This window comes from Haliotis rubra, unplaced genomic scaffold, assembly GCF_003918875.1.
Source record: "Haliotis rubra isolate DU_JTF1 unplaced genomic scaffold, ASM391887v1 Scf184, whole genome shotgun sequence".
In the NCBI taxonomy this organism is placed as follows: Eukaryota; Metazoa; Mollusca; class Gastropoda; order Lepetellida; family Haliotidae; genus Haliotis; species Haliotis rubra.
Genome location: NW_025765825.1, coordinates 168,225 through 240,313, shown reverse-complemented (window position 1 = coordinate 240,313; position 72,089 = coordinate 168,225). Strand labels below are relative to the sequence as shown.

At 38.7% G+C, this 72,089-nt stretch overlaps 2 protein-coding genes and 1 long non-coding RNA gene across 4 annotated transcripts in view; 2 read left to right on the top strand and 1 right to left on the bottom strand.

The window, feature by feature from the left end:
- Positions 1-19,668: 19,668 nt before the first annotated feature.
- LOC124273779 (putative GPI-anchored protein pfl2) lies at positions 19,669-51,828 on the bottom strand. 2 transcript variants are annotated; one of them, XM_046709088.1, is made up of 7 exons: positions 51,783-51,828; positions 34,608-34,683; positions 32,399-32,579; positions 26,211-26,437; positions 22,954-23,205; positions 20,614-21,327; positions 19,669-20,267 (listed from the first exon to the last, which is right to left on the bottom strand). In XM_046709088.1, exons 2-7 carry the CDS (start codon positions 34,669-34,671, stop codon positions 19,942-19,944), a joined length of 1,764 nt encoding a protein of 587 aa, XP_046565044.1. In that variant the 5' UTR covers positions 34,672-34,683; positions 51,783-51,828; the 3' UTR covers positions 19,669-19,941. The 2 variants fall into 2 exon arrangements, with proteins under 2 accessions (XP_046565044.1, XP_046565045.1); XM_046709089.1 differs by lacking the exon at positions 51,783-51,828 and having other exon boundaries at positions 34,608-34,777.
- LOC124273780 lies at positions 21,547-45,714 on the top strand. Its single transcript, XR_006897736.1, has 3 exons — positions 21,547-21,653; positions 36,617-36,623; positions 45,703-45,714. It is a non-coding gene; the product is annotated as an uncharacterized LOC124273780 (long non-coding RNA).
- A 14,842-nt stretch (positions 51,829-66,670) lies between the features above and the next one.
- LOC124273778 (thyroid peroxidase-like) overlaps positions 66,671-72,089 on the top strand; it is a 9,461-nt gene continuing 4,042 nt past the window's right edge. Inside the window, exons 1-5 of the mRNA XM_046709087.1 lie at positions 66,671-66,755; positions 67,972-68,056; positions 69,192-69,319; positions 70,152-70,328; positions 71,306-71,357. Of these exons, the coding sequence (XP_046565043.1) occupies positions 66,701-66,755; positions 67,972-68,056; positions 69,192-69,319; positions 70,152-70,328; positions 71,306-71,357 (497 nt within the window). The 5' untranslated portion in view covers positions 66,671-66,700. The remainder of the gene's footprint in view (positions 66,756-67,971; positions 68,057-69,191; positions 69,320-70,151; positions 70,329-71,305; positions 71,358-72,089) is intronic.

Genomic DNA, 72,089 nt, shown 5'->3' with positions numbered 1-72,089 from the left:
GATAATGAGACTGGAGAAACTCATTGACAGATGAAAGCAGAGAAGCGTGATGACAGAGGAAAGAGGAGATAAAATTAGCAGATAAAACTGGAGGGATTTAGTTGGCATACGAAAGTTGAGAAGTGGGAGAAAGTTGTTGACCAATGTCAGAGGAAGAAGGCTTTGATAGATGAAGGTGGAGAAGGGCGTTGATAGGTGAAAGTGGAGGAAAGCGTTGAGAGATGGAAGTGGAGGATGGTGTTGACCAATGAAACTGGAGGAGGGCGGAGACCACTGATTCGGGAGTGAAGCCAACATCAATTGAAGAGAGACGTGTGTCCTGGTTATAAATGTAGAATATGCCACTTTTTAAAAATAGTGCTTTTCTCACGAAATCGGGCATGGATAACATAAATCTGCAAGGGAACAAAGACCATCTATGTTGAAGATTACCCGTTTCCATTAATGAAGCGTAGGTAGACGTTGTGGGGGACACTATAGCCGCCGCTGTTGTAGACGAAGAATCTCACACAGGTGTACTGTTCCACTGTTCCCATTGCGCTCAACACAAACGCCTGAGCAGAGGTACCTAAAATTGATGGTATTATGTCAAAATTGATCCAGTGAGTTGAGCTGGGTTCAAACGCCAAACGCTTTTTGGAATAGAATTTCGGGTACACTATGGCGTGGTGGCTTATAGCTGGAAAGCTTGAAGTGAGCATGGCTCTGACAAACTCAGAAACATTAATTCGAGTTCACAATCACGTTTCCGATCACGTTTCTGTATCCACACAACGACTTGAACAGTATCATACCTGTGGTTTATCCACATCCGTTCCTTACCCTTACCCAAGACCATAACTCAGAGGATGTCCCAACAATGCGCAATTTCTCACTTGTTCAGGTTTTGGTTTCAAAAGTAGAAACAATACTCAAAGATCAATATTTACAACAATGGCGATGTGAACTAGCGTCTAGTTCGAAAATTCTTTTACCAAAATGTTTAAGACAATCTATGCTTTGAAAACTACCTCTTTTTTCCCAAATTTATACATAATCCAATTCTTAGATTTAAGTTATCAAATCCACAATTTACCGATAGAAACAGGACGCTGGTACAATATTCTTAGAGAAAATAGACTCTGTACACTTTGCGCTTCTCCGTCTGTTGGGGACGAATTCCATTACCTTTTGAAATGCGAAGCTCTTCTCCAACAGCGGATAATGTATATTCCAAATTATTACTACGAATGGCCTAATCTGTTCAAACTTAAACGGCTATTTTCAATAAAGAAAACAAAGCATTTGAAAAACCTAGCTAAATTTTTAAATGCCTTGTCAAATGCCCTGAGAATTTCCGTGCATCTTCTATAAAATAATGCATGTACCCCACCTGCAGTGTCAGGATTTACCTCATCCAAAGTGTAGGGTAAAACAACATTTTTACGAATATTTTACTAATGATTTCAATTTACAAACATGAATGGGAAGATTTTTCAACTTTGATACGAATTCTGAACTATTATTTTGTTCTTGAGATGGATGTCGTTTTAGACAGACTACAAAACATACAGCTTTTTTACTGAAAAGAGAATGCAAACATTGTTTACCCACAACTTAATTTTCAGAGTGCCGAGCGACTGATTTGTGCTCTATGCAGTATTACCCGATGACAAACTATTTGCTTTCTGTTTTTAACAAATGCAGATTATATGTTTTAAAATCAAGTATCAAATTATCTACCCCTTAGCGCCCATGAATGGTAGGGCATGCTGTAAGTACGGAGTTCATGATATGGGCCTGTATATGCTGAATCATTTTGTTCGTGAGTTGCAGAGAATATGGCAAGCCGTTCCACAAACTTTAAACGTCCGTAAAGATCCGGGTTAGAATTGATCTTCAGTAACCCAGCGCCTTGAGCATGCACTAGTGCGTGGATATATGCACTATATAAATATCCAAGTAATAATAAAAAAAATATAAAATGCTTGTCGAAAGAGGCGACTAACGGGATCGGGTGGTCAGGCTCGCTGACTTGGTTGACAAATGTCATCGGTTCCCAATTACTCAGATCGATGCTCATGCTGTTGATCACTGGATTGTCTTGTCCAGACTCGAATATTTACACACCGCCACCATATAGCTGGAATATTGCTGAGTGCGGCGTAAAACTAAACTCACTCGTTAGTCGCCTCTTACGACAAGCATGGGTTGGTTGCTGAAGGCACATTCTCACCCGGACCTTCACGGGTTGTGAATATCTGTACAGAACTAAACTCACTCACTGTAGTGGAACAATGTAATTTATCGCAAAGAAAACATATCGGAAATATATCGTCGTCATCCACAGCAAATTCTCATCACGATATCTGAGTTACAAAGACCTAATACTTTACATAGCGGCGTTACGCCCGCTTCTGTTCATGTATGTGTGTGCGTCCGTCATATAACCAGAAGATTGCTTTGTACGGCGTTAAACAAACAACCAAGCAAGCGAAACACACAAACACACACACACACACACACACACACACACACACACACAACACACTTACTTATGCCATTAAAAACATAAGGGATGATTCCATTCTCCCAGCCGATGGTTTTATCAAGGAAGCGTTTCTTCCGTACGAGTCCTTGTCCTTCTGAAGATCGATTGGCCCGATGCAACTTGGATTCTAAGAGCTGAAATGACACGTGGAGATCTATTTTAGAACTGATTCTCAGTAAACCAGTAGTAAGAGTGGACTAAGTGGTAAGAGTTGATCGTTTGACTTGGCTGACACATGTCATTGCATCCCAATTGTGTTGATCAATGATCATAATGTTAATAATTGGACAGTCGGTTCTACACTCGATTTTTACGGACCGTGGTCATACAGTTAGGATATTGCTGAGTGAGGCGCTAAAAAACAAACAAACATACCTATACCGGCAGGTACAGACTATATATGTTTGTTATGCTCCATTTTTCAGTCATTTCACAACTCTAGTTGATTATACATTGAGTCTTGCTAACGTCACCGTATTATTCGTGGTCATGGATTAAGCTGTATGCTTAACAACGAAATGAACACAGAAGGTGAAATATGTGTTTACACTAATCAGACGCACTTAATCCAGCAGAAAAGGCTGTTTTAGTAAATATAACAGACAGCTCAGAACTATCATACAGTGAACACAGACACAGATTACAAGATCTATACTTATACCTAATATTAAAACAGGAAACTTGTTTCGTAACTCTTATTCTGCTACGTTTTCAGAATCCTTCTTCTCACATCTGTGAATTGCAGCGTATGGAAATGTAACTTGTGTAGATTAATATTTGTGGCCAGCATTAGAGAGTATCTGTCTGCCTGTGTGCATTAACTTGGCCGTGCTGGAGAGTCAAAATAATAATGAACGACAATTGCAAGACTATTTAAGCGTGAACAGCTGGAAAAATCTTAAATCAATATTATTCCACACACAGTGAACAGGTTGTTGGTTACAAAGCAAACTCATTATAATTTGACAGTTGGTAACTGTGTTACAAACGAAGGTGAAATTTTTATGCATTGAATTTTTGAAAATTTACAAATTCCTTACCTCTCTCTCTATTTCCGCTTGCTTTTCCGCTCCTTCCTTGTGATAATCACGGGCCTGGGACATGAAAGAGTTGTAATACAGATTTGAAGCATATCATAATTACATCAGCAGTCGCAATTCCAAAATATCTAAGTGGATTTTCCGGTTCCGGTTCCTGTTTGTCGATCACTTGTTTTCAGGCTACTTTCGCATGGCAGGGGTACTGCTGTGCCGCATCAGGCAAAAACACTTCCAGAAACACTTGATAACGATTTATGTTCATCGTGTGGTTCGGTAAGTGAGAACATCTATCATGTATATATTGAATGTCCAACTATTACACTGTTTTGGAAAGAATTCACCAATCTTGTTAATAGACTATTGAACAAAACATATGATCTTTCTACTATAGATATCGTATTTTGCTGCACTAGCAACCGCCTACTCAACCACATGATTTTATTGGCCAAACGCCAAATATATCATGAACATACAGGGTTTGAAACCCAGTCTTAATACCTATAAAGCAGTATTAAAAGATGTATATCAAATTGAAAAATATATTTGTTCGGAAAATATCAACATAGATTCATTTATTAGAAAATGGGATGTAATATCTCCAGCATTGCCAATGTTATGACTTCATCTTACGAAGGTGCAGTACTTCCATTCCATGGTGATTCACGATCTTGCATAGTCTACTAATCCCATCACATACTGTAATTCAGTATGTAAATATGTCTTTCTATGCATGTCGCCTTTAAGGCTCACAAAATGACGATTGTATCCAACTGAAGTGAATAAAAAAACAAAAACAACAACAAAACAACACTTCCATTTTTTAGGCAAGTGTTGTGAATAGCGGGCAGGGCAGGACATCCGTACAATTTTCACGAACACCTGGTGTCATCACCGATTTTCCGTGATCCATTCATATAATTTTCACATCTATTTTTCCTGAGTATAGTCAAGACTAGGTATTCTTTTGTACTGACGTTCTATATTTATCTCAGATTTTATATCACTTGGAAATCTGAAGGACATATATAGTGCTGAGGATGTCAAAATATTAGCGGCAGAAAATCATTAGTCCCGAGTATTCCATAGATTACACAGGACGTAAAGAGGAATAGATCACCGAATATCAGAGATGACACCAGGTGTTCGATGTAAGGGTAAGTGACTCTGATTAGGTAGACGTGAGAACACCTTATCATGGGTATACCATGGCTTCGGCTATTGACAAGCCAAGTGACCTATTTGGTAAAATCCCTGAAATAACTACCAATAAATCTGGGAAGGTCAACTCGGTTTTGCTGAAAACTTACCTGATATGTATAATTGTAATGTTTAATCTAAATGCTATTACGTACCTTGAGTAAAGACCTATATATTATTTACAAATATTATGTCGTATTTACACAGCCTGCTTCTGGCCTATGTACTTTCAAAGCTGTACAAATGAAGGTTATTCTGTCATGTGTTGTCAACATATTGATGTATGTACTTTCATCGCTCGGAATCTTAGGAGATTAATACGAACGTATGAGCGATTACCCAGGGAATGACAGGCAGGTTGTTTTAATCGCTGCCTGGTAAAGATGGATATATATAACAGCAAGCTACGGTTATGTCGAACTCGAAGGGACTACTAATTTTAGCTCGCAATAACCTATTTCGAAAAAACCCCAGACCGGATAAAACAAGCTCGATATATCCATCGATTGATTAGAAGCGTGTTGGTTCGAAACGTAGATTACTGCACTTAGCTCTTTCAAATCTTGAAACATGTATACCGATATCATAGACTGACACGTCTACCGAATCTCTACTAGATATCGACCCGTGAAGATCCGGGGTAGAATAGGTCTTCAGCAACCTATGCTTGCCACAAAAGGCGACTATGCTTGTCGTAAGAGGCGACTAACGGGATCGGGTGTTCAGGCTCGCTGACTTGGTTGACACATGTCATCGGTTCCCAATTGCGCAGATCGATGTTGATCACTGGATTGTCTGGTCCAGACTCGATTATTTACAGACCGCCGCCATATAGCTGGAATATTGCTGAGTGTGGCGAAAAACTAAACTCGCTCACTCACTCTAATAGATATCATTTGATAACTGTTGTGGAATTAAATTCTTACCCCAACAGGGTAGGCAACGTCTACACCATGTTCGAGGAAATGGATCGGGTGGGTGGGTACCCCGTCAGGCTGCTCGTATCTGGATAACTGTAAATCAAACACAATAAAAGCATACAGTGAACGGGTGACTGTGCCCCACCTGGGTGTAATTAAATCCATTTATCACATTTATAAACCAATGGTGACAGTGCTATGAATGGCGTACTAAACATCAACGATGACACCCGGTGTTCGAGAGACAAAAACATCAAATAAACAAGCAAAGGTTTTATCTTGATTATACGATATACGCACAGCTGACCTAGTGCCGGAACAAAAGGGTCCCAGGATCGAATCCCGGTTTCAAGGTTTATTAGCACCACACCCGCATTATGTTAAATGTACAGGGTATGCAATAGTTACTGATATGGCTTTGGGATTTTTTTTAGGAAAAGAGAGGAGTAGAGGATGATGATTTATTTATAAGTGCATTTTACAAAAGAATACAAACATGTTTTTGTCAATGGAAACCTATTGAAAATGCATCGAATGAATTTTAGAATAGGGGAAATTCGGGTAATTAAAAATATTGGTAGAAGAGAGGGCTATGTTTAGAAATTTGTGAACTTGTTCATTTTGTCATAATATTGTCTTCGAACATGAGTTAAGTTTAGTTTTACGCCGCAATATTCCAGCTATAGGGCGGTCTTCGAACATGAACTTCGTATGTTGAAGTGCGTTATAATAAAACAAAAGGTTGAAACACTAAATCTGAAGATTGCATTCCTTCATCATGTATAATAACGCGTTCTAACCACCGCCACCATCACCACGTTGTATGTATATATTGTTTATTATGAAATTGCTTGGACTTGTGGCTTCTTATAAGTATCCTGGTCTCGTGGGTTTCACCAAAGTGGAAAAATGCAGACCATCTATAATCATATATAGTGCGGGAGAAATAGATTTAGGAGATATAATGACTCCTAGAAATTGTGGGAAACATTTATGTAGACGATTTAAGGATTAGTATACATTATGGAAGAAATGGATTTAGACGATTTAAATATGATTCACGCACACTGTGGAAGAAATGGATTTAAACTTTTTTACGGACTCATATACCTTGTGGAAGGAATATATTTAGACGATTTAACAATTCATATCAGTTGTGGAAGAAATGGACGTAAGCGATTTAATGATTCATATCTATTGTGGAAGAAATGGATTTACACAATGTAATGATTCTAATACATTGAGGAAGAAATGGATTCTTGAGAAATGTACAGATTGTCTTTGATTTTAATAAACCATTATTATATACATTATAGGAGATCGTATAGCTACAAATTGCTGTTGCGGCGTTAAGCAATACTCACTCACTCATTCGTTGTGGAAGATAATGAATAAAGGAATTCAACACGTGGTAAACGTGTAAGAGTTCTATCAACTTGGGTGAATGGGTGAGTGAGTATTGTTTTACGCCGGTTTTAGCGATATTCCAGCAATATCACGGCGGGGAGACCAATAAAAGGCTTCACACATTGCACCCGCGTGGGTAATCGAACCAGGGCCTTCGGGGTGACGAGCAGACGCTTTAACCACCAGGCTACCCCACCGCCCCTCACCTCGGACTTTCCTCTCATGTGAAGCTGAAACAACTGTTAGAATACACGTTACGCTCACTCCTTCGCAACCTTAAATAAGACACATCAAATACCTTTGGCCCTATGTGTTTGATGCTATGCTGTCTAGGTCCTTTCTTTCTTGCTGCAAGAGACTGTGAGGACAAACAAAGGACGAGAATGAGAAGCCCTCGAAACATCATGGTGACAAAGTGAATTCCACTACAGGCTTAGCCCTTATATGTACTGTTGAAGGTGCCAACTATTGGCGACTTAACAAGATAACATGCACCATGTGGCTCTCACACATCGCCATATTGGACAGGCGCACCTATCGATGAAATTATTGTGAACGGTAATGTCAAGGACTGGGATAAACATTTAGTGACAGGAGTGAGTGTGGTTTTACGCCGCTTTGAGCAATATTCCTGCAATATCACGGCGGGGGACACCAGAAATGGGCTTCACACATTGTACCCATGTGGGGAGTCGAACCCGGGTCTTCGGCGTGACGAGCGAACGCTTTAACCACTAGGCTACTCCACCGCCCCTTTAGTGACAGGAAGGCCACACGACAGAACTGTTTTTGGTGTAATCAAATACAAATGTATTGGTGGAATTAATTTGAATTAATCCAGCACTAATGTTCATTTATAGCTAACTTTAAGCTTGTTCCGCTAATGCAAATTACAATAGAATTTTGGGCACCGGTTGCCCCATCGTCTTAGCATCATTGCTAACCGATGTGGGCACGCCAAAATTATAGGATTGCCCCGTTGTAGGTTTGTCAGCTTCACACTGTGCTCGATGGTTTCAGGGGCGGTGCGGGAGCCTAGTGGTTAAAGCGTTCGCTCGTCACGCCGAAGGCCCGGGTTCGATTCTCCACATGGGTACAATGTGTGAAGTCCATTATGGTGTCACCAGCCGTGATATTGCTGGTATTGCTAAAGGCGGCGTAAAATTAAACTCACTCACTCTTTGGTCTGAGACCTGTATATCTTCGGTCTTTCGGCTGATACACATTGATATGACCAGAATACCGTTACACCAAACTCGCTCCGTCACGGACACGTTGATTCACAGATGCACCCTATGTTATTTGTAGCTTGGAAATATATCTTGGCTATTTGTACTTGTACCCTATTCTCCAACGTTTGTTTAGGTAAACACTTGCCTTGCCTTCACATATGTTTGTAATAACTGCTACTGATGTGGCTTTTTGCGAAAACTTTTATTGTCAATATCATGCGTATGTAATTATGATAACGGCACATACGTATCATGGATCCACATCAGTGATTATGGAAAAGGTTTTATTGCTTTATTTATACTGACGTCGAGACATGTCTCAAGCGGACGTCTGTAAATCAGAGAACACCAATTTACATGAAATTTTTGTTTGTAGCAAAGTTTGTTTCTGGAGAATAATAGACATACAATTAGATAGAGTTAACGTCTTACTCGAAGCCAGCATTTTATTTTAAGAAGTGTCCTTTCATGCATCTCTCCAGATTATCAACCATTTTGCAGGATTTTAGAGTGATTGGGTGAGTTTGGTTTTACGCCGCTTTTAGCAATATTCAAGCCATATCACGGTGGGGGACACCAGAAATGAACTTCACACGTGGGGAATCGAACCCGGGTCTTCGGCGTGACGAGTGAACGCTTTAACCACTAGGCTACCCATCGCCTCGCAGGATTTTAGAAGGATGGTTAGTTGAAATACATCACAGTCAAACACCGATGTGAAAACTACGTAAATACACAAAGACACAACAAAACGAGTGAGTTTAGTTTTACGCCGCACTCAGCAATATTCCAGTAAATAATCAATCTGGACCAGATAATCAAGTGATCAACTGTATGAGCATCAATCTACGCAATTGGGATAGGCACAACAAAACGAGGATTAATGAGTAAACATTTACTTCGAAATAACCGTAGGCTCGGCACAAATGTGTTTGACTGTTACAACACATTGGTAAAAGAGTATCATCCCTATTTACCAAGTCAGCTTATGACCCTGACATTGTCAAAACAGGTTGTTGTTGACTATTCTGTCCTTCAAAATAATGGCATCAAAACAAGGAAATAACACAACGTTTCATACCGTCAATAGATTTCAGTAAACATCTGTATACAAGTTAACACCAGTTCCCGAGCTAGCATCAGATAAGGCTAAATATAGTGCCTATCTTGCTGATTAAATCAATTGATCAGCATACATGTGTGTGAATGTGTCAGGTATGGAAATCACGAAATATTTCTTCTATAAACAAACTATCAAGGCCATATGTACCTTACTGGAAAACGAACTGATGGTGATTTTCATGCACTCTTAATTTAAATTTTCTTTGATTTATTTCGGCGACTTGTTAAACCCCTGTAACGTTAAAGAACATTTGCAATTATTGTGTCTATCCAGTTATCAAATATATACTTTCTTTTGCCTGGCAGGGTTTTCTTTTCACTCTTGAGATATTTTCCTGCCTCTATGAGAGGGCTCGTACATCTACACTCCGGGCATTTTCCGGCCAGTGTGAAATATACAAGAGAAATGGGATCTTATCTGGCATTTATTGACCAGCTGGCGTTGGAGATATGTACATAGTAGATGAATATATCAAGTTAATCAACGTCGTTTTCGTAAATATCGTTTTTGAAACGTGTCCATGTGAGTATGTGTGTGAGAGTGAGTGAGTGTATGTATGTGAGTGAGTGTGAGAGTGGCTGGGCGTCTATTTCTCTCTTGACAAAGTTTGTAAGAATTGGAATTCACTTTATCCTTTAGTCATGAAGGACGGGTATAAATCTTGCCATCTGTCCATATTCATCCCATCCTTCAAGTTATGTAAAGTACTTATAAATAGCTCTCGTTCCACAGAAGGTTGCTTCCAAAGAAGGGGGACATTTACAAGCTATTTTGGCCGGTTGAAATTCGACCAGCTTGGTTAAGCTAATTTGAGCCAACAAGACGTTCCAGTGCTTCTTCTTGTGGTACTCAGACAGTTGTGATAGACCTACCCATCCATGTCTGGATGAACTTGGGCTTAGAAACCGATCGTTAGTGGACATTTGTACATCCTCTGCGTGTATTAGTTAACGGGTCTCCCCGAAGAATGAACGGCGGGTGGTTATAACACCTGTTTGCGTCTAACTGAAATATGTAATTATTGCCCTAGTTGTCATCCCTACAGACGTCCTGGCATTAAAGGGACAGATAGACGACGCATTGAACAGGCGACTAGATATCCTGTTGTGTGTACAACAGCCACTTTTAGAAATACGGTGGGATGATGATGCGGTTACACCAATGCCTTCACACATTGTGTGTGGGGATTCGAACGCAGATCCAACGCTTCAACCATGGACCCCACCCATTAATAGTATCCTGACCGTGTACAACAGCTTTGTAGGTGGGACATGATGCTGTTACAATTCCTTGGGAATGCATGCAGAAAGATGGACCATTAATGTCTGACCGTCTTTGTAGGACACAAGTAGAATTCCTTGGGAATTCCCCCAACCCCAACCGATAATAAAATTTACAAAAAATTTTAATAAAAAAATGAAATAAAAAATAAAAATAAAAATAATAAATAAATAAATAAAATTAAATTAAAAAATGTAAATAAAAAATAAAATAAAATATAATACAAAATACTAATAAATAAAAAATAAACAAACAACCAACCAACAAAAACAAAAAAAGTCCATACAAACAAAACCCCAAACAACAAATAAATAATACCCCACCCCACCCCAACCCCAAAATAAATAAATAAAGGTATTAATTACCGTGTAAGGTAATGGAACAAACCTGAACTACTTTGGTGGAGACGATAAATGTGTTCACCTCCTTGACTATTCAGTATGTAACTGACAGTGGTAAATCCCAAACGCATATATGCTAACACACTGCACAACCAAACATACTAGGTCATCTTTACGACGACGTAATTTGTCACCTCCAGGACTTCGCCAAAATGAAAACTGTCAGAAACAGTTCAAATCCACCGACAAAAGTCTTCAATCAATTGAGACCAAGGATATCTGCCTACAATGAACTGAGCTACAACAACAGAACAGCTTTCAAACAATTATTGCTAAATAATCCCTTCAGCAATGTATATTCAGTTCCGCCTCATTAACAGTTAGCATTCCTCCTATTGTTAGTGGTGTGGTATGTGTACCTTTTATTATAGCTAAAATACATGGAATTATCATGAAACGGCCCTCCCATTATCAGAAATTTGCGGGCCGCTGCAAATGATATTGGACCGCCCAACCTTAACGACGGGCCACTATCAGTTCTGTTGTCAAGTGACGTCATAGTGGGCGCGTGGGCTTACGGTTCATTCGACATTGGCTTTGGACTGGCAGATATTGTGGGTCAAACATGTCAAAGCAACCCGAATTCCTGCTTTAAATAGCGGTAATATTGGCTTTCTTGCTGGTGCTAACCTTTACTATTAACGTTGTTGTTGGACCAAAACCGAACACTGACAGAGTTTGACATGTTGCAGGCTATGGTCTTGTCAAAGGCCAAGGTCGAATATCGTCACTTTCTGTTGTGACGTCACTAGAATTGTTCGATGACGTAATTGCATTCGGGCAGTCAACCCCGTCAGAAGTTGGTTTTGAGTAAACTTACAGTCAAATTCCTTCATTGTTTCCTTTTTCTTTTCAACACAAATTCCATGTATTTTAGCAATAATAACGGTAATGCTATTTTTGAGGGCTTTATCATTTGCAGAAGCCCTCGGTCTTTTTCAAGTAAATGGAAGACCTCGGGCTTCTGCAAATGATAATGCCCTCAAAAATAGCATTACCCTTCTATCAATGTAGTTTAAACAATTTTGGAATGTTCCGGCTTAAATTATGTATGGCTATCTCAAACTTGTACAAGTAAGATTTGGCTTAACAGTTATGTTGTGTCTATATTATATAATCAGTATTATCAACACTGGAACGAATGTAAATCAACATCTTCTAAAGGCCAGTATTATAATATGTTTAAGTTATCTCTATATCTATAAAGTTATTTATTACACTTGCCATTAAATGTACGCATTTGGCTTACCTATATTAGAACTTGTAACCATAAACTGCCAATAGACACTGGTAGCGATAGATGGCATAATATTATGAAAGAAGAAAGATTATGTACATTGTGTAAAAATACAATAGGAGATGAACTTCACCACATGTTATATTGTCCATATTTTAGAAATGTAAGAAATTCATCCCTACCAAACTATTATTGTAATTACCCATCATCATCAATTTATATCCCTAATGTCTTGTGTGCGTAAAGCACAACTGTTAAAAATAAGCACCTACGTGAAAACGGGTCTACGTATGCTCCAATAAACAAACCTGTACATTTGTATTTTTCTATGTCACTATTGTGATCTTCATGAGAATAAACCATTCATTTGGTAGCCTAGTGGATAAAGCTTTCGCTCGTCACGCTGAAGGTCTGTGTTCTATTCCCCACATGGGTACAATGTGGGAAGCCCAGGTCTGGTGTCCCCCGCCGTGATATTGCAGGAGTAATGCTAAAATGGGCGTAAACCTCCTATTGTTACTGCATCATTACCAATATTTATTGTTGTTGTTAATACCTTTGATAATACCTCCTAGCTGTCTTGCTTAAACGCTGTTAGATGTATATAAGTTTGTTCTGTGTTGTCGCATCATGAGATGATAATAATAATGTGTCTATTTATAGAACACCAAACTCCACACTAGGTATGCTCATAGCGCTAACAATCAAGGCACAGTACATTATTACCCCTGATAACCCAAGCTGCCTGTTAGGCGCTAGAAGGTTATAGTCATATGACTTTTTCCTGCTGGGTGAACAGAGACAGTTTTGAACAAAATCACTTGTATAAGGTGAGACCACATGTGTCACATGTGCTTCGTTGTGGACTCAAGTCCTAGAAACTCTAAGAAATCAAGCTGCCGAACACGGTCACCAATCCAAAGACCCTCTGAGCTCGACGCTGCTTAACTTCACTGATTTGTGACCTGAGCTTTGAGCACAGGACCACGCGCCACCACAAAAGAGGCAAAGATGTTGTTAGCCATAAAGTATCATACCTTCCTTAAAATCAATACAGCCAAGCAGGATATGGTTGACCGTAATTCTATCATCACAACGGCGCGCGCGGCTACAGAATGAAGGACCCTCACCTTTTAATAAATGTTCGTGTGTTTATCTTGTTTAGCCAATGCGACATCGTCGGATAATGACCTCTTCAAATCAGACAGCCCAAGTAGGTACAACCGACAGTTGGTTTTGTTTGATGTAAATTATTAACACCTACTTGGGTGACCCTCTTCTTTTGCATTAGATCACGGATGTAAGATCACGGTTTTATAATCGGAGTATGGGATGCCAAGTGATGTCACATATTTCTTCAGATCTGCCTTTGAGGCAGAATCGGCCATTCTGTTACCAGAAAGTTGTATTATGACTGGGTAGCCAATGAGGACGATGTCGTATTGGCCAGTATCGGAGACGACACCGAGGCGTGAATGGCATCATCATTTGTTCTTAATGCCTTATCCTCGTATAGGGTACTATACCATGAACGAAATCCAGAGCACGTGTTTCTTTACATTATTAGTGCTTTCATGGTCAAAAGTAGTAAGTTCATCATAACTTCCTTCTGTGTAACCTAGTTTAGATCTTTTCTTAATCTTGGGGCGCTAAGCAGCCTATAAAGGGTCCAGCTCGTCATGCTAAAGACCCAGGTGTCGAAGTCGAATCCCCATACGGGTACAATGTGTGAAACCGTTTATATCTGGTGCCCCCGTGTGATATTGTTGGAATATTGCTAGAGCGACGTAAAACAATACTCACTCACTCACTATCTTAATATAATCGAACTTCAGCCTCCGTGTCATCGAACTCCAGATTTAATTATGATATAATATGTATCAAACCTTAATATCATGTAATGCTGACCTTACATGTAAGTATGATCTTTTGTAGCATTTAGTATCATTTATCTTTAACGTTTAGCATTACCTGATCATATTATTCAGTATTATAAACACTTGTCTTCAGTTTCAGTATAATCTAAATCGGCAATCCAGTATCACATATTCACGAAAGACAACACGAAACAAGAAGTGTAGAGTTTATTACTTTTTAAAATATTTTTCTTATTTGCCATTGTTTACAGGTACAGTAAAATGTAGCCAATGTGTAAGATATAGAGATACACTTTATGCTGAGATACAAGTATACAGAGCGATCAATATTTCTGAAGAGAATAATCTGTAAATGCCATCAGATAGCACCAATAATTAGAAGAGTGTTTCAATCATGTAATTATGTATGAATGTCTGTTGTGTCCCTATATGTATATTTATATGTATGTACGAGAGAGAGAGAGAGAGAGAGAGAGAGAGAGAGAGAGAGAAGGAGAGAGAGTTAAAATTTAACGTCACATCGGCAATACTGCAGCCATATCGTGACGAGAACAGTTGATTTCAATATTCAAATCAATAAATGTATAACGTAACAACCTGTCATAGAAAGACAGTAAAACTACTAGAATATCACAGCTCTTAAACTAGTACGCTATCATAAAAATATATCACGAGAGACAACAGTACAATATAAGAACGAGCTGTAGATCACCAGCAACTGAAGGTTGATCACCATACTAAGGACCATGACTTTTGCTACCGACATGGACCCTAGCTGGATTTAGACCATCCTTCAGCCGCTGGCGATGGTAGGCAGATTTAGCCGAAATTAAAATCACAAAAATACTACGATTAAAAAGTATGGTTGAGCGAAATTGACTTCGAAAGTGTTTGGGACTTACGTACCCTCTCAGGAGGATAATACTTTTACAATACTTTAACCCCCTTCGAGGATACAGCCACTAACAATCGCAGTTGCTAATTCATACTACTATGATTAAAATACCATTTATCTATTTACAAAACATATTATTCAAAATTTATGCAATAGTTCATTTCCTCCAAAACGCCAATAATTAAATGATAATTAACATTATAAAAAAGATCCTTTATTGTTTTTACATTAAAATATTTACCCCTTGTGATGGAAAAATCAATGCAGTCAAGCAGAACAGAGGGATATAACCGTGATAAATCCAAAGAATTCATTAACAACTTAGACACCGCAAGGATAAACAACCTGAGCCAGAAAGCACATTTAGCCAGGCTTGAGCAAGGTGACCCAGTCCTGGTGAGTGACATCACAGATGAGGCTGCACGAGCAACTTTCGGAGTCCGAAGCCAGAGAGAAAGAAGGAAGAAAAATGTTAACAAGTCTAAACCGTGGTTTAGTGTAGCGTGTCATAATGCTAGGAAAAGATTTAATAAAGCCAAACGGCGATTTAAAAAAATGAATCTGTTTATAACAAACGCGTTTATAGACTTGAATCTAAGAATTATAAAAAATGCATGGATAAACATATCAAACTTTACAAAGATGAATTAGATAAAATGTTGAGAGATAAACAGAAACATGACCCGAAAGAGTTTTGGAAAATTTTAAATGGTAATCAAAATAAAGAGGATGACAATTCTTTTTTAGACATTGACGTATTTTACGAGCACTTCAAATCATTAAATGAATCAGCACAACGTGAACAAGGAGATAACGATAATACTGACAATGCTATACAGGTTACATGTGATGTTTTAGATAGGGTCATTGTGAAAGAAGAAGTTATTTCTGCAATTAAACAACTCAAGAGGGGTAAGGCATCAGGGATAGACTTTATAGAAAATGAATATTTTATAGATAGTGTTGACTTGCTGGCTCCATTATTAGTTGAACTATTTAATCTCATATTTGAAAAGGGTGTTTTACCAGAATCATGGTTAACGGGAATAATTAAACCGATCTATAAGAAAAAAGGCGATAAATTTGATCCTAACTCATATAGACCAATAACTCTACTTAGTTGTTTTGGAAAATTGTTCACTAAAATATTAAACAACCGCCTTTCGGATTTCTTGGATACTAATAATGTTTTAACACCTGCCCAAGCCGGGTTTAGAAAATCATTCTCCACTGTTGACAATGTATTTATAATTTATAACCTGATGCAAATTTTGAAAGATAGGAAACAAAAACTCTATTGTGCCTTTATAGATTTTACAAAAGCTTTCGATACGGTTTGGCGAGTGGGATTGTGGAAAAAAATGCAAACGATTGGTATAGGGGGCAAATTCCTGAATCTTGTCAAATCAATGTATAATAATATCAAATCACTTGTACAATGTAATAATGACGTATCAAACTACTTCTCATGTAACAACGGCGTCAGACAAGGGGAAAATCTGTCACCTTTACTATTCTCCATTTTCATAAATGATATTGAAACTCATTTACTTACTTCAGACTGTAATGGTGTAAATCTAAACTATATTGAAGACGAAGATTTGGTGCTATTTGTAAAGTTGTTAATTTTATTATATGCAGATGATACAATATTATTTGATGAATCGTCAAAGGGACTACAAGATGCTTTGGACTCATTTAAGGACTATTGTGATTCATGGAAGCTAAAAGTGAATATAAGCAAAACTAAAATAGTAATATTCGGGGCAGGACCATCAAAAAGCACAAAACATAGATTTCATTTGGATGGGAAATTACTTGAAATAGTTGATAGTTATACCTACCTCGGTATAACGCTCCATAGAAATAGAAAACTCGTATCAAGTATTAAAACTGTAAGCAATAGTGCCTCAAAAGCAATGTATAGTTTAGTGAAAAAAGCTAGAAAATTAGACTTGCCTTTAGACTGTTTATTGTTAGCATTTGACTTAATGGTAGTACCTATCATGACCTATGGTGCAGAAGTCTGGTCTTTCTAAAACCTTGAAATTTTGGAGAAAATTCATTTAAAATTCTTAAGACTCATTACAGGATTAAGAAATTCAACCCCTCGTTTCATGCTGTATGGGGAAATAGGAAGATTCCCAATTAGAATCATGATTTATAAGCGTTTATTAAACTTTTGGCACAAGTTAACTTACCAAGAAGGTGTTTTTAAGCTTACGAACTTAATTTACAGGTATTTATCACTTCAAAGATCAATAGATAAAAAACATAATCCCTGGCTCTCGCACGTTAAAAATATATTAGACAATACTGGACTCTCGTATGTTTTTGATAATCCCTCAATTTGTACTACCCAGTGGCTGGTCTCAAAAGTTGAACATATTCTTAAAGATCAATTTATCCAAAACTGGCACAATGACACTATTTCTAGTCCTAAGGGTATACACTATCAGCACCTAAAGCCATTTCCCAATTTTGATGTATATCTCCTCCTTCCAAAACGCATTTCTTTGCCATTATTGAGATTTAGAACATGTAACCATAGTTTACCTATTGAGACAGGCCGCTGGAAAAATATTCCAAGGACGAGAACGTGTCAACTATGTACTTCTAAAAGCATCGCAGATGAATACCACTATATTTTTCATTGTAAAGCATTAGATACTTTGAGGAAAGAATATTTACCCTCCCACTTGACCTCTTTTCCCAATGAAACAAAGTTCACGAAAATATTATCTGTAAAAACATCTCGAGACATAGTAAATCTATCAAAATATATCCTACATCTATCATCTCTTGTCAGAAAAAAATGTTGTTAACTGCCATCTTGAATTTGAATTTGTATTTGTATATATGTTTACAATATATGCTCTTGTACCACCAAGGTGGTTTATGAGAATAAAGAAATTGAAAATTGAATTGAAATTGGGAGTGTATGCGTGTGTATGCGTGTATTGCAAATATGCAGGTATGTATTATATCAAGTAAACATTAGCATGAAATAAGGTGAACACAAGTTATTCATCTCCTCTTTATAGTGCTGGAAAAGTGCATGCAGAGATAACCAAAAGGAGATGAATAATAATATATAACTAATAACTAATTATCTCCCTTTTTACACGACCGATAAAGGGTACAGTTGGATTTCAACTGTGTCTAAAATACTTTGCTTTACCGACAAAAGGGTACAGTTTATCTTTCACACCAAAGTACAATATTCTGTTTTGTGAAGTGTAATGGACATCTAAGCAAAATGATACTATTACAGGTGAATTTGAAATCTAATAAAAATCTATCTGGTCTAATGCTGACATTTTGGTTGACAATAAACCCATTCTATGTACATATTGGTAAACCAATGGAGTTGTGTTTGCCGGTATCAGACATGCTGACAGCAGAAGGGAAATTCCTATCCTTTGATTACTTTGTGGATCTATATGTACATAAACTAAGAACTAATTTCCTGACCTGAAAGGGTCAAACAAGCAATTATTACATACATGTCAAAGGTAAATATTTCATATTTTACAACTCTGAGCTTTAAACCGACATACCCTTACGATTTGTCTGAACTAAAATTCAGTGAAAAATATTTTTTATGAAACACTTTTATGCTCTAAATTTAAGACAAAAAATTATTATAAGAATGGTGGCGGTCTGGAAATAATCAAGTCTGGACCAGACAATCCAGTGATCAACAACATGAGCATCGATCTGCGCAAATGGGAACCGATGATATGTGTTAACCAAGCCAGCGAGTCTGCCCTCCCGACCCCGTTAGTCGCCCCTTACGACAAGCATGGGTTGCTGAAGACCAATTCTTCCCGGGTATTATCCACTTAAGAGGCTTTAGTCGGGGTTGTATTGCTTATTGTCATTGTCAAATTGATTAAGTAGTGAACGTAATGGAAATAAATGCACAAATTCCAGACAAAAGCAATGTTTAAATATTGTTATTGAAGAAATATATTTTGTGACGATATAAATTAAAGATGAGAATCATCGATAAAGAAGTTACCACGCTCGTTTGTTTTCTTTTGGTTGATAAATGTTGTGTGTCAGGAATAAACAATATTCAATACTCTCGTCAAGGCTCAGTTCTTAATATGGGCATATTCATAATTCAAACATACATTAGTGCTAGCTTCCACGGCTGTGTAACTTAAATCTACTTATGTACATACATCCATTCGAATCATCGGTTCATATTCATCGTTGTCTTGTTTTAAATAAAGACCAATTTTTTGCATTTGCTTAGGGAAGCAAGCAGTCTTCATTTATATTGTGCAGAATTTACAGAGGGTTCACCTGATGTTCTCTCTAACGGTGTCCCCAGTTGCTCTTGTACAAAGACAGCGTATGGAGTAAACAATCTGATATTCATGATGTAGAATTTGTTAATGAATACATAAATGTACACAACTGACATTTGGTAAATAGTAATAAGCAAGGAAAACCAAGTTCTATGGATGGTCAACTTCTTTATTACAATGAGTGCGACGTTTCGGTGTAGGTACTGACACTGTTATCAAGGAAGTGATGACTATGCATAGAACTTGGTTTTCCTTCATCTCCACAACTTCTAAAATGCCACTCAAAGAAGTAGAAAGCAGAAATAAATGAATGTGTCAAACCATAGGTTGCTAGCATAACCAATCAGAACTGCAGTCGTGGTCGGCCATTGTAGCCATAGAATCCATACAGTCATTTCTCACCAGATGTGTGTCTATTCCGCAACTAAATCCACAACGATTCATTTATAAAGATGTGAACTATAGTGATAGCTATAAAACTGTCATAGATTCTTGTCAAGAGAGAAGGTTCTAAATTTATTTCCGCGAGGCATTTTGTACCATCGATGTAACATGGAAACAAATCTGTCCATATCTAACAGAATGAGAGATCCAAAAACTAGCACTAGAATTCCGATCCCCGATGCCCCGAGGGTTCCGGCAGAAGGTCGGTCATCCCGTGCTGAAGTCTTGGCTCGTCGGTAGGACGATAGCATCTTCCTGTTCAGGATCAATGCCCTCATCAGCTCCTGCCATTCGAGACTGTTCGGTCCTGCTATGGTCACACAGATGGCAGAACACGTGGTGTTGTCAGGTCCTGAAGTTGACCCTGTACGGGACAGAGTTAAATTGTGAACGTGTTACAATATGTTGTTGTTTAACGCCGCACTAAGCAGTTGTCTAGCTACATGACTGCGGCTGATCTTCAGCGAACCAGACGTAAGAGACGACTAACGGGATCGGGTGGTCAGACTCGCTGACTTGGTTGGCACGTGTCATCGTATCCCAATTGTGTAGATCAATGCTCATGCTGTTGATCACTGGAGGGTATGGTTCAGACTCGATTATTTACAGATTACCGCCATATATCTGGAATATTGCTGAGTGCGACTTTAAATAACGGACAAAAATCAAGATATGAGAAACACACATTAATCTCGTACATACTGACTTACCACTGTTGTTGCATAAAGAGGATTCTAGTGGGGACTCCGAGGTCACCTTGGTCACAGTAGTTGTAGCTGGAGAAGAAGACGTCATGGAAGCCGATGTTGATATCGTAGCAGAAGTAGTTGTGACAGTAAATGAAACAGTAGTAGATGCAGTTGCGGTGACAGTAGACGTAATTGGAACTGAAGTCGTTGCAGCAGGTGTAGTAACATGTGCAGCTGTTGTGGAAGTTGCAGCAGTGGGTGTGGTTGTATCTGGTGCAGACACTGTAGTGGGGGTAGTTGCAGCCGTAGTTGAAGCCGTTGTAGGGGTTAAAGTGGTTGTAGGAGGTTTTGAAGATGAAGACATTGAAGAAGTGGGGGTAGTTGCAGCCGTAGTTGAAGTTGTTGTAGGAGTTAAAGTGGTTGTAGGAGGTGTTGAAGATGAAGACATTGAAGAAGTGGGGGTAGGTGCAGCAGTTGTTGAAGCCGTTGTAGGGGTTAAAGTGGTTGTAGGAGGTGTTGAAGAAGTTGCTTCAGAGGCTGATGTTGAAGTTGATACAGTCGTTGTAGTCATTTCCGCTGTTGTTGTTTCAGCCGGTGTGGTAGTAGTTGATGCAAAGACTGAAGTAGGGGTAGTTGAAGCAGTAGTTGTGGAAGAAGACGTTGTGGTTGTGCAATCGTTTTCAGCAATTCTATTTTTATTTTCAGAAACAGATGGAGTATCCTCTTTGTAATTACCTTAAACAAACAAACAACATTTAATATTTGTCTTCAACTGTAACAGGTTCAGAATAGGCAACTTATAAAATGTTCTGGAAAGGTAATCTATTTTAATATGTATTGTCTTGTTTACCTGTTGGGGATAAATTCATAACACCAAAAACAATAATACGATTGTCAGTGAAAAGGTTTATAAAAGTCCATGGTTTATTTATAGTGAACACTAGGTCATTGGTCAAGTTGTTCTTATGGAAAATAGGCAAATCTTAATGAGGTGAGGTCTGCTGTCTTGTCCTTGGCTTTCATTGGCTGACAATATGCAACATTTTGATTGGATGTGGAAAGTGCGAAGTTTGTTCACTTGCTGTCTTTCTGCCAGCTTGGCAAGGTGGTTAGAAGGTCATGGAAGGATGATTATAAGATTGGTGAATTGTAGGTGTTTGGTTGGTGTTGTTGGTGCTTTGTTGGTGCACGTTGGTACCTCACAACATGTGGCCAGTTTGATGCAAGTTGTCCCATAGATTATTTGTACACAGTAAGTGGAAAACAAACTTCAGTTAATAAAACCGAACTACAGCCTCAAAGGAGTTGTGTGTCAACACAGAGCCATCCCCATTAAACAACGATAATGCAGACCAAGCTGACGAATGAAAGTGACAAAAAGATAAAAATATAATGTCTTGCGTCTGCACCTTTTGCGGCGGAAATAATTTAAAGAAATGTGAAACATCTTTGAAAAATCACGAGCACCAAACACCTAAATCTCATAGTTCATAAATTCAAGGTCACCTATTTGTCTCCTATGGTGAATGGTCGAAAGACAGTCAAGTGGCATACGGCGACGTTCCCAATGTAACCTTACTATGCTGTGACGTTAATGCTTTGAAACGTCTCAGTGTTTTATTCAGTCACATCCTAAATCACCAATGTGTTCTGATTTCCATGCCTTTCATTGGTGGAATGACTTCAAAAATATGTTTTAAGCAAAATGAGTTAGGAGTGATACACATAAAACGTATATCTATACATGTCAGCATCCATAGTATGCTTTTACGACAAGTATGGGCTGCTGCAGACCAATTCTAACCCGGATCGTCACGTGTGGGGGGGTGAATATTAACAAAACTAACACATTGAGTGAGTGAGTGAGTGAGGTAATATTTAACGTCACATCGGCAATATTTCAGCCATATCGTGACGAGAACATTTGATATTGAAATGAAATATATTGACATTATAAAAAACCTGTCGACGAAGGACAGTAAAACAACTAGAATATCACAGATATGTATGTAAAACTAGTAATTAAATCTAAAACGTTTTAACTATAGGGGGAAAACAATACAGTATAAAAATGGCTATAAATCACCAATAACTGAAGGTAGATCACCATACCAGGGACCATGGGGACTTACATTACTTTTTGCTACCTGCATGGACCCTAGTTGGATTTACACCATCCCTTCAGCCATTGGCGACAGAAGAGAAATCTAGCCATAAATTAAAAGCACACATATTCTACGATTAAAAACGTGGCATGCCTAAATTTACTCTAAATGTGTTGGGACTTACGTACCCTCTCAGGAGGACTAACACATTGAACAGATGTTTGTGATGAAATGATGAATGCATGTGTTAACTGACCATCATAGCATCGTTTCACAAGAGTGTTGTAGCTTTTGTCCGCAGTCATGCTGGGCAATGTGATGATGTAAATGCTTCCTGCGGTGTAGATGTTGCAAACTGCGCCGTCGTGTGATATTGCAACACACTCGTCCGTTCCTGTTGTCGTCTCCAAACACATAGCTTTACATTCCTGTAAGTCCGCCGCAGATGATTTCTGCAGGTTGTCATTGGATATCTTCTGATTAACGTACTCCTCGTACCAGCATTGAGCTGAAATATTGAAATGTAGGAAACTGGTTGAAACAATAGTATTTGGCAGTGTCACGAGGCAGTGACATTCATTGTGTATTATAGCTAAAATACATGGAATTATCATGAAACGGCCCTCCCATTATCAGAAATTTGCGGGCCGCTGTAAATGATATTGGACCGCTCGACCTTAACGACGGGCCACTATCAGTTCTGATGTCAAGTGACGTCATAGTGGGTGCGTGGGCTTACGGTTCATTCGACATTAATTGGCTTTCGACTGGCAGATATTCTGGGTCAAACAAGTCAAAGCAACCCGAATTCCCGCTTTAAATAGCGGTAATATTGGCTTTCTTGTTGGTGCTAACCTTTACAATTGCACTATTAAGGCTGTTGATGGACCAAAACCGAACACTGACATAGTTTGACATGTTGCAGGGTATGGTTTATCAAAGGCCAAGGTGGAATATCGTCACTTTCTGTTGTGACGTCACTTGAATTGTTCGATGACGTAATTGCATTCGAGCAGTCAACCCCGTCAGAAGTTGATTTGGGTAAACTCACAGTCAAATTCCTTCATTGTTTCCTTTTTCTTTTCAACACAAATTCCATGTATTTTAGCAATAATAACAGTAATTCTATTTTTGAGGGCATTATCATTTGCAGAAGCCCTCGGTCTTTTCAACTGCCCGACGAAGGAGGGCAGTTAATGGAAGACCTCGGGCTTCTGCAAATGATAATGCCCTCAAAAATAGCATTACCCTTATAATAGTCGTCCATGTATAATACACCGAGAGTGTGATGTTCAGAGAGGGGCAGTAGTGTGCTAGATTTTGATACAGAGAACTTGAAAGTGCTACACGGAGCTTATTCAAGAATCACCAGCGTTTGTGTATATATGTTCTGGCATCCTTTGCTTAGGTTTATAATGACAGTGGTTTGCTATATTCAGACCTGTTTTGGAATGTACTACAACCCTATAGATCTGTCAAATGACACAAGGAACCGTATAGATCAAATGTAAGAACCATTCTTATCCGAACCGGCTTTCCACACGTATGGTTCAACCGAGGAGTTGACAATGTAAAGTTATTCATGTTTATCTTCCAAAAACGAGTTACAGATATAGGACACCAAAGCTGGCGCAACGATATCAATACATCAAAACATCTAAATCAATACCCACAGTTCAAATACGATCTCCAACTGGAACCTTACATCACAGAACTAAAAAGTAAAGATCTCATACGTGCTCTCTGCAAATTTCGGATTGCCCACAACGATTTTAAAGCCAACATCTTTTGTCATCAGGATGTGCCTATTGAAGAGCTCTACTGTACATTCTGCAATTCCCCACAGGTTGAAGACGAAAAACCTATTTTCTTTTCTTGTAAACAGTACCAACACTTCCGCGAAAAATACCTCATCCAACTTAGAAATGTATATAAGGGCCCACTCTCACTCCATAATATTTTAAGCTCTAAACATCCACGTATTATATACATTACTGCTTTATTTATACACCAAATACTCTCTTGCAGGTATAAAGCTACAATGTAGTTAATGAGAATGACCACTGACCATCTGTACCTTATATTATGTTACTGTATTATGGGCCATTAGGCCGACATTACAAAATAAACTCTGTCTGTCTGTCTGTATAGAACAGGAATCCCTGAATAATTTCGTAGGTATATAAAGGGAGTTTACTCTTGCCTTTCATTTCACATTACATCTCAAGTTACAGGTTATGGAGTTTACAGACTGAATCATCTGACAACTCTGATTGGATGATTTTAAGTAAGATGTTTGTATTTCTTAAATGTACACCCACCCAGTACTTAAAACTGACCTTATTTTACAATATTTGGTGCTGTCATTTTTAAGACAATGACTTATGCTGAATGTGTGCGGAGATGTTTTCAAGTATTGTTGGGAAGTGGTTGAAATCTCACAATTGATGATTGCTTCATTACCAACGACCAATCATCGAAACAAATTGGTTAGCGTCATTTTCAGGTTTCTTATTGCAGATATGTATATTATTAACATGATGCGACTTGCTACTTTACAGTGATGCCTAATACATCATGAACGTTAACTTTATGGAATCTTCAAGAAATATTCAGTCATGACTTTTCAGTTAGTGAACTGAGTTTTCTAAGAATTAAACACCTTTTCAGGCCCTGACAAGTTCGAAGCAGTGTTTCAAGGACTAAAACAGTAGTTCCAAAATTGTTTGTGTTCGATCATGAGAAACTGTGATCGATAGCTTCGATTCATTTAATTAATCGGAACACCACTATTTTAAAGAAGGTGACATTTACTCACACCTAGTTCATTTACGGACTGTTTCTCGGTTAAGCTTTTCGTTTCGCTTTGGGAATCAACGCGTACAAGTTCACACACATGTACATCCGAATGCATGTAAAATATTGAGACACGGAAGCATCAGTATCTGACTGAAACATTGAAACATCAGAACAAAACGAAAGAAGGATTGGGCAAATTCGGAATGCCAGCAGTTTAAACCTGGCCTTACAAAAGACATTTAGCAAGAATTGACGTCTCTGGACAGCTCTGGATGAGATGAATAGATATCATGTATGTCCCAATAAGTTTTCTTAAAAGTTAACCCACATTGCTGCGGAATAATCCTACTGAAAAACAACTAAGCAGAGAATTCAGATATTTCTTCTGATTTCTGTAGAAATATCTGCATGATGCTTATATTTTGTTGTTTACATTTCCCATTTTCTCAGGTGCAATGGTTCGTGTTTCTCTATCACGATTTGTTTGTTTGTCATTTAACGTCATACTCAGCAGTATTCCAGCTATGTTGCGGCCGTCTGTAGATACTCGAGCCTCAGTCAGACAAATCCAATGATTTGGGTGCAATGGGATGCAATGACATGTGTCAACCAGGCCAGCTAGTCTGACTACCAGATCAACATTGGAAACGTCTTTGATAATAAAAAAATAGACGAAGATTACAGCTGAACAGGAAATATGGTATCCGAACAAACCTGTGTTGTTCTGGCAAATAACCGCTAGAGTGGAAACGCAAGATCTTGTTTTGAAAACCCCACCCTTCGTGGTTCGGACACAGTTCTCACTTCCTTTTCCATCAGGTTCAATGTTGGTCAACCAAGGGGCATACTTCCCGAGAGGTGTGCAGTCGTACTGCCAATAGTGTACAAAATCGGCTCCCGTAGGGTCCTTGTCATACAGTCCTAACCACATATCAGCTGTTCTGAAAGAAAGAATAGATAGTATGAAAATCAGGTATTCAAGAATTGCTTATATTGATGTTATGATGAGGGAACAAACTATTATATTTTCAGATTCTTTATCTTGTCTTCGGGCAATTAAAATTAGTCTTGTACCCATCCACTATTAATTGAATTTATTGAATTATCAAATGTTCTTGCTACTGACATATACGACATCGTTTTTTGTTGGTTACCCAGTCATGGCAGAATTTCTGGTAACGGAATGGCTGATCAGATGTGCAAAAGCAGCACTCAACAAATCCGTGACCCCACTTCTGACGCCATACATCATATACGTATACGTAGAGCTTATATTCGTGATAGAATACAAAGAAGTGGGACACTCATGTAAGTATGAGTGAGTGAGTGAGTATGGTTTTACGCCGCTTTTTAGCAATATTCCAGCAATATCACGGCGGGGAACACCAGAAATGGGCTTCACACATTGTACCCATGTGGGGAATCGAACCCGGGTCTTCGGCGTGACGAGCGAACGCTTTAACCACTAGGCTACCCCACCGCCCCTCAAGTAAGTATGAATATGTTACATCAAATTGGTCACATCTACTTGGGTTGTCAGTCCAGATTTGAAGAGGTCATTATGTGATTATTGGACAAAGCAGATATACACGCCTTTGTATTGTGGTGTCAATCAAAGTGTAAATGTACAGCATCTTCAGTCGGGAGCTTTTATTGTCTAATTAAAACAACAACCCAGTTGGCCAGTTAATTAAGTAAGCATCGCCGGGAGGTGTTGTTACGGTTCGTGAACACGACTTACAGCGTCCGGACTGTGAAACAATTTACTGTTTATTTTACTGATTGGTGACAGCTACTTACCGTCCGGTTCCGGAAACCGAATTTCCGGATTATCGAGGCAAATTATATAGGCATAGATTGGTAACAAGCTGAAATCGTCCGGGAGGCGAGAGATCCGGAGTCCGGACTAACGGGGCTTCACTGTATACACTATTTATTAAAAGTGAGGATTCTCCGTATTCCTTGTGATGACTGACTGACTGACTGAGTTTAGTTTTACGCCGCTTTTAGCAATATTCCAGCAATATCACGGCGGGGGACACCAGAAATGGGCTTAACATATTGTGCCCATGTGGGGAATCGAACCCGGGTCTTTGGCGTGACGAGCCAACGCTTTAACCACTAGGCTACCCCACCGCCCCCCTTGTGATGAAAGTATGTCCTGCTTGACTATGTTGATTCTTCCTTCACAAGGGATAACTATTTTAGGGTGAAAACGGTCATGGATCTTTTCATAATGTACATATATTATTCTTTTACTTTTGGTTGTTTTTTTGTAACGGAAATAGAATTGTTTTCCCATGTCTTGATGAATATGTTCTTGAAAATAGATAAATGTTATTTCAGGATTAGATGGCCGTCATATTTGGAAGACTGCTTAGAAGCGGCGTGAAACAAGAAGCTGACAAAGTTTCATTCAAGGTCAGTTGTTAGTAGTTGATGCAGATATTTCTTTTCCAGTTGCTGCGTAAGATCTGTTTGATTCCAAACATGTCAACCCGTGTAGATCCGGGTTAGAATTGATGTTCAGCAACCCATGCCTGTCGTAAAGGCGACTGACGGGATCGGGTGGTCAGGCTCGCTGACTTGGTTGACACATGTCATCGTATCCAAATTGCGTAGAACGAGTTTCACGCTGTTGATCACTGTTGTCTGGTCCAGGCTCGATTTTTTCCAGACCGCCTCCATATAGCTGGAATATTGCTGACTGCCGCGTAAAACTAAACTCATTCGCCCAAACATGTCAAGTGATTGATCTATCATGCGAACAAACAGCCCCGGTCACTACACCACAGGTACACGGATGCTTGGAGATGAATGCAAGGAGATGAGTATGTTTTCTAACGGCCGGTCACTGACACAGGTAAAACGTTGTAAGCATATGGGAGATTCGAAACCGGACTTCGGCGGGATTAGCGAGTGAGTGAGTTACGATTTTAAGTCACATCGGCAGTATTGCAGCCATATCGTGATTAAAACAAGTTATACCTTCAAAATACATAAAGTTAAACTATAATAACCTGTCATACAGGGACAGTAAAAGCAACTAAATTATCATAAATATAGATGTGAAACAAGCATGTAAATCTGAGACTTTTTAACAATAGAAGACAATACAATATGAAAACAGGCTACAGATAACCAACAACTGAAGGTAGATCACCATGGGTCCTAGTCAAAAGGGCCGCAAAACAGAAAAGTCAAAAGGGCCGACAGAAAGTCATAAGGGCCGCAAACCCCTAGTCAAAAGGGCCGCATCAAAAAGTCAAACGGGACGCATCAATAAGTCAAAAGGGACCGATGTACAAAAAATAATAATAGCATCTTTTTTAAAAAGTGTATTATAGTAAAAGGTTATACATCTATACAATATATATTTTACACATACTAATCATGTTTTTAATAGATATTTTTTCAATATTAGAAAGAAAATGATGACTAGAAAAAATAGATGTATGTAATGGTTATTTATTTCATTTAAGTAACAAAACACTTGTCATTTATGATTATGACAAATACTTTGGCAGAAAAATGCATTTAACAATGGAACCACAACACACCTGTAAGAAACTACAATATTACACGAAAACATATACACAATATATCCCTTTGATGCCATATTTGTGTTTTGACAATCATGTAAGCTGTCACTAATCCCTAGGATGTCTTGTTTTCTCTGCTCTTCAGTGAATACTGTCAGAATATTTTAGAGTATTGTTTTCTTTGTTATTAAACCTTACAATTGACATTGAGTTGACTCTGTGTCAATGTGTGACTATAAAATCATGGACAGACTTGTTTTTATATCAAACAAAAAACAATGCGACAAAGCCACCCCACCCCAAGCCCAAGACAATGAAAGCTCATACTACTGGCCTTCGCCACCAACACACACACTCCGCTCAATCACACATGCTCTATCAACAAATTCGCCCTTTGCCCCAAACAGCACAATTGACACTGAGTCGACTCTGTGTTAATGTGTGACTATAAAATCATGGACAGACTTGTTTTTGATATTACTTCCTTCTACTATGTGTGTGTGAAGTGTTTGAAAACAGTGAGGAAGAACCAGCATTCCATTAAGTGTGATTGTGAATTGTCAACAGCCAGCAGGACCCAGGAGGAGGTATTTGCTGCCTGGCGGCTCTTTAAGAATGGAGAAATTAGCCCGACTGAACTGTTGAGTTTGTGCTCGAGGCTGACAGGACCAGCCGAGTGTGTAAATTGAATGCGATCTTTTTGAAATGAAGACCTTAAGTGTGCATTTGTCATAATCATAACCCTTTTGACTTTCTTGCGGCCCTTTTGACTTTTCCGTTTTGCGGCCCTTTTGTCATGCGGCCCTTTTGACCTGTCCCCGATCACCATGCTAGAGACCATTGGGACTTTTGCTTCCTGCATGGACCCCAGCTGGATTTACACCATCCCTTCAGATCTAAGCAATTTGTTGACAAACTAGCAAAAGTATCTATGTATTAAACATATTGCTTAAAATTTTGAAAACAATTCTATTTCTTAAAACAAATATTATGGAGGTCAACTTCTTGTTTATTCTATACACAACGTTTCTGGGCTCTTCCTTGCCCATCGCCTCTCAAGAACCTGATACTTGACATGGTAAAAATATCCTTCATTGTTTTTACACTGAAATATTGATCCCTTGTGATGGAAAAATCAATACAGTCAAGGCCGGATTAGCCACTGAAGGTAAGGTATCTTCCCATAAGACAGACTTCCCAAAAGACAGACCGCTTAAAGCAACACATTTATGGTTGGTTGCATAAGCCTCAATTAAGCTGTACCCTTGATAATAATGTCATGTGCCCAGATAAAAAAAGACAACACTAGGTATTAAATATATTTTTAGAAAGTCACTTGAACATCATCATTTGTTCCTTTCACCTAGTTCTTGGCATACAGGAAGCCATCCAGAAGGGTGATCGGAAAATAGTCATAGGAAAAATGGCATGTGAAAAATGTCATGTGAAAAATAACTATTAGAAAACATCCTGTTCTCCAGTTATATACTTGGTTTATACTGAATTTTATAAATACTATTTCACTTTCATCTTCAAATAATCTTAAGTACTAAAAATATCCTGTTCTCCAGTTATTTGAAAAAACCCAATTCAACAAATGTTATAAAAACGTCCTATTCTCCAGTTATTTCTACGTGCATGATCTTGAGTGTTTTCTTTATGAACATGATGTAACTAATATGTAAATTAGCTTATTGAGGTGAGTTTATGCATAGTGTGAAGTTAGGTGTCTGTAATGAACTTCATGTTTTGTTAGTTCTGTAAACATCCTACTACTGAAAAAAATTGTTTATCTAAACAAAAGAGATTATTCACCGCTTAACTCTAAAGTTGCCAAATTTATAAAAATTGGACTTTGTTCAATGTTATAATATGTATCAATATGCTGTATGTTCTCTGTGTCACAAAATTTCGGTTCTATTCTGTTCTGTTCAATTGTGATGTTACTATACTACCCTGTAGTGACTCTGGGTCAGCTCATTAATTAAATAGGGGTGTACAGCATAGCTCAGCTAATTAGTGTACTCATTGAGTCTTTCTTATGCGAGGTCTATCTTTTGGGAGGTCTGTCTTCTGGGAGTGAACCGAAGGTAATCCCAGAGTGAATATTGTAGATTGGTAACGTCATTATCCAACGTTGTCACAACGTTAGTATTACGTCATGTTATAACGTAATGTCACAACGTAATAACAACGTTGCAAATTTACGTTGAGGAAACGTTCTGCTTTGGGCTCCTCACAACGTTATAACAAGGTTTGACCCGTGAAGGTCCGGGTTAGAATACTGATCTTCAGTAACCCATGCTTGTCGCAAGAGGCGACTAACGGGATCGGGTGGCTGACTTGGTTTTCACATGTCATCGGCTCCCAGTTACGCAGATCGATGCTTATGCTGTTGATAACTGGATTGTCTGGTTCAGAATCGATTATTTACAGACCGCCGCCATATAGCTGGAATATTGCGGCGTAAAACTCAACTCTCTCACTATAACAAGGTTTTTTATAACTTGTCAGGATAGAGTTTTCTGTAAAACATTCACTTTGACATTCTTTCTTCACTACTCAGCTGCAGCTTCAGAAAACACATAACCAAAACAACATGCAAATTGACGAATTAACATTGAAGTGAATTTCTGCTTCGTTTCCTTTGTACTGCTCACCACTGGGAAGCCTATTCAACAATTAACGTTAACTAGAACGTTAGGAAAACGTAAAATCCGTTAGCATCATGTACCCCTGTGCGACGTAGAGATGACGTATCACAACGTCAGGCCACAACGTTGTGACAACGTAAATGGAGTCCACAGAATAACGTTGTGACAACCAAAGCATAACGTTGTGACAATATGAAATTGTTACCTGGGATGCTATTGGTTTATATTTCTGTTTTGTGGCATCCTTTCAATATGAGTTCAATTGTTAAATTTAGTACTTAATGGATATATGTGTCTATAGGTTTAGTAATACGTTGTCATTCTGTACCAAACTGCGAAGTGTTCTTCTTTGAAATTATGGTTCATCTTGATATCAGCGATTTGATTATAAAACTCCTAATGCGATAATCAGAGTTGTTATTTACTCTGTCCCTGTCTTCGACATAATGTTCAGTGTTCGTTCGAGTCCAGCGATTATCACACAATAATAGGGGCGGTGGGGTAGCCTAGTGGTTAAAGCGTTCGCTCGTCACGCCGAAAACCCGGGTTCGATTCCCCACATGGGAAAGATGTGTCAGATCCATTTCTGGTGTTCCCCGCAGTGATATTGCTGGAATATTGCTAAAGGCGACGTAAAACTAAACTCACTCACTCATACATTAATATAACCCCAATATGTTATAAAAACGACTGTGAAAGTACTTACAGTTTCCCATCGCTGATCCAGGGCTCCAAGACCTTCTTGAAGCCGTTCATCTCAGCCTCTGAAGCAATCTTCAGCATCCCCATGTTGGAGGTTATACAAATATCACGTACTTCATTCCAGCTGTGAAGATTTCTGAACAGCGTGTATTTTCTTCCAGCCGTTGTCACAGCCATCAACAGCCCTGAAATAGGAAATGCTACAATTCCAGATAACATTAATAAGAAACATTGTAAGTTATGGTAATACTCAACAGTATGCAAGAAGAAAATGTGCGTTTGTTTGCAATATTCCATCCACGTGATAAAAACGATGTTAGTTTGTTGTTTAACGCCGCACTGTAAATAATCGAGTCTGGACCAGACAATCCAGTGATCAACAGCATGAGCATCGATCTACGGAATTGGGATACGATGGCATGTGTCAACCAAGTCAGCGATCCTGACCACACGATCCCGCTAGCCTCTTCTGAAGACAAGCATGGGTTCCTTAAGACCAATTCTAACCCGGATCTTCACGAGTTCATTTTCATACGAAAAGCAAATTGTATAAGGTACAAAGGTGAGTGCGTGAGTTTAGGTTTACGCCGCTTTTAGACATTTATGCAATATCACGGCGCTGAGCACTGGAAATGGTCTTCACACATTGTACCCATGTGGGGAATCGAACCCGGGTCTTCGGCGTGACGAGCGAACGCTTTAGCCACAATTCTACTCCACCGCCCCATATGGTACAACATGGTATGCCATGATATAGATTATATGAATGTAATAAAGTCGTGTATCGCAGCGGAATTGTGTTATTAATATTGCAGCTTGCTAAAAATCATCATAAACATCTACCACAACACAGAGACGTCACACGCGTTGTGTCCGTACATTGTTTGCAAAGATATGGCCTATAGGCTCCCTATTGTGGACGCTAACCCTGAGAGACTGGAATATTGAAGAAATATTAATGTGAACGTTTAGCCTTGAAGTTGTATTTTATCATGGCATGCGTAACTAAAGACTAAGTTAACAGCTTGTCAAAAAACATTCAGCACATTATTTAAACAGTCTAATGGAAAACATTAGATGTATGCATAACGTGATCTCGCCAACTGTAGTTGTTGACAGTTGTTAATAGTTGCGATGGCAATATTTGGACAGGTCTTTTTGATACTTGCCTTCAATGGTTAAACTTGAAAGGTGAAAAGATCGGGTTCTTGCCTAATATTAAGGTATATGACAGCAGTTGTATGAAGTGTAAAAATATCGATGACGTATATGGCTATTCATTCTACAATGAATTAGAAAATCTGCTACAATTAAGAACTAGAGTCTTCAGACTTGTAGGAACTAACGTGCATTGTTCTAAGGAGAAGATATTGTGAAACTGAATTCTAATATCACAAACTGTCGATACATGTCGTATACAGTTGAAATACTTGAGATGCATAAAACATATTCCTATGTACAGACCTTTAGATACTACAGTTAACATCAAACGAACTCATAGCAAAATTCATACCAATGTGAATGCACATTTTAGGATTAAAAATATATTTTACAGTAAAGATTCGGGAAATTCTTCCGAGTTCGAATTCAATTAAACAACATTCTTCCCCTATTCAGATTGTGTGATCAAGTGATAGTTAATGAGGAGACTAATAAATGCTTCGATTAGTGTTGAAGAAGCGCATCGAACGAAAAATTGATCTACTCGTTTTAAAAATGGTTACACTTCCATTTGGGCGAAACAGCAGCAGCGTTAGAGCAATACGAATGCATTTATATTGTTGTTATTATTGATTCCCTGCTGTTAAATAATATGATTTGTAATGGTTCCTTGCCTTCCATTCCCCAATCACTCCTTCCACTAAACCCAAGCCTCTCTGGGATTCCGTGCTTGAACTGTTTTCAAGCAACCTGTTCTTGATGCCAATATTTTTGTTTATTTGTTGTTTAACGCCGCACTCGGCAATATTCCAGCTATATGGCGGCGGCCTGTAAATAATCGAGTCTGGACCAGACAATCCAGTGATTAACAGCATGAGCATCGATCTACGGAATTGGGATACGATGACATGTTTAGCGAGCCTGACCACCTGTTAGTCGCCTCTTGCTGAAGACCAATTCTAACCCGGATCTTCACGAGAGGATCGGGTTGTCAGTTTGGAATTAGAGGAAATACCTCTGAATGATACAACAAAGACAATAAAAAGACTCACCATGGTAACTAAAAACTACAGTCAAAAACTCAGTCAATCCGAGCAGATACGTCTGTGGCAGCATGGTAAGGGGTCACTGCAATACAATTGAGAAACAGTCACAGAGTATCGGTCATGGAGTATGCGTGTCTTCCTGGTAGTTCTTAGACTTTCAATATCCTGGCTACTGCGGAAAAAAAATACAGTGCAAGAAATAGATGTGTATGTCTTTGTAATTTTAAGGAACAGAACTTATTTTTTTGCTTAAGATACCACAGGAAGATAAAGTATTCCTAACAAGTATGTCTGTTTCTATTTCAAAGAAAGACCCACGATTGTGGTATAAGCTGAATAAAAAATGGAATATGGTCAGTATTATGGAGATGGTTTTGCTTCTTATGTTTAGTGAAGTATAATTTTTGTTGTTGTTATTTTGTTTAATAAGAACTTGATGCGGCGCTTTATGTAAGAAGCAAATTCTGAAATTGCATATATTCTTATATCTAAAATGGACGTTACATGTAGCAATCACTAACAATAATATATAGGGGAAGAGAAATTTTGTGGATGTCAACTTCTTTATTATGAGGAACACAACGTTTTGGAGTATATCCTTACTCCTTCATCAGGTGAATGAATGGTATGAGGGAGATAGCACATATACTCAGCAGAAAAAAATCGTCAGTACGAATTCAATTTTTTTTGTACAATATCTTGACATATCAATGAATAACTTCAAGACATTACGTGAACGTTTGCAGTCCATTCAGTATCTAGTGTGACCACCACGAGCGGCAAAAACTGCAGCACAACGTCTATGCATGGAGTGCACCAATCGATTGATGAAGGCCATTGGCACCTTGAATTACACTGTGAGAAAGGCCTGGCACTATAAACGGCTGTGTTCGGCCTTGGTATGACATTATTCAGTTTCCTCTGAATTCCACCTAAAAGATGTTAAATTGGGTTTAAATCAGGACTAAGGGCTGGCCACTGCATAATGTTGACACCGTTCTGCTGTAGGAAGTCCCGTGTAGCTCTGGCAGTATGGGCCCGGCGTTATCATGCTGGAAAATGTTGTTCCGGTGAAGTGCGAAATGTGGGAAGAGCGCACCGCTGTGATGCCGCCTCCACTCCCTGGACCAAGGTTCTGGAACACCACAGGACCCACTCTCTGGTTCAGGCCTTATCCACCCCATACCATGATGCTTGCTGCTCCCCATGAGTCTCTTTCAGTAACATATTGGTCTGAGTAACGCTGGCCACGTCGTCGCCATATTCTTGTTCTGCCATTTGCAGTTGATACGCAGTACCGACTCTCATCTGTGAACAGAACAGTTCTCCATTGCCTGTATCGCCAGTTTTGTTGTTGTAGGGCAAACTGTGGACGTTCACGCCGATGACGAGGGGTGAGGATAACTCCACGGTAAGGTCTACGGCAATGGAGGTTTCCGCTGATAAGACGTCGAAGAACTGTATCAGTGCTGATTGGTCTTCCGTGTGTTCCCACTGTCTGGCGTTCTGTTTCGGATGCCTGCATGAAGGGATTCTGTACATGCTGTCGCACAAAATGGCGGTCTTGTCGTCTTGTGGTCACCCTTGGTCTGCCAGTACGGGGGCGATCATCTGTGGTGTTGGTGGCCCAGAAACGTTGCTGCAGCCTGTAGATGGTCCGAACGTTGACCTAAAAGTGATTGGCAACGGCCTGTGCAGTGTGGCAAGCTTCAAGTCTTCCCAACGCCTGCTTCCTCTGAGCTGTCGTGAGTCGTGGCATCCTGCTGACGTTGTAATGTGAATGTTTCAACCAGGTTTGGGGTGCATTTTATAGGGCTGGTCCTTGTGAACAGCACGTGCAGCATGAGTTGCATGAAAAACATGGAGAACACCGTACCACCTCCGAGATCAGGTTGCGTTTTTGAGACCATTTCCTGGGTTCCATTGTGAGTTTGGGAAGGTATGTCTTTGCCCAGGTAAAGTTGGAGATGTTGTCAAAAATATACAATCAAAACATCAAATGAGTTATAAGAAAGTAAGATTGTTTATGTATGCCAATCAAATAGATCATCAAATGAGTTTACAGTTATCCGTTTCTGCGAAGGACAATTCCAAGCTGACGTTTCTTTTGCTGCTTAGTATATATGCACATGTAAGAACAACAAAAGTATTAAGACAACAAAGATGCAGATGCCAGCACTTAACAGTTAATTAGCACTGAATGGAAGCCAACACTAGTTAATTAGTGCTGATAGAAGCCAACATTCAACAGTTAAATAGTGTTGATAGTAGATGAACAGTTGACATCTAGAAGCCAATATCTGGAGAATGGACATAGGGCAGATGGGAGGTAGCCTGTAATAACACTAATGGATAAACGCAATAGAGAAAGACAATTAGAGGCCAATACAAACGGATGGACCCAGAGTAAGATGATAAGCACAGACATTGATAACGCAATCATTACATACATAAATGATCAAAGTAACAAGTCCCAGGCATTGGGCAGGTGGGTTCCTTGGTCGCTGTTCATGGCTGGTTGGTGTCTCCTGATCATGATATTTTCAAAAGGCTATGTTAGGAATAAACATAAGTTTCTAATTTGTAATGATGAAATTGAGGTTGTTCGAGAATATCTATATTTGGGAATATTGTTTAATGCTAATGGTAAATTCACAAAGGCAATTAAGAGACAGTCGGAACAAGCATCAAGAGCCATGTTTTCCATCTTTAAAATTATCCGAAAACTACAAATACCAATTGATTGTCAACTAAAACTTTTTGATCAATGCATCTTGCCAATCCTACTTTACAGTTCGGAAGTGTGGGGCTATGAAAATTCAATCATCTTGGAAAGAACGCACTTAAAGTTTTGTAAATATATTCTTAAAGTAAAACAATCTACACCAAATTTTATGGTGTATGGTGAATTAGGCAGATATCCTATTGATGTTCTTATAAAAGTAAAAATCATCAGCTACTGGTGTAAAGTTACAACTGAAACTAGTAAATTTCCCCACATTCTTTATAACATTATGAAATTTAGATCATCTCTCCAGAATGCTGATTTCGACCAACTAAAAGCAGTCCAAAATATTCTTCAAAACGTCGGGCTCTCCTATATTTGGCAATCTCAAAAGTTCCCTAGCATCGACTGGCTGAAACATCATGTCAAAAATTCATTAATTGACCAGTTCAAACAATCATGGTATGCTGATGCCCAAAATTCATCTAAAGGAAAATATTATCATCTATATAAAACCTTACTTACTTTAGAACCTTATTTTCTAGATCTACCATCACAATTTCGTATCTGGTTAACAAAATTAAGAACTTCTAATCATAGATTACCCATTGAAACGGGACGATGGTTTAATATTAATCTAGAAAACAGAACATGTACAATTTGTAAAAATAATATTATTTGTGACGAGTATCATGCTATTTTATCATGTACACAGCTTAATGTCGAACGTAAGAGGATTCTTCCCTCTTATTTCTGTAATAATCCACATATGGACAAATTTATCTCACTTATGAAATCAAACTATACCCCACTCCTATTGAAACTTTCACTTTTTGCTAAAACTGTGCTTAGCCACTTCTAAATCAAAATACCTACCCATATGATATTGTATTTAAACGACTGTATGTTCTCTATATCATTCTGTATGATTTTCGAGAATAAACAATTCTTCTTCAATTCTTCTTCCTGATGTCAATGGCTCCTTGTACAGTTGTTGTGAGATACTCACAGCTTCCCGCCTGTCTCCAAAACCATCTGCAAGACCCTCAACAACTCCGATCCTAGACCCAAACCTCATCACCCATAGAATCTCCCTCCAAGGCCCTGCGTCATCAGATCTCTCGCCTCAAAAACCAAGCAGATATCACCTTCTGTAGCCAAGACCATCAGCTCCCTGCGAGCCCGGCAGAGGCCCCAGCAGCTCCCCCCGAATCCCAGAGGATGCATTTACCAGATCCCCTGCAACTGTGGCCACCAATACATCGGAGAAACCCTCAGACACTTTAACACCAGACTCAAAGAACACATGTCCTCTGTCAACAAACTTGACTTAAAATCCGCCACCTCTGAACACATCATCAAGAATCAAGATCATCACATCAAGTGGGAAGCCACCAATGTCCTGTCCGCCAACAACAACTGGCGACAAAAGAAAACTACAAGAAGCCATTGACATCCGGAGACCCCAGCCAGCTCTTCCTTATGTGTGCCACTTCTAAATGCCATTCAAAGACCTAATAATATATTGGCATGTATACAGAACTGAGAGATATTGATCGGAACAGCATCCTGAAATGCGTGCATTGGTGCGTATGCACGGGAATATTTAATTATTTTATACAATTTATATCATGAAATGCATGATCCATTCATATTTATTTTACACAATAAAAATTTACCACATAAAATCGCGAGTGACATTCACGTTTAGGGGACGGAGTTTATAAACGTTTACAACACCTTATCGATGTTTTCGTAAAATTAGTTTAACGTCGAATATCAAAATCTAATCATATAACAAAAAATCATGTCACACTTTAAAAACTATGAAACCATCTTTTACAACACTTACCTCTGGTTCTCCTTGATATTTGGACTTCTTGTGTCAGATCTCTTAACTTTGAGGTGGTACAAACTATCGTCGAGTACCTGCATTGTATCTCGCTTTATATCCAAAACCATAGTTTCCAATCAAAATAGAAGACAATGGCATCCCATTGTTACGTATGTGTGGCAGGAAGTGATAGTTGAAACCGAAGTCAGATCTTGGTCATTAGCTAGTGTATGTAAACACAATTTTCTGAGTTGGTACACACGCCAAGTTATATCTCGTCAAGTACACATTTGTTTTTAGGAAGCAGCATGGCATGAACTACAATTTGATGTTGAAAATAGATCGGACCTGTGTTCGAGCCTGATATTAAAATATAATTGGTAATTGTTTGCTGTAACCGTTTCTTGTCTATTTGTTGAAAATAGCAAACTTAAACAGTTCCGGTGGAAGTTGGCTGTAATTGGATGTTATTTCTTAGGAGTAATATGCGGCATGTTTTTCATTTACAACTATGGAGCTACAATGTCCAAAACGTGTGTTTATGTACAAACAACGGGTCCATTTGAATGACATCTTTTGTGTACGAGGTTAGCACGTGACTTTTCCCATTCCTGTGTTGTATCATCTTTTTAAATTTGACTGATTTATTTAAAAAAAGGTAAACTAATATTCTTCCAAAAGTACAGCGTGTGCGTGCGTGAGAGTATGTGTATGTATGTGTATGTGTATGTGTATGTGTGAGTGTGTGTGTGTGAGTGTGTGTATGTGTGTCTATGTGTATGTGTATGTATGTGTGTGTGTGTGTGTGTATGTATGTGTGTATGTGTATGTATGTGTGTATGTGATTATGTGATTATGTGATTATGTGTATGTGTATGTGTGTATGTGTGTGTGTGTGTGTGTGTATGTGTATGTGTATGTGTGTGTATGTGTATGTGTATGTGTATGTGTGTATGTGTATGTGTATGTGCAAATCCGGCCAGACGTCCATTTTGTAATGCTCTGGGACAGACACATGCCGCAGTTTAAAATGGATTGCCCACTAAAATTAAATGCACAGTGCATTGCCCCCGAGCCGTATATTCCTTGCTTTATCCTCTTAATGTTAAACATCAGGCAGGGTAATAACAAGTACCATCATTTAACGTTTCTTGATGTAAAGTGACCGGAGTTAAATCCACAGTACTTCCGTTCTCCGAGTAGATAACGGTGGCGGTCGATTTGACATGGACATTATCACAAAGGAAGCACTGAGACTACTGTCACTCGAAATAAGTATCGTAACTCGGCCAATGAATGAACGAAAGAACGAACGAACGAACGAAAACTACTGAGGTGACCGTTCAGTGAAAAGTATCCAGTGGTCTTCCTTCAACAAAGCGATAAACGACTTAAACGTGCATCACATGAAGTTGAAAGTCACTGGCATGGTTGATAGCAAACTGCACTCATATTACCTTTAAATACCCACATGGTGAAACGTAACCAGTGTCATATGCACTAAACGCCTAAAGAAAAGTTACCCCCTACCTTTATGAATTTTTTAAAAACTATCAAAGATATGTTAGAAGGTATTAGTTTACAAGAAAGCTTAACAACACAGCTTTATGCAAATCACGAAAGAAAATTCTCAAATGCATTCATATTGAGTTGAAATGCAGCTTTTTCAGAAGAGTTAAATTGTCCTATTTTTGTCCATGCCGAAATAAACCAATGATTTAGATGTCCAAAAGAAAGGTTGAAATAAAATTCTGCTCTAAGACAAAGATAAACCATTTAAAGTTACCATTTTTCAACTATTGAAACAAGAAACGACTGTTGTAGAGTGTGTAAAATTGTAAAATAATCATTCCTATGATTTCAGTCTTTTACAACATTTTCTGCTGATCTGCATTAGTGAAAACAAGTAAAACGTGTCTTTGATATTGTTAAAAAATGTTTAGGAACATCTACAATGATCTGTGTTAACATGTGTGCTTGCAAAGTAACATTTTTCCATTTTCTGTTTACACATGGCAATATCAATCGCCAAAACGCAGCAATATTCAAGCAGTATTTGCTTCCATTTCACATGTAGAATGATTCTATAGGGTATGAAGAGAGCCTAGAAAAGATGATATGATACACAAGTACGAGAAATATGCAACGATTAACAGCTGAAGAGAGAGAGAAAGAGCCATTGGGATGGTGAAGATGGTCGACATACAATGCTGTTGTCAACGCCCTCGGATGCCACCGTATCACGGTTATAAGACTTATTCAGGGCTTCAGACAGACTGGGGTCACCGTAGACAGACTAAGAAGTGGACGTCCACGCATCACAACGCCAGTTAAAAATAGGTACCTCCGTCATTAAGGAAGGAGGGTAACGTTTGGTTTAAACATATTTTTATTCCTAGAGAATCTGGTTTGGTAAACAAGCAGAACTCTGCTTATATCAATACCGCACCAGTACATATATCATTTAAACAAAATACACAAGAACTGGATACAAAAACCGAAAAATTAAATCATATATCTGCGTTGTAGGTGCTTATAAACATTGAGCTTGCAGCTACACTTCATTAATTGATTGCATATAATTGTTAGTATAATTTGTCAAATCGTTTAGACTTAAAGATGTATTGATGCAGGGACTCTATTATGTTCTTATTAGGTAACGTTTCTTTTGGCGTTTAGTGTATATCATGTGCACATATAACTTTTGCCTAGCAACCATTGTTTCTGTATTTCGTCATTACGCAATTGAAGGTGACCTTAATGAAGATGGCCGTCACACTTGCTTACCGTTTTTACTGCACAAATGTACATGAATAAAATGGATAATAAAGAAATTATTACACTCGAGCAAGTTAGTCATATGACTTCTCCGAAATTCGTATAAGTCGTATGAAATACGTGCACGTGTAATGATCTCTATTTCTCATTTGAACTTTGATATTAATCGATTGAGGGCTTAAGAATACATATAAGAGGAAAAACAACAAGAAGAACATAATACTTCCAATCAAGTCATATTTGTAGAAACTGCTGCAAATATTGCCCGTAACGATATCGTGTTTGTTGAAGAAATAATGGAAAGCAACAGAGGACGAACTGAAAGAGAAAGATACGATTTCAGTTTCTGAATGTACGTGTCTCCTGAAGTATATGAAACACGCATTAAACGACCTAGAGTAGCATTCAGCGTAAAGGGATGCGGGCATCTTCTTCCATTTGCACATTCAGACGGTCTTTTAAAATAAACGTCAATACTTGTCTCATAGAAACGGAGTTGATTGATAACCTTAGCTAACAAAAGCAATGCTGCATTAAATGGCCGCTTATTCTTAATGTGCAAATGTCACATCAATATTAAGCAGAGCACCACGATGCTAAAATGCATACAGTCGAGCACCGTTGTGTCGAACTCTGATGTCTCGATATAACTTCTCGGTCCCCTCAAAATCCTTCATAATTTGTCATTATTCAAGCTCTTTTAACTCGATACGGATGTCTCGATATTTCGGATATCTCGATATAATTTGTTTTGCTGTATCAGCACTGCGTCGAATAAGCAGATACCTGAACGGTAATGGAACATTACTTTAATGGAGTTTCCAAAGCCAGGACTGTGTCATGAAGACATTGTACGAGTAAGTGTTCCATTGTAGAGATGTAGAGATTGGATATTGATATTTATGAAGCAAACAATATCGTTAAATATTCTGTATGTTACCAGGGTAGAGCATCTATTTACTGAATATTAAATCATTCGTGTCGATATTTTTCCTGAGTTGGCTGAACACAGAAATCCAAACATGCCTTTACATATGTTCCCGTGTCATTTTTCAGTTGAATATTTGATTTGCATTTGCATGTGTTTGTGACCCGGGACAACGACGGGACATGAATCGCTGCACCTGATATCGTCACTATAAGATAAGGATGCTCAAAATATACTCGGATCGTAAATATCTACAGACTTAACAAACTTTTATTGTCATTCTGGAAGCTGATTTATTGCTTTTTAATGAGCAATTGAGTCAAGGAAACATCAGGAACATAGACTGATGTTTCAAAGATAAGTATAAAACATGAACACGCCTTGTAGATTTGATTCTTACCGCCCCTCCTTTATTATTTTACAGGGCTGCGGGGTAGCCTAGTGGTTAAAGCGTTCCCACATGGGTAGAGTGAGTGAAACCCTTTTCTGGTTCCCCGGCGTGATATTGCTGGAATATTGCTATAGCGGCATTAAACTAAACTCACTCACTATTACTTTACATAGTTCATCGTCATACATGACGTCACAGTGATGTCACAATAAAGCACAAATTGCAAGCTCTCATTTGTTTCCCTCTTAATTTTTTTCTTACCAAAATTGTCAAAGTGTAGTAATCAACGTTTTTACGTTCGGGTTTACATATCGCTATTCCAAAATGCCTTCCTTCGATGACTGAGAAAGGGGGCGGTGGGAGAGCCTAGTGGTTAAAGCGTTCGCTCGTCACGCCGAAGACCCGGGTTCGAATCCCCACATGGGTACAATGTGTGAAGCCCATTTCTGGTGTTTCCCCGCCGTGATGTAGCTGGAATATTGCTAAAAGCGGCGTAAAACCAAACTCAGTCAGTCTGTCAGTCAGACTGAGAAAGGAGTACTTTGAATAAATATTAACTTCGACTGTGATGCGGTGCTCTCAATCAGTGGTATATCCGTGAAGATCCGGGTTAGAATTAGTCTTCAGCAACACAAGCGACTAACCGACTAACAGCTCATGTTGTTGATCACAGGATTGTCTGGTCCAGACTCGATTATTAACAGGCGGCCGCCATACAACTGGAGTGCGGCGTGAAACAACCAACGAACAAACCTACTTCAACCTTTCAAATTCAGATTCAGTTCAACCTTGAGTGAAACCGAGGAACAACAGATACAGCCGGATGTAGATCAACGCTTAGTCTCTGAGTATTTATAATTTTAAATAGAAACAAATAATTCCTTTCAATCGAAAATGATCCCCAATGAAATGGGAGATGAGACCTACTTCTTTTAGGGCTTTAGCAATACAGAAAGGGCTGGGCGGAGGGGAAAATAATGCGGTTCGGGGACTTTAACACGGGGATTATAGCTAAAACACATGGAATTATCATGAAACGGCCCTCCTATTATCAGAAATTTGCGGGCCGCTGCAAATGATATTGGACCGCTCAACCTTAACGACGGGCCACTATCAGTTCTGTTGTCAAGTGACGTCATAGTGGGTGCGTCGGTTCATTCGACTTTGGCTTTGGACTGGCAGATATTCTGGGGCAAACACGTCCGCAAATAATGCCCTCAAAAATAGCATTATCCATATATTAGCTCATCTGTGTTGTTTTCATGAGTAATTTTGGCATTTATATTAAATAACAGTATTGTATTATTGTGTATGCACATAATCAATATATTTCCCAATACCTTTGTCCTCGAGTAAGAAGAACATGATCGCGGAGCTGCTGGGGATGCCCAGTCTATAGATCACTCTGCAGTAGTTCTCTAAATTTTGACAAGTGCCCTTGCATAACGGTATGTCTGAAACTATCGTTTCTTATTTGTTTTACAAATGAAGTTTATTGATCGCTCCCTCTGATTAAAAGCATCCAAGCATCATATCTATCAACTTCCCTCATCAACTATTGAAAGGATCTTCATTAATGACATTAACAAACAATTGCCAGATGAATACACTCAGTACACTTAAGGAAAGCCAATATTGATTTCAACTTCTTCCAATCTTCAAAATACCCACTTCGGTACACATGAGTTACTTTATCACACATGTATCCTATTCTGTGTTCATTGACCCTGAAACCTGCGAAGATCCGGGTTAGAATGTATATTCGTAAAAGGCAACCAACGGGATCGGGTGGTGAGGTTGCTGAATTGGTTGACAGATGTAATCGTATCCCAATTGCGTAGATCGATGCTCATGTTGTTGATCACTGGATTGTTTGGTCCAGACTCGATTATTTACTGACTGCCGCCATATAGGTTGAATATTGCTGAACAAACCAACCAATAAATAACTGTGACGCCGATCGTTCTAATTCCACAAGACTACCTATATTCTCCGAATAACAATTAGATACATTACTTGTTTGCCAGTGGTCTTACTTTTCAAGAGCTTTGTTTGTTGTTTAACGCCACACTCAGCAATATTTCAGCAATATGACGGCATTTTGGGCTGCGTTTTCGGTCACTTCACAGCAACACGATTGACGGGTTTCAAACATAGGAATTGTCTAAATTACGATTGCTGTAAACTGACTGACTGACTGAGTTTCGTTTTTTACGCCGCTTTTAGCAATATTCCAGCAACATCACGGCGGGGGACACCAGAAATGGGCTTCACACATTGTGCCCATGTGGGTATTCGAACCCGGGTCTTCGGCGTGACGAGCCAACGCTTTAACCATTAGGCTACCCCACAGCCCCTCGACTGCTGTAAAAATACAGTGTATATCGATATGAACTACTGAAAACACCTGTGCGTTTCTCTTTTTGAAGAGTGTTATTAACAAAGTGGAAACTGTGTTTTCTTTTGGACAGGTCGATGGATAGAAAGAAAATGGTCATGAGAAATATGTTCATAATAGTTTGATAATGTGATTTACAAAAATAATAAAAAAAAATGAAATAAACAGAACAGATGCAATGCGTTGCGTCATGAAGCAGACTTTGAATGTTAATATGCAACATTGTTTGATGAAAAACTTACATAGATAGCAAGGCTTCGAAGTAGGCTCTCCCTGTGTTATCTAGCTGGCGTAACTAAAATCAACTGAAAAATCGACGTAGTGATATGAGTACGCTAATGGAAGTTGCTTCCTAATCAACTCTCAATCAATCAAGTTTATTTCGTAATTCAGTCCACCCGTAGTACAGTTGTAAGATAAAGCATACATGTATTTATGTCACATATCCAGAGTGTTACGTCTCTGTCGTGCAGTGCATTACTATCACAGGAGTAATAAATAATAAATAATAAATTTTCTGTAACCAGGTAGGAAAACCTTTTCTCAAGTGTGTATATTTCTTACCTATAAAAGGGACATGACATTCATCTTCTGCCAAATGAAGGTCACTGGTTTTACATACAGATACTGTATGAGGCATATTCAACAATGACTTTTACGGATAATGTTTACTAGAAAGTTGTGAGGTGATATTTGAAATTTAACTACTCCAGTAACTACCACATTATGAAAGACATTGCAACAACAACAAAATAAAATAAAATATAATATGTAGGCAAAAAGGAATTATAATCCTTTTTTCGTTTCGTCTCCATTTTATCATTTAACTCCCCTACTCTGGTCACGCGGCGAGGTTTTCGCGATGCTGGAATTTATAAATAAACCTTTGCCTATAGCATATAAATATCATTTCATAAAATCATATTACTAAACATGCCTAAGTTTCATTAAATAACACATATGACTTAAACATGTTTAAGTTATCCAGACTCGATTTGTTTACAAACAGCATCGTAAAGCTATAATACTGATGAAACAATATATACTCATGATACAGTCACAATTGTATAATCGACTCTGCTTTCAGCAGAAATTTCTTATGGACGAGGAAAGAGGGTTTTGTCGCTTCTATTTACAAATCACTATCAAATACCAGGTACACGCGTTGGAGGTGATATATTAAAAATTAGTTGTAAAGGATCTTGCTATTTTTATTATATCAGTAAAGTAAATAAAACTGAATACACCAGGTTGGCAATTGTCAATATTTCTCAGTCCAGAACAGCGTACGTAAACACTTTTCTATTAAACAAAAAATTGTTAAAAGAATATACTTTTCATTTAGCTCCAACCTCAACCACAAGACAGCGAGAGGCCGAAAAAATACAGACACATTTAGAAAATGTGTTTTACTAATTGTGTAACTTTATTTATGACGTTTAAATATTAGATTACTTGAAAATAGTCTTATATGAATTGATGATGTGTATAGAGTCTCTTTGCGTCAGAAGCATCTTTAATGAATGTAAATGAAAACAGGGACAATATGATCTGTGTCCTTTTTGAGTGTGCAAGGGTAAGAGTATTCCTATTTTATTTTCCATATTTCATGGTACAGGCAAACGTATAGAAAAATTTCATAATAATACAATGGTATATATTATACAATTTGCTGAAAATGTACGTCAATATTTATTGGCAGGATTATTTTACAAGTATTAAAAAGTAAAGTTGACCAATATGGACAAAAAAAACAAATTTCTCAGTTACCGTTAATAGGTAAAACATATCTTGACATATCATAGTAACGGACAATTTCCTTTTTAAAATATTCTAACTTTGGTCTGAAACAATTTATGCTGCATCCATAGATATACTGTTTGACTACTGAAATGATTTCATTAATAGGATTATTGTTCTTTCCTTTCATTCCCAATATAACGAGTTTATTTGAGAGTTCCAGTTGCGGCTGTACTGAATTCAACCATGATTCTATTTCTTTCTATGATTTAAAGATAGATTCCCATTCCCATAACATATGGTTGATAGTTTCTGTTCCTGTTTCACAAAATGGTTTATTTGTGAGTTCCAGTTGTGGCTGTACTGAATTCAACCATGATTCTATTTCTTTCTATGATTTAAAGACAGATTCCCATTCCCATAACATATGGTTGATAGTTCTGTTCCTGTTTCACAAAATGGTTTATTTGTGAGTTCCAGTTGTGGCTGTACTGAATTCAACCATGATTTTATTTCTTTCTATGATCTAAAGACAGATTACCATTCCCATAACATATGGTTGATAGTTTCTGTTCCTGTTTCACAAAATGGACATACTGGTGAAGAAGTGCATACAGTTTTATAAAGTAATTGTCTTGTTGGGAGGATATTGCGAATAATTCTATAAGAGTCTTCTTTATCAGACTACGGCACAGCGGTTGAAGATCCAGATAGGACATCTTGTATTGGTCTTTGACCTAATAAAAATCTTGTCTTGTCTTGTCTGTATTATTTCACGTTGGAATGTAAACACAGAAAGTACGGACAGCCATGCGGGCGAAGGACTCATCTCATGCATATCCAGGGTACGTTTGCAGGTGTAAAGAGATATCAGGTGTTCAGTTGTCACGGCTGCGCGAGTACCAGAGGCCATTATGTATAATTGCCATTTTATATTTTTGCTAATGCTCGTCCAAGACACTCCTTGAGTGTACTTATTTCATGAACGTTCCCGTGACCGCCGATGTCACTGGGTTTTGTCCCAATTCAAAATCTGTGGGATGACTCCAGAGGAAGACTGATCTCACATTTCAAGACTGAAAGTTGTAGGTCCAAAATGCATCATCATCATCATCATCATATTAGTCGTCATTATCATCATCATTAATATTATCGTCACCATCAAAGTTACCATTGTTTATATTAGTCTCAAAGCGGCATTAGCACTGATGAAACAGGCCTCAGAAGAACACTTATGTCCTTGAATCGATATTTTTACTCTCGATAATTCGTTGTTCATGGACAGGACACTTGCCAATATTTGTATAATTCATGAGTTGTAGTCATAAAAAGATCAATATAAGAATTTCAACAAGACATTGTCCTAAACCCATCAAATACGGAACATCTACTAGAACGACAAAACAAACTTCACAAGGAGTATTGACACTATACTATCACTTTATTGATACATGCCGAGGCGAACAATCCATTTTCATATCACAGACGTTTGTCAATATACATTGTAGAAAAACTGAAATGTGTCCCACAATCCTACAATGAAGTTGTTGTATTATATGCAAATAATCGCTGTGACTGGACGGTTATTATCAGTTGGCCAGAGAGGTTGATCTACATAGAAAGTGTGATGTCCTGATCTCAAGGGTGTACCAGTGTCCATTCTAGCAATTCTAGAGAGCAGCCAGCCCGTAATATCAGATTCCGTGTAAAGAAACACAATGCAGTTGTTTGTTTGTTGTGGATTAATGCTGCATTCATCATTATTCCAGCTTTATGGTGGGGGTCGCTAAATATTCGAGTTTGAACAAGACAATACAATGATCAGCATCATGATAATCGATCTTCGCTATTGGGATACGAAGACATGTGTCAACCAAGTCTGCGAGGCTGACCACCCAATCCCGTTATTGGCATCTTACGACAAGCATGGTTGCCTTTTGATGGCGAGAGTGTAAAGATGCCACCATCTCAAATACCGGTAGAACAGACTTGGTGCAGTTTAACGGCCTAAAGTTAAACAGATGAAATTCTTCGGTCATACGTCCCCAATATGCAACAAGCAAACGTAATTTTCCAACACGGCAAGATTGTTTTTTGGGGAAACACAACACCCAAGTACTGCCATAGCCTTCGACATCTCCAGATCTACCCCATCGCCATATAGTTGGAATATTGCCGAGTGCGTCGTTAACAACAACCCAACCATACCACTTGATTTATGAATACATTAGAATCCTTAAATAATACGGTAACCATGATTATGCCAACTCTTTCATAGACATGCTCTAAGGCAATAATTATTAGTTTAAATGAACATTTCTGGAAAATATATAAAATGAAACTGTTGTGCCTATAACTTTCCCCTTATCCAGATTTACTATACATCTTTATGCTTAGCATTCAGTAAAACCTTGGAGCAACGTGTAATCTGTCAAAGGTGCAAGGTGTCAAACACTGATCACCAACAGCTCTCCATTGCAAAACACTGGTATCAATTCACTAATATGAGAACACCCAGTCGCAGGCTTCACAGACCGCCAGCTATATTCAGAGCGTTTATATTGTGTATGTATTACTGTTGAAAAAACTACATTGTAGTTTGACTCCATGAATGCATTTGAAACCTGCCTCCGTTTAGTATCTCATCTCGGGGCGCTTATAGATTATATTGTTAAATAAGAAAATCTTAAGTGTTGTATTGCGAGATACGCTACCAGTCAAAGAATACCGACATAGATGAATGTCTATGAAATCTGATGCATTTGGTGTATTACCTCTTCTATATCTGCCCATTTCCGAGAGACTGGAGTCAGGTATTGGTCGACGAACATAATTTATCCCCTTATTCAAACCAGTCTAATGAGAGTGTGAGAATGGTTAAAGTTTTGAGTATGGGTTGTGGCTCGCATCTGGCATCATAAGTCCAATGGCAATAGTATTTGTAGCGGCATGTCTTTTTGATAGCGCTTCAGAGTTGCCTCCCTTGGCAAGTATTTTTGTTTTGACTTCTGGCTTTCATCATGTCGTGTGTTCGAGAAAATCCCTCATCGTTCTGAGAGAATAATGATGGAGCCTAGCCTTGCTAGAATGCTCGAGAACTGCGTAAGAGCTATATAAAGGCTGGTTGTTGAGTTGTGCCCGGGGTTTTCATATGACTGGATTTATAAACATCTGTCTGCCATCGTCAAGCTGACCATCATTTCAAGACTGACCGTACGTGCTTGTCCATTCAACTGCTGACATTGTAAACAACCTTCAATCAGTATATCTGTTCTCACTGTAAATGTCAAGACTCTGGGGAGTTGATATCTTATATTTGTGACCCAATATTTTAGATTTGTGACTCAATTGCATTGTACTAGAAATCTGTATTGTCATTCATTGTAGCTTGCTCATTGTTTGTTCGGGGCGGTGGGGTAGTCTAGTGGTTAAAGCGTTCACTCGTCACGCCGAAGACCCAGGTTCGAATCCCCACATGGGTACAATGAGTGAAGCCCATTTCTCGTGTCCCCCGCCGTGATATTGCTGGAATATTGCTAAAAGCGGCGTAAAACCAAACTCAGTCAGTCATTGTTTGTTCAATATATTATTGAATATTTTAGACTTGTCTGTGTTATATTTTGCTGGTTCAAAGGGGACTCTTTATTTACCGTAACTCCTGATTTACGAAAAACTAAAAATCGACACCAAGGACAGTATAAAAGTATAAAACAGGAATGGGATTCAAATAGAAAGGTTGTATAGGAATGATTTCATTGGATTTAAATTCGGTATGTGTTTATCATTCTTGCTCTTTACGGTCAGAATGTTAATACTTGGTGTATCTAGAGACGATAGACTGGCTGAGTTTGGTTTTACGCCGCTTTTAGCAATATTCCAGCAACATCACGGCGGGGGACACCAGAAATGGGCTTCACACATTGTACCCAAACGCTTGAGCCAACGCTTTAACCACTAAACTACCCCACCGCCCTTGAGACGATAGAACATACATACGGTAGAATGAATGGACAGTGATAGAGAATTTCATGACATGGTCTTGTAGATTCAAATATGAATTTGGAAAGGTGGAAACTTTTGAAATACAAAAAAAGCCTCGAATGTCAATCTTATACAAGATGTTGTCGATCTCTTCCAATATATACCAAACATATTTCTGATATATAACGGGAATGAGTGGCAAGAGAGGTGCCTATACAGGTAACGGTAGTGATATCATGAGGTGAAAAGAATATATGCAAAACAGATCAGATTGTGCTAGCTGAAAAATTATGTACTCGTTTTACGGACAGTATCTCATACACACATGCTTGTCAAGATATATAAAATTGCAACCAAAAATACACAAGTATGTTTACAGCGTTTGAAGTACAGAAAATTTAATTACCTGTCTTGCGAACTTCATCCACACACGACTGTTGGAACATAGGTTTCTGTGAATACTGTCATCGATCTGCCCGTGCACACACAACGCACGTTCTAAATAATCAATATTCACATTTACTTCCACGATGATACGGAAGTATCATTACAATATGCAAAGCTGCATTATACAATATGTGTTGACTACAGCATAATAATGCTATGCCAAGTGTATTTCTCAAAAGAATGGATGCTTCAAAAACATCAATATTCCAAACTTGGACTTTTTCCAATGATGATTAAACATCGATTCTATTTGTGTGCGAAATTCTTGGTTACATTATGTCAAGCCGTTGAAGTGATGAAATCAACTGGAGGTAAGCATCACGCGTATGATACAGGCATTATTACAGAGAAGTGTCGTCAGCATCTTTTGTGTGTTGGATAATAATTAGCCAGATCAAACATCAAAATGTCTGAAAGTACAATATACAAATGAGTGTTCACAAATTGTACCCTCGAGAGGATTCGAACCCGAGTCTTTGATGTGGCGAACGCTTTAACCATTACGCTACCCAACGCCCCATGGGATGAAAGTGTAATGGTAAAGGGTGCTCGCACCTAGGCTATCCCACCGTAACACCAATTAAGTCTTCAAGATATTACATTGTATTTTGTAAGGTTATATAAACTACCGATGACTTTTAAAGTAGGTGTATAAAAAACAAAAATGTTGGTACGGGTTTGAATCCATGCACAAAAAATCGCCAAAATGCAACATGGTCCCTATAACAACGCATCTGTCCAAAACTTCTCACGAATCGTGCATTTTTCAAAACGTGAAAAACGTAATGGTGGGACATTGGTCTAAATGCATGATTGTGGCATAAATACCAGTGTTGGACAGAGCAAGCTACATCCTGCAGATCCACCTCCGGAACAGATTCGACGTCAACGCGGCGACAGCACTAAGACACACCATCAGCAGATGAACAGTGCTTCGACTAGGTATGACTGGTATACGAGCCTACCACCCCTTCCGAGGAATGGCCTTGAACCCTCTACACCGTCAACGCAGACTGTAATGAGCACGAACACGGGAGAGAGTGCTCTATACAGAACAGTCTGTTCAGAAACGATTGCAAAGTTCGAGATTTTCGACATAAAGAAAACCGACTGGCGCCAAAGAATTTCATCCGTTCGATGGGAAAGGCGTCATGTTATGGGGCGTTATTTACGGTCAGAGAACAACAAGACTGGTTATCATCCTAGGAAATCTGAACGCCTAGTGATACGTGTATGACGTGTTGAGACCTTTTGTGGTGTCCTTTATTCGACAACAGCCAAGAGGAATTTTTTTCAGCAGGACAACGCATGGCTTCACACAGCCAGAATTGTTCGAGATTACCTGCACAATGTTAACATCAACGTATTGCCTTGGCCAGAGCGTTCTCCAGACATGAACCTCATTGAACATCTCTGGGATCATCTTGATCGTCAGCTTATACAGCGTATACCAGGAACTTGAACAGACTCTCTTGGACTTATGGAACAGGATTACTGTTGATGTCACCCGCCGACTGACGACGTCAATGAAGAGTGAGTGAGTTAATATTTAACGTCACATTGGCAATGTTTCAGCCATATCGTGACGAGAACATTCGATATTGAAATGAAATATGTATGTTATAAAAAACCTGCCGACGAAGGACAGTAAAACAACTAGAATATCACAGATATGTATGTAAAACTAGTAATTAAATCTAAAATATGTTACTTTTAAATGACAATACAATATAAAAACCGACTATAGATTGCCAACAACTGAAGGTAGATCACCATACTAGGGACACGTCAATGAAGAGACTGTGTTGGCCTGGGTGGTCACACTCGCAACTGACGACGTGTCCCCTGACTCCTGTCTCAGTATATGATTCTTTATGCACTTTTTGAATGAACTCGGACTTGTGTATTTTTAAAATTTTGACTCTTTCTTAATGAAATGCGACAAATGCAAGACCAGCATTACAATGAATTTTCAGACACATTATTGGGAAACGATTCCTGTTTGGAAAATACTTATCACATTGTTTCCATTTTTTTGGTCAAGTGAAGTCGGTGGTAACCTTTTCTGCATGATAGTTTATATTATCACCTAACTAGGGATGGTAAGATGTGTATACTTTTATCCGTTACTTGAGATATATGCAGTCTCCTCAAGAGGTGAAGCATAGTAATTACTTAAAAGTAATGTTACGTGCTTGATTACATTAAAGTGCGTATCTACACTTGTGATAAGCTGTGTATATATTCACTAATCTCTTGAAATATCCTCTTGGGCACTTGGACATTAATTCATAGCTAAATACTAACAATTGTTGATGTTGTGTGTTAGACGTAGTATTGATAATCTACATATTTTTGTTCTTGAACAGGGGAGAAGGATACAACATTAAAGTCCAGTTCTGTGTGTGTTTGCTTCCATTATTAAGATTTTCCAATACTCAGACGTGTCGATTCTCAAAAAGTGGAGTGGGGAAATATAAGATCAACACCATATTGTTATGTGGCAGTTATATTCCTTGTGTAATGCATTGTATGTATGGATAACAGGAGTTGACTCTTGCCTCTCATCTCACATCTCAAGTAACAAGAAGATCAGCATTGTGTGTGATGATCATTATACCCTGCATTGGCCAAAAGCTGCATTAGGAATACTGTTGGTGAGGTGAATGTGACATTACTATACTATATCCATCCAAACATCATAAAAATCTCTGCTCTTTTAAGCAGTAAAAATCAATATATATTACAAAATCTTGCCACTTCCATCCACATTGCAATGTTGTATAGAACAAAAGTTTTATCACTGTAATGAAAATATATTTATTTATGTAATTCCCAATTATATATGTATATGTACTATAGGCCTGTGGCCTCTTCAGTAGGAAGTAAAGATTGATTGATTGACTGTAGTGAGGTGAATATGACATTACTGTCTTTATTGCTATTGCTCTTGTATTATATTACCTTTGAGGGAGTGAGTGAGTTAAGATTTTAAGTCACATCGGCAGTATTTCAGCTATATCGTAACCAAATCAAGTTATAAATATATTAATAATTAAAGGTAAATTATAAATTTCTGTCAACGAAGGACAATAAAACAACTAGATTATCACAGCGAGTGAGTGAGTGAGTTCAAATTTAAAGTCACTTTGGCAATATTTCAGTCACATCGTGACTAAAACAACATATATATTAACAATAATTAAAGATAGAGTATAAAATCCTGTCAACGAAGGACAGTAAAACAACTAGAATATCACAGATATAAATTTGAAAACTAGTAATTAAATCTAAAATATTTTAACTATATATGACAATACAATATATAAACAGGCTATAGATTGACAACAACTAAAGGTAGATCACCATACTAGGGACCATGGGGACTTACAGTACATGGGCTTCCACACAGTGACCATAGCTGGATTTACACCATCCCTTCAGCCGTTAGCAATTTAGCAAATCTAGCCATACATTAAAAAGACAGGTATTCTACGATTCAAAAGTGGAAAGTTCTAATTTACTTTGAATGTTGTGGGACTTACGAACCCTCTCAGGACAATAATTTGTATTACCTTTGAAATTTTACCGCCGCTCTATTTTGTAATACCCTTCTAAGTGAGTGAGTGTAGATTTGAAGTCACTTCGGCAGTATTTCAGCCATATCGCGACTATATCAAGATATAGATTCATAATAATTAAAGGTAAATTATATAAACCTGTCAACTAATGACCGTGCAATGCCTTGGTACAGATTTGAATTGACCGCCTCCGTGGTGTAGTGGTTAGAGCGTCCACCCGGAGAGCGGAAGGTCGCGGGTTCGAAAACCGCCTCCGTGGTGTAGTGGTTAGAGCGTCCACCCGGAGAGCGGAAGGTCGCGGGTTCGATCCCCGACCGCGTCATACCAAAAGACGTTAAAATATGGTACTTGTTGGTCTCTACCTGGCGCTCGGCATTAATAGGTACAACAAGGACTGGTCGGCTCGGAGTCAGTTTAATGTGTCTGAGTGGGGTATCCATGCTTCACTGCGGCATAGTATCTGAGTGGGCTAGCACTATAAAACCAGCAGCCGCACATACACATACACACGCATGCACGTCGTCATATGAGCGAAATATTCTCAAGCACGACGTAAAACCCAATTTCACTTCATCTCACAGATTTGAATTAATTTAATATATGTGAGAATACAATTGTTAATCACATCACACTTCTGTGTTGTGTATTGATTTCACACTTTGTTTTTTTACGGGTTTTTAAGTCTGACAACAGACTTAAGTTTGTTTCGAGAAATCGGGGCCAGGCCTCTCAACTCGAGGACCACTTCATCCGAAACACCACAGTTTGAAACCAAGGACGGGTATGCCGAGAAGGTGAATACAGGAATCGGTGAGTGAATTACCCACTCCTGTAAATGACAACTTTGAAAAGATTGAAAGAAATTCGCCCCGTGGTAAAACTCCACGCAACGGCATTACGATGTTTGTTACCCTAAACAGGCCGTGCATACATTTCACATCTGTTGGAGTGAATTTAAAAATGAAAAAATGAACTTCCACAAGGAGAGAAAACTCATTGGACTACACTGGTGCATTTGGATACTGATATATGGCGTGCATATGTGTGTAACGGTGTCAACGGACATGGAAGAATGCACGATATACAAACAATCTTCTTAGTGATTGATTTTGTGATATTGCAACGGATGTTGAGAAGGAAGTTCATAAGGGCATTGCATACGTTTCAGCAATGTGGTAATGTTGGCAAATCAGTAGATGCATTCAGTCATGTTCAAACCCTTGCCAAAGAGTGTTCATTAATATTAGTTTATCAAGTTGTGAATTCTCTAAGGCAAGGTACGCCGGGGTTTCGCCTTCCAAGCGTGTCCATTTCCTGTATTCAGTTTCGAGCATAGCGTTCAGCACGACGACGGCAAGCATGACTTCTTCCGTCGGTACGGACAGGCAAAAAAACATAACTTGTCACTAAAGCAAACATGCCTCCATCGACGTTGTGGTCATACCCCGTGTCCTTGACATCATTGACTTCGCAGCCGACGATGATGATCAGAATGACTCCCCGAACTGTCCGTCTTCAGCGAATCCCTTCCCTTGCATAGGCAGTGCCTCACTTCGCACTCCGGGTATTGTTGAAGCTGTTGAGATATCCCTGGTGAATCTATCACTAAATGACGAATCCGTATGTACATGTCTTGTGCTGCAGTTGTGGCACGTCGACTGGATCTGGATAAGTCACGTGAGGACCCCTGCGTCTGATAACTGTTCCATAGTCTTATACCGGTCCTTGGCAATAAGTGAAGAAAAACGAGACGCCTGTCTGCAGTCGGCCGATAGCGTTATTGCGCTACGCTAATGTCAGTAGTGGCATGTTTTAACTTTCACTTGCTGTACATCTGTGATGGCAGACAAATGAAACCCCGTCGTTTTCATAGCCCAACAATTCTTTGTGCACTTTCATTACATGTTATGTGTTTTGCCACGTTTCCCACACTTTTTCGGCAAATTTCTGCTAGTACTTTATTTTACCCGTTATGTATGATTCACTCCCTATTCACGTAGACACATCAGCAAAACACAGACATTTCCAATTTGTCCATATTGCGTTTCTTTTTCCCCAGAGTATATTGTAGATTTGTTTATTAAGTTACTTATTTTCAACCGACATCACCTGCAACACAAAACAGACACTGGCGAGACGAAGCACCCATTAACGATCCATTACATCTAATTACAATGATTAGTGTTTACCCTGGAGAATGCTTTAATCGTCGCAAACATTTCAGAAGTTTGTGATGAAAGAAATCCATGGAGGCTAAACTTACTGATCTGTTGCCCCATGACTAACACTCGTAACAATAAACTGTACATCGTATCAACATGACCTTTCATTATACGTTGGAAGGTTCTATAGAAGTATTTGTCTATTTACGTATTAAATATCTCTTTCATGCATGAGAAATGCGCTTTTGAAGCCTGTGTATGGAGGACAGTTGTAAACGATTGGACAGTTTGCTACTGTTGCAGAAACGTCCGGAAATAAATGACGAGGAAGGATGCTTGTACAAAAGATTCTTAATCTTGAATTGAAATTGTGTCGTAAATTATTTAGTACGTAATTACTTAAATGGGGTGTACCGAAGCACAATGGGGACCACGTGTACATGATTAGAAAAAAAATAGTGAAACACCCTTAATAGCTAATTATTGTCGCACAAAAAAAGATCCAGTTGGCCTTTTAAGTTGTTTAGTTAATGATTCTTTATACAGGAGTGAGTGAGTGAGTAAGTGAAGTTTTACGCCGCTTTTAGCAGTATTCCAGCACTATCACGGCGGGGGGACACCAGAAATTGGCCTCACTCCCTCACTCACACACACACCCACCCACCCACTCACTCACTCACATGATCATGCTGTAGATACAAGAGATAATGCTGTGTTTGGATAAACATTACAATGCCTGGCAACTTCGTTTGTCCATACACACGACGCAAGACGTAGATTTTCAATATCCAGTGGAATTGTGTGATCGATATTTAAGGTTAAATATATGTATTTTATGAACACCTGACACCTAAACTCGTTGTGTACTGTTGAGATTAAAATGGAAAGCACGTTCTCAAATAAAGTTAAGCTCTATCTTAACATGTAAGTGCAAAATAACGACCTTAAAATCATGGCGATGGTCATACAAATCTGTATTGAAAGATTCATTATTTGATTTCAAACTACCGTTTCATTTTAACTTTCTACGTCGCACAGTTACGTTGTTTCGTTTGTATATGTTTCTAATAATATTTCAGTGCCATATTCCAATAAAGCATGAACAGCACACACATGCCCCGTGTCGTGCAACAGTTCAACGTTCAATGGGAACGGATCGATCTATTGCATGCTGAACGCCCAATGTCCCGAAGGCCTCTGATGATTCTTCATCTATGTCATATGAGGCTTACAAATCCATACAGGTTGCATATTACAACCACACAGAAGTGCTGTTTTTAATGCACTTGAGCACTTGCAATAAAGCACGAACCTTTAACAATTTAAAACCTGTACTTTTATTGAGCGGTGGTAATGGAAACATAGTTTAACCATCATCCGGACATCCATTTCTGTATTTGCAATCCTGGCGGGTTTCAAGACGTTAAAAATGTCTAAGAATACGAAATATCAGATGCAATATATTCTCGAAAAATCAATATTTGCAAGTAGATTTCGTGTATACGCTTAGAAAAGTGATGTTCTTAAAGGCACCCTGACATTTAAGACAATGGCTATTAGCATATGTTTTTTCCATTGTACTGAAAAGAATAATTTTCAAGACTATTTCAACGAGTAGAACGCATACAATATGTTCAGATTTAATCCAGTTGGAAAAACTAATACCTATTAAGATGAATTTGTATAAAGAAAGATTACATAAGGTAAGGGTTTAACGACGCATGCAGTTGTGAATGCTGGTGTGCGTGTGTGTGTGTGTGTGTGTGTGTGTGTGTGTGTGTGTGTGTGTGTGTGTGTGTGTGTGTGTGTGTGTGTGTGTGTGTGTGTGTGTGTGTGTGTGTGTGTGTGTGTGTGTGTGTGTGTGTGTGTGTGTGTGTGTGTGTGTGTGTGTGCGTGTGCTACTATGATAGTGTATATGTGAATCGTTCCATTCCGGTGGTAAGACAAACCTGAAAGAGTATAAATCTAAACATTTGTATATGAGATGTATTTTATTCTAAATTTGGAACCAAAGAGAAAATCACCACCTACACATCCAGAATGGAGAGGGAGAACATTCAAACACGGCAATTCCACTGTGTGTTCCACTGGAAACAGAACAATCCCTAATCATCTCAAGAGACAGATAAATAACATATATAATGTCAGCTTCAAACAGTTGTCAGTTGTCAAATTATCCTCTCCAAACAGCGATAAATCAGTTGAAATCTCCAATAAGATCTCTGTGATATTAGCGTTTTAGTTTTGTAAGAATCTTTCCTTTTTGCAAGTTTATCCCTATTTAAGTCTTTCATACTAGTTGTAGCTTTTTTGTAAATCTACTATGGCATCTTCTCCTATTCGTATATATTTTAACCTGATCTTAAAATATTAAAAGAGATCCGCTCGGTATACCTTCACGTTTGCAAAATAATACAGTCCAGCACCGTTGTGTCGGACACTGATAGCTCGATATCTCGGTTGTCTCGATATTACATCTCGGTCCCGGCAAATTCATTCATAATGTGTCATTATTCAAGCTCTTTTAACTCGATACAAATGTCTCGATATTTCGGATATCTCGATATAATTCCATGGTCCCTACAAGAAAAAATACGCTTTTAACTCGATATTTGCAAAAAACTCGATATTCACCTACCTTTCATGGGCAAGTATCCTTCTGAACCGAGGTTGTTTCCACACGTTTACAAACTAATTAGGGTTAATTGAGTTGAAAGTGTCACTTGTTTGTTATTTAATTAGGATTAATTAAGAAGGAGATAATTAGGAAGTACTCACTCTTACGACTAACACTACTGATAACGGATTATAGTTTCGAATCAATACACACTGAGAAGCGTTTTGTTTTCTTTTATAGTGATATATAATGATATGCCCTGGTCGGATGTCTCGAAGTTCGGATAACTCGTATTTTTTCTTGGTCCCATGAATATCGAGACAACGGTGCTCGACTGTATTTATATTGCTGTTGAGTTTTTCGATTTCACATCGCTACCATACTGTCAACTGGGTGGGTACAGTCAACACAAATTGAGGCCTTTGCACTGAATACTAACGGCCTTCAACTGTTTATAGCTTCCAGAGACATCACCTGCAATACAAAACAGACAAGGTGAGACGAAGCTTCCATTATAGATCCCTTACATCTAATTAGAATCATGATAGTTTACACTGGACAGCATCGCACATGTTTGAAATGTTTTGCTATAAAAGAAATCTGAATAGACTGACAGTACTGCTCTGTTTCCTTATCAAACATTTCAAACAATAAACTGTACATCGTATTTGTATGACATGTCATTATACCTCGGATAAATATTTGCCTAACTGTGTAATATATCACTCACCCCTGTCATACATTATGAAATGTCATAAATATGGTCATTAATTGTACATAGAATTTAGAAAACTATAGAAAGGTAAGCTATGGTTGCAGAAATTGTCTGAACAATAAGACGACGAAGGATGCAGAATGTTCAAATATGTTTCACCTTGGATTCAAACCGCCTCGTAAATTAATTGTCTAAATGTGATGACCCATGCAGTAAAATCATACACCGGGAATTATTGCTACATAAAGGACACGGCTGCCCTTTAACTTGTTGTGTTAATGATCCTTTACACAAGAAGTTACAACGATGTTTAGAGATCATTTGGTATTTTGGTATACCAGGCAATCCGTTAACTGGGGAATGACCGAACCATTCATGCGTTACCTCATCCAAGACGTAGGAGACGACTAAAGGGATCGGGTGGTCAGGCTCGCTGACTTGTTTGACACGTGTCATCGAATTCCAGTTGTTTAGACCGATGCGCATGCTGTTGATCACTGAAATGTCTGGCCCATACTCGATTATTTACAGACCGGAATATTTCTGAGAGCGGCTATAAACAACAAACAAACAAAACCAACGTGTATTTTGCCCAAAAAGAAAACAAAAGTAAATTATCTTTTTAATTTGAGACCGCCGACATATAACTGCAATATTACTGAGTGTGGTGTTAAACATCAACGAAACCAACTTCATCCCAGACATGTAGTTTTAAATGCTTCCTCTGAAGATTTGTTTGTTTGTTTGTTGTGTAACGCCGAATTCAGAAATGCCTGATGTCCCAAACGCCTCTGCAGATTCTTTAGCAATCCCGTTGTTGTGCCATGTGGGGTTTTCCATTCGATACATTTTGCATATCATCACCACACTAGTGTTGTCTATACTGAAGTATGAACCATAACCATTTAAAAACACTATATATTTAAAAGAGTGGGGGTACTGAAAACATAATAATGTGCTCTTGTATCCATCACACTGACGTTCATTGTTGGTGTATTTGTGTCCCCCGTAATACTGGTCCCTTGGTGTGAATCTTTTAATATCTGTAAGTGCGTACGAATAAAAAAAACTCGAACTCCGCACACTGCGTATGTCATACGATTGTTAGGGATACAGCTTCTCGGCGAAGAGTTTGGCGGTTACCGTGGCAGCGGGTAATATTTCTTCTAGTTGTCACCCTCCTGGGTGGCGTGACACGGAAACGTGAAGATGCGTCAATGGCCAATGAAATTAAAGTATTTTGCATGAAGGTAAGATACTATTAAACTATTAAACATGATGTTTTACTTCAATCTCTCTCTGCGGTTAGTATATGTGGTAAATGTTTTAATGTTATAATAACAATGTATAAGAATTTATCAGCTTGTGTTAGAACTTTAAATGGTTTGTCTAAATGTTTTTCTTGTAATATTGGTACCCGTCAGGGTTGTGTTTTAAGCCCGCAATTATTTATTATCTTCATTAACAGGTTATGTACTTTAATGGAACTGGGGGGTGGTTCAGGTGTAACAGTTTCATCAGATTTGGATAATGGCTGTTCACTTATGTTTGCTGATGATGTTTCAACCTTGTCTGATACATTTAACCAATTACAGAAAAAGATAAGTGTTCTTGAGAAGTTTTGTAAATCTACTGGTATGTCAGTTAATCTTAAAAAGACTAAGATTCTTGTTTTTAGAAATGGTGGGCCTCTAAGAGATTATGAAAAATGGTATTATGATGGTAAACAAATTGAAGTTGTATCTTTTTATAAATATTTAGGACTTGTATTTACACCAAGACTTGTATGGAGTAAAGCCTAGACATGTTTTTTTTCTCAGGCCAATAAGGCATTATTTTCTGTAAATACCTTTCAGAGAAAACACTAATCTCCCCTATCATCACTGAGATATTCATGACGGAACGTGAAGACAAGGCCCTGCTTATATCCCCAACCCCAACGACAACCCTGAAGACATCCTCGAACACCTGAATTCCCAACATCCCCGTATGCAGTTCACAAGGGAAGAAGAATCTGACAAGTTCCCTTTCCTCGACGTCCTATGAAAGAAAGAAAACAAGCTCTCCACCACTGTCTAAAGGGAAACCCATCCATACCGACCAATATCTTCACTTTACGTCCAACCACCATCTACATTTTAAGAAAGGCATCATTTCCACCCTCAGAACAGACCCATTGTGGATGTGGAGACTTCTATACACCCTGCCCGCCCCCAACAAATTAAAGAAAACAAAACTTCAATAAAAAAAAACGACTCCAAATCCGTCATAGCTGACCACCCCCAAGCCAACCCTGACCATGCCATCTTATGGAACAACATCGATATCCTGGGAATTAACCGAGTAGACTACAAGATTAGGAAACTCCTTGAAGCCATAAATATCCAACGCTACAGCTCCACCATGAATCGAGATCAAGGCTGTTTCATCTCCTCGTCCTATCACCACCTAATCAAAGACGACCGCCAGTAATCCTTCCATACCTCCCTTGTCCATCTGGCTTCCACGCTCACCTTTGTGTATTGTAATCACAACTAGTGTACTTCAACCTACTTATTATCATCTCAATGTACGTCAAACTGATCAATTGTATAAACTCAACTCTAATCACAACCAATCACTCTGTACATCAACCTACTCTGCTAAAAACACTGATCACATATCCAATGTCAATCAACCTGTTAATTGTAAATACTCACTATGCAGCAATGTATATATTCTCTTTGTTTCAAAATGTACCACTTGCTTGATAACGGTGTTAGTGAGTGAGTGAGGATGGTTTTACGCCACGTTTAGCAATATTCCAGCAATATCACGGCGGTGGACACCAGAAATGGGCTTCACACACTGTACCCAAACGGCGTTATTACCTACGCCGAAATGTCGCAGTCATTGCAATAAAGAAGTTGACTATCCATAGTTTCCTTTAACTTCTAAAATGCCTCTCAAACAATGCAGATGGCACGCCATGAACAGAAATGCATGTATTGTTCAAGGAAGCGTTAATTCTCTCACTCACTCACTCACGATCACTCACTCACGTGTTACATTCAGCCTCAGAGAAAGAGGAAATATTACAGCATCTTAGCAAACAAAACTTCAAGCGGTGTTTTTCTTTAATTCAGTATAACAAATATATTAATTACAATGTATTCTCAGCATCACACTTCACAAATGATATACGAGTGCTGTTCTCCTAAATTGAGTGTGTATCAGTTGGTGTCTGCCCAGGACGTCGACCCTTGGGTGAAATGTCACGGTTCAGTTAAGAAAGAAAGGTCCACGTCCTGTCCATTTGACCTTATGCCAATTAACAGGGGATTAAAAAGACAAAGAGATAATCCAGTGTTTTCACAAGGCGGTAATCCGGATTATGCGGTTGAGAGCACAGGAGAATAGTACTATATTTCGTCCATTATATTTCGTATACAAAATCATCAAACATAAAGTAGGTGAGATGCAGCATCTGCAAACTGTTTGGTGCTGGCTTGTCCACTCCTAAGACGTTCCAAGTCCCTGAATTTCTTGTTCTTCAATGGACGTTTTTGTCCACTGTAACAGGCGGACTTCAGTGTGCTCCTAAGCATGAAATTTGATTACTTAAAAAATATTGTGGTGGGCCTTTCCCACCAATCTCTTCAGACGAGAGTGCCACCCTTCCAGACGGTTGTTGGTGCTTGGCTGTCGGAATCGTGGTGGTTCCACTTGGATCTATGGACAGTTAACGCAGTGGAGTTATAGTTCTTTCCTGTGCACTTCGAATCTCGCTTCCTCTTATTTCACTCGGTAAATATATCCAACAAAACACAGGTATCTTCCACCACGAGATGTAGGAAGAAATGACCGATTTAACTGTGCATTTGCCATTTCGAAACTTAATTCTACCGCGAGTTCTTTCCTTACATATATCTAAATTGAATGAGATATGTTCATCATTGTAAAATGCACTCTCATGTGATGACATTAATGACATTTTGAGTGAAGTACGTGAGTGAACTATGTTCACGCGTTACGCGATGCTGACGTTATCGAAAATCTTAAAACAACACCTACTAGCGGATTAGTGTGACTCTAGCAACACCTTCAACATCAAAGTTTACCGCTGGTCGACTTCGTGTCCATAGAGAAATTTTAAAAGGTCGACTTCTTGTCTATAAATATATCAATTCCAGTCAAGCACAAAAGACCCGCGAAGATCCGAGTTAGAATTGATCTTCAGTAACCCATGTTTGTCGAAAGAAGCAACTAACGCGATCGGGTGGTCAGGCTCGCTGACTTGGTTGACACGTGTCATCGTATCCCAATTGTGTAGACTCGATTATTTGCAGACCGTCACCATTTAGCTGGAATATTGCTAAATGCGGCGTAAAACTAAATTGTGAATCGACAAAACGTGAACCGCTCTTATAACGTTTTATTTAGACTGTCACAGAACTCGACTAGAAAGCTTTTTACTGGTAAAAACAGATGTCTCCCCCTTCCCCCAATTCAACGTTGAGACCTCAACAGAAAAAAATAATTGAAACAGAACAAATTAAATTGAAAGAAAAGTTCAAACCCCCAAGAGGCACATCTGCTTGTCATGGAGAGGCAGTATGGCAAATTGGGAGAGGTGGGTCAGATAATTTCAGAATTTTGCTCCCGAAACGAACTTTAAACTTCAAAAAGACTTAGTCCAAATTGTTGCCATGAAAACAGAAATATGTCTCCCGAACCTTCGGGGGGATGCATTATTTACATCAATGAGAGATTTTACGCACAAGACCTTATACCCGTCCAACTATTCCATGAGAGGATTTTGAGATGAATTGATTTCATACTAATACCTCACGTTGAAAAAAATAGTAATCATTACTGACCAAAACAGAATACAACATATGTTATATTTGGGATTACACTTTCTTAGTAAAGTACAGATTATAGTACTTTTGTTGGGTTGAGTCCCAACCCGAATTCGAACTCACTCCCTCAGAGTACTAGTCAGGCACCTTATCGCCAGCACACAAAGACAGACTCCTAACCCGCTCAACCACCGCGGCTTCATCAATCCAAAATATATAATATATGTTGCATTTGACCATATCTAAATTGCATTGTGTATTCACAAAACAAAATAGGTAAGTAAAACAAGTATGATGAGATTGCATTGGGAGCTTTCTGGTGTCCCCCGCCGTGGTATTGCTGGAATATTGCTAAAAGCGGCGTAAAACTAAACTCAGTCAGTCATGCATGGAGCAAGTTGAAAACTAGCGCGATCTCTTACCTGGATATTGTAACTCATGTACCCGAATCGGTGCATTGACACCATCAAAAGTGCGTTCCATAATAAAACGTAGTAAATACAACATCTTAGTTAGCTTAGATTTTTAAAAACTTGATATCCCGAATCTGAGTCCTATCTTGCCTAAATCAGCAAAGTGATAATTATGCTTTAACATTCTGGTATATGGACAGGCTATAAAATTGATAATAAGATTAACAATATTGATAAGGGTGAAATCTGTATCTCTAACTGCAAGCGATGGGCATTATTGTGTGGACCGTATCACATACATCATTGCAAAATGTGACGATGCGAGATCTAAATGTTCAATTTACCATTCAGGGTTTTATCATCAACGCGCTTAACTTCCACCCCCTGCTGGGATCTGTTTCAAGTTCCAGGTGTCAGCAATACAATTAATAATGTCAATAAATGGAAACAGATTGTATGAGATTCATACCCATTGTGAAAATTATGTATATATAGCCAAGCCTTGAGTATTCCATCACACTGGCTCTAGCCATCCTGAAGGTAGCATCATGCAGTCACTCCTTGTCCAAGCTCTACTGATCGTTCTCTGCGTTATCCATGCAGGTATGTATTTTGATTCACGTTGTTTCATACCTGTGGTCCGGGTTAGAATGCAGTTGTTGGCGATCTATAGCCCGTTTTTATACTGAAGTGTCCTAATTTAAAATCCAATTTGAGAGAGAGTTGCTAGTTTTATTCCTGGATACTGTGGTATTCTAGTTGATTTTACTGTCCTTCGTCGGCAGGTTTTTATAATTTATATGTATTTATGGTGAATTCATAACTTGTTTATAGTCACGATATGGCTGAGATATTGCCGATGTGTCTTAAAATCTTAACTCACTCACTCACCGGGTTAGAATGAGCCTTCAGTAAAAACATACACGGTAATTATTGCTACACAAAGGATATGGTTGCCATTGTACTTGTTTTGTTTGTACTTGTTTGATTCTTTATACAAGAAATTACAAGAATGTTTACACATCATTTGGTATTTTGCTATGCCAGGCAATCCGTCAACTGAGGAATGACCGACCTATTTAAGCGTTATCTCATCCCAGACGTAAGAGGCGAATAACGGGATCGGGCGGTCAGGCTCGCTGGCTTGGTTGACACAGTCACGTCATCGGTTCCCAATTGCGCAGATCGATGCTCATGCTGTTGATCACTGGCTTGTCTGGTCCAGACTCGATTATTTACAGGCCGCCGCCATATGGCTGTATTTTTGGGCAAAATACACTTTGGATGAAAAGACATAAAACTTTGGGAGAATTAACATGTAGTCATATCTGTATGAAGGGTGCACCTATTCTTAAGTTAGTAAACCGCCTCCGTGGTGTAGTGGTTAGAGAGTCCGCCCGGAGAACGGAAGGTCGCGGGTTTGATCCCCGGCCGCATCGTACCTCAAAACGTTAAAATATGGTACTTGTTGGTCCCTGCCTTGCGCTCGGCATTAATGGGTACACCAAGGACTGGTCGGCTCGGAGTCAGTATAATGTCTCTGGGTGGAGTATTCATGCTTAGTGAGCTTGCACTATAAAACAGTTTCAGTCTTGGCTAGTACAAGCAGCCACAAATACAAACGCATGCACATCGTCATATGAGCGAAATATTCGTAAGCACGGCGTTAACCCCGTTTCACCTCACCTTAAATTAGTAACATGTATATAGAAATAATGACAATAATAATAATGATGATGATAACAAACTCATGATTTTTTTAAACTTTATTAGATAACCCGTTTGGTTAACATTTTAATCGTCCTTATTTTCGTGACAGAGTGCGGAGGAAGCAGAACCCCATGTGCATTAATGTCGCGGTCATCAAAGAGCAAGAGACACACGGAGCCTGTCAACAGAAAAAGGTATATAGAAGAATATGTGTGTCCCAGTGAAAATGAATTGTGCTATTATGTTTACTTACATCAATTTCCCAACTTTAAGGGAAAGTAAAGGATTTTGAATGTTGTTGCGAATGTCAAGTTTCTTGGATACACCCAGTCAAGTTGCAAGAGAGAAAACAAGTAGTATTGGTAGAAATGATAGAAAATTTCCAATGACAGTGATGATGTCCCGGGGTTCTAAAGCAAGCCTATTTGTGAACTTGGACTGGCTACATTCGTTGTAGCTTGGCCTACAGGCAAACGATGCGGCGGTACTAGACAAAGGTTTTCATCGGCTGATAATGCCGGGTTTATCTATTGCATGCTTTTTTGACGCAATTAAATATCTGTTTGCTTTTTCTGTTAATAGAAGAGGTGGGCATGTCTATCCGAGAGAGAAATAATAATATTCATAGGCAGGTGAAAGTGTTGAAACCACACACTCCATAATATTCTTGCAAATAATTGAAACAACAGTCAATATTCTGTAGTTACCGTTTCATGACTGACATAATGTTTGTGCGCAATATACCGTCTGCTGCGCACCGCCCTGTTCCATACAATGACTGCCTTTCAGGGATTAATATGCTGAACCTGACTACACTTGAAATGTCACCACACACCGTGAAAGTACTAGGATACTATTCAAAGCGGGTTTTAAAGCTGAATTTGACATCGTAGATCGTAGATTGATTGCGTAGATCGATGCACATGATGGTGATCACCGAGTTGATCATTCAGCTTTAATACTGTACAGCATAAAACAAAAACAAACAACAACCCCAAAACACTAACTGAATCACTGAAAAAGCATTCGTTGCATACAGAGGAAAGCAGACTGGGTCCCGATATTGCTCAGCACCTCAAACACCGAGAGAGTGTTTTAATCGCTTAAGGGTTTACTCAGCAAGTGGTGTATTTGTAAACAAGTTATGTTGTGTTTACTTAAACTTTAACATTTCAGAAGGTGTTGAGGAGGTGTTCAATAAATCGTTAATATATAACACTTTGAGAATTAACTACCTGCTATTCCAAGTCATGGACTTTCAGATAACTTTACGATGGTGTGTTGAGTGTATAAAGACAGTTGCCTGTTACTTGATGCTTTTTGATCCAGGCAAGCGACCTGCAGTTCAAGTGACACCTATAGGACAACTGATGGCACGTGTAATAACGTGGAGAATTCGGGCTGGGGAGCTGCAGGTGCTCAATTTGCAAGGTGGCTGGAACCTGAGTACGCCAGCGGTCAGTTGATACATTTTCAATTTAATTTGATGCTCCTTTATATCTTGTCACAATGGTAACAAACTGCTAATGATAATTGGACATTGTATATTCAAAACATTTCAAACAAAGCCCAGTGTTAAAGTCCGTTTGATTTCATTTGAGACCTATGAATTGCTCACTTACACAAAATCTAATAATTACAACAAAACCAACTTTTGCACAGTCACATGAAATCGACAGACCAACTCTGATGAGTTGTTTAACAAACGATCATTATTTTGTTGCGGCTTAACTCTATTTCTTACGAGTTGGGACACTTGCTGGTAGAACAGCCAGGTAATCAACAAGCGTGTGTAGAGAAATTTCAATTTCACACGTACAACCCCCAACACCCAGGCACCACACCCCACCCCCTCCCCTCGAAAGAAATAGCGACAAGTACCAACAAAATAATGATCGTTTATAAACAAATTTTTTCATTCGGATTTCCAAAATTATGAGACAATAAGAGTTGGTCTGCCGATTTCATGTGACTGTGCAAAAGTTGGTTTTGTTGTAATTATTAGATTTTGTGTTAGTGAGCAATTCATCGGTCTCAAATGAAATCAAACGGACTATAGTGTAACTGAGTGTCATCTTAACAATTTCATCACGTTTGAGTTTAATGGAAGTGAAAGCAATGTTCGTGATATCCAGTGGTGCTATTGTCTAATGTATAAAGTGCTGAGAAACCTGGCGACAATTATACATTCTTTTACATACACGTTTTCAAGGTATATAAAGAAACTCTACTGCACATTTAAACACGATGATGAAACAACGAACAAACATTTGTGCTGTATATTTACAGGAACTGGTGGAAACCCCAGAGCTCTGGGCTCTGATGGCTCAGTCCTGCCTAACCCAAGAAGTATCAGCAACCATGTTCACTTTGAGCTGAGTTTCCTCTCCATCAAACACTCCGTCATGTTGATGCAATGGGGTCAGTTTATTGACCATGATATTACCGGAACTCCGGTGTTGACAGGTATGTATTCTTTTCAAAGATGTTGTGGATGCTTAGAACAAACTTAAAGTTGTTTGAGAACAAACATTAGAGTCAATTTTTATGACGATAATGAATAAAGTTGGAACATATTGCAACCAGCAGTGACGTACTACAACTGAAGTTATGACCGCCAACAGTCTTGAAGAACGTTTAGGATAAGATGGCAATATTTTTAATCAGCAGTGCGTATTACCGCCACATTTTGTGAAAGGGCAGATATGACCTATTGCGCTTGATAGTCTTCTAATGGTGATTTGAAGGAGTCTGTCCCACTACTTTTCCATTGCCTGGCTTCGGTCAACCAACTAAACCGTGGCCAGTGATTGTGAGCTAGGCTAACACACGGTCCATTCCTTGCTAATAGGACGAGAAAGACTTTCCGAATGTTGTCCTGATAGTCCCTCTAATGACCCTTCCTTGCACAGCACGTAATGGGGTTGTCTCTGTCATGGTGAGGCCACCCTCGATCATAACTGCCCATCGCCAAATTGGTGTTGCGGTCTCAAGTTGACAGTTACCCCAGTTTCTATAATGCTTACTCACTAACGTTCCCTGATATTTCAGCTTTGAAAGTATTGGCAAATAGCCCGTAGATGTGTTGAAGATGACACATGACTTGTTCCGAACAAGTGGAACCAAGAAAGGAAGTAAATCACAATTCTGTGAATGTAGTATCAATAGGATTGACAGAAATAATGATCCACAGAGGTTAATCGACCAACGTGTCGAAATAGGAAATTACACCCTACGAACTTGGTATCGCCAAACGATGTGCGACCCCTGCAAACTATTTTAAGTTTTAATATTCTTGCATATCATGTTTTTTAACCTTTGTTCTTTTTCGTAGTACTGACATTTGTCTTTTATATTTCCCAACATTTTGTATATGTGAAATTGTTTCCTTAGTTCGATCCTCTTGACTGAAGTCAACTTTAAAGCGTTTTGATCCTTTACAGATAACGGATCTGATATTGACTGTTGTGACAGAACTGACTCTGTTCCCACCGAGTAAGTCATATTATATATGTAACACTGAAAATACCAATACACACAACATCATACTAGAACTATAAATATCTATGTCATATTATTCATCTGAATATCATAAGGCAACAAGTAGTTCAAGTACATTTGATTAATTACTAACTTCAGATTAGGACAAAGTTAGACGGAAGTATAAAACGTTGACCTTCTATCAACAGCACAAAGCAATAAACATTAAGAATGTTTTGCTTCAATACTAATAACGTTTCTAGTTATATCATGTACCAAAATTAAGTGAGTGACTGAGTTAATCTGTATCGTCGCATCGGCAATATTTCCGCCATATCTTGACGAGAACCAATTTGACATTGATAAGGAATTAATGCATACTATAAACCTGCCGTCAAAGGACAGCAAAACAACTAGAGTATCACAGTTGGATTTATAACTAGCATTTAATGTTAAAATAATAGCACAACACGGACAATACACAATACAGAAACAGGCTATAGATCGCCAGAAACTAGGGGACTTACAGTACTTTTGCTACCTGCATGGGCTCTAGCTTGATTTACATCGTTCCTTCAGATGTTGGCGATTGTGCTTAAATTTAGCCATCACTTAAAACACAAATATCCTATGATTAAACTCCTGGTATATCTTAATTTACTTAGAACGTTCTGGGATTTACGTACCCTCTCGGGAGAACAAAATTCAGAAAGGGACTTTGAATTAATGTACTTGTAACGTTCCTTT

Excerpts from the sequence above, each read along its gene's own strand:
- LOC124273779 (XM_046709088.1), bottom strand. The coding sequence starts at position 34,671 with ATGCTGCCACAGACGTATCTGCTCGGATTGACTGAGTTTTTGACTGTA. Across the intron at positions 32,580-34,607 it reads TGTAGTTTTTAGTTACCATG|GGCTGTTGATGGCTGTGACA; the intron begins GTGAGTCTTTTT and ends TTCCTATTTCAG. Across the intron at positions 23,206-26,210 it reads TATTTGCCAGAACAACACAG|CTCAATGCTGGTACGAGGAG; the intron begins GTTTGTTCGGAT and ends TCAATATTTCAG.